General features: G+C 39.4%; 1 protein-coding gene across 1 annotated transcript; it reads right to left on the reverse strand.

Annotated features, from left to right (window-relative positions):
* Positions 1 to 8,645: 8,645 nt before the first annotated feature.
* On the reverse strand, positions 8,646 to 51,090 carry MTTP (microsomal triglyceride transfer protein). The gene is made up of 18 exons (XM_069485604.1): positions 50,936 to 51,090; positions 45,262 to 45,449; positions 43,921 to 44,064; positions 38,469 to 38,576; positions 37,144 to 37,260; positions 36,701 to 36,840; positions 33,239 to 33,389; positions 30,956 to 31,113; positions 28,793 to 28,961; positions 27,801 to 27,908; positions 24,208 to 24,420; positions 22,355 to 22,566; positions 20,071 to 20,168; positions 19,854 to 19,975; positions 17,681 to 17,908; positions 12,010 to 12,134; positions 11,467 to 11,637; positions 8,646 to 9,987 (listed from the first exon to the last, which is right to left on the reverse strand). Exons 1-18 carry the CDS (start codon positions 51,018 to 51,020, stop codon positions 9,816 to 9,818), a joined length of 2,709 nt encoding a protein of 902 aa, XP_069341705.1. The 5' UTR covers positions 51,021 to 51,090; the 3' UTR covers positions 8,646 to 9,815.
* Positions 51,091 to 56,621: the final 5,531 nt, after the last annotated feature.

Raw genomic sequence — 56,621 nt, forward strand, 5'->3', positions numbered from 1 at the left:
TCTTTAGGCAAAGTTCTAGTATATCTACTATATACTATTGCTATCTAGAGATGGAAAGAAATGACTCATTTTTTGTAAGCTTTTGGACATGTCAATGCTGTCTTAGAATGGATTTAGCTAAGTTATAGGTTCTAACCAGTATATCTCATTTTAAACAAAATGCACAATGTGAAATTTTGCATAATTTAGGCAGTGATCATTTGCTTTACAAGAATTCTCAGTGTAGCGTTTACTCATTTAATTTGATTACTAACTCATGCTGAATTGCAAATGTTTCCATTTAAATATCACTTCTTCATGCTGATTTTAGGAACGTATCTGTTATAGTGTTTTATCTCTGCTATGAATGATTTCAGTGAAGCTAAACATTTAACTCCAAAACCATTTTTGAATAGTTGATTAGATTTAATTAAGGTTCCACTCTGGGCATTGCTTAGAGTCATGTAATGTTTAGTAGGTTCAGAAACACATTTGTCAAACATATTTGAAAACACGAACTCCATCATTAATATTGACTTTAGCCAAATAGTTAAATAAAATATATTTTGACATTTTTCTTGCCTCTTTAAAAGTGAGATTTGCTTTTAGAACTAACAGTCTTTTCTTTGACTATGTTTTTTTTATAGGAGCAAGACAAGATGGACTATTCTCCTTCAACCTGAAAGTTGCATTGTAATAGCACTAAGAATTCATCTGAAAAACTTCTTCCACATGTGTTATTCTTAATTTTTGCTTCTTACAAACCAAGAGTGTAAGTTTCTCTATTTTCCTGAACAACCCTCTTGAGGCAGTTTCTGTTATTTTAATTTTACCAAGTTGATTGAATGGTTGCATTTTTCCCTTGTAAAACTATTTCTTTTATACTTTAATACAGGATATAAGCTTTCTATTCACGTCCTTCCCTCCTGCACTTGTGACTAAGCGAACAGTCCCTTTGTTCACATGGTTCAGTCAAAACATACAACAGAATGGGATTTGTTCTGTTGCAAACCAAGCCAGCAACTCCATAATTTGGATCACAGATCTCCTTATAGGTTCCTACACTATATCAAGAAAAGCTCACAGAGTTGTAGCACATATTTCTGTTTTAAATATGATGGTTCTGCTCCTTGAATCATATACCAGCCAGATCTAGTTTTTCTCTTGGTTGTTCTCTATGTGTTCTTTGATTTGGTTTGGCATGATGTGATTGTGAAATCACAAACGTGATTGTGAGAAACAGTGGTTTTTAACATTTGTACTTTGTTTTATTTTTCCCATCTGTGCAATGTCATGACATTATTTGTTGCCTTAAAGTAGAATGGCTTAAAGTATGGGAGAGCCAGTGATTGCTTTTACAATTGAGTTCTTAGTCTCAAAAAGGTATAAAATATCTATTTCCCTTTAAGAATCTACCCTTGGTTGTGAGTGTAAAGCATTTTTCTTTTCTTGAATGTTTCCCCCATAGTTGCATAGATTGTTTGGAGTCTAAAGAGTGACCTGTTGGGGGACAGAGAATAGACTGTGACTTTGATTCGGTGACTCTGATTCCCTCCAACCCTAGACCAGCCATCCCAAAAGAAGCAACCTCAAATTACAGCACTTGCTTCTTCTGAGGCAGGTTTTAAGAGATGCTGAGAATCCAAATCATGGAATCTTTCATCAACATCCGGTTGTAACCCAATTCTGAAGGCTATTTGAGTGAGTGTTCACAGTTGATTGAACAGTAAATATTTAGCTTGTTATAATTAATAAGTATGTCAATATATACTCGGCAAAGGTTACATTGAAATATTAATATTTCTTAACTACTTTTTAAAGGAATAATCTGAAAGTTCTCCCAGGCTTTTAAACAAATCTCCTTTTTATTTACTTATTTGCTAAAGTATTTTGATCATTTTTAAAGAGCCTTATTTTAATTTTAATGACCATGGATATTTGGTTTGTGCTTAAAATGGCTTCTTGGAGCCACCAAATTTCATGCTACTCATGACGGAAGGTGTGTGTAAAAAATGATAAGATGATTTTTGTATGATTTGTATCTTATTATTTTGTGTCGTGATTCTCATCTCAGTTAGACTCTTTTTAGAAAAAAATTCAACTTCATTTTCAGGGCCTTCCTTAAAAGGATCTTACTCTAAAAAAAAAGAAGAAGTTTTCTTGGGTAAAGGGAAAGGTTTGAGGCAGAAATAGTCAGCTTTGGTCCCAATTCGATTGCTCATTAGGCCACTGAGCTACAAAATGAAGCTCTAGCCTTTATGAGACATGAAATATGAAACACAGTATCTGTATAAAAACAGATGTCTTTGTGCCATATTCAGGAAAATGGTTGTTCGTGTCTTTATCAGAGAGATCTTCTTACCCAGGTAAATCAATCGATCCACCCAGAACTTAATTTCTCACCACCAGGGAATAAATCTTACAGCGTCAGCACTTCCTCATGCTCAGGAGAGACTGGCTGAGTTTGAGGTCACTTAATATTAAAACAAGAAAGTGGAATCCATTTCAAAGATCTCAAACTTTTAATACTGAAAGTAGCACCATGAAAGTATGTGAACACACCTGGTGAAACATACATGCAATTTAGGTGGATAGTACCCAAGCTGGTAAGACTGGTGCAAAACCACGTGTGACTTTTAGGAAAGCCCAGTGGCCACGTTGAGTAGTCACTGCTTGCCAGCTCTTCAAAAGGAGATCCCTCTTTCCCCCTAGTTTGGGGGCTCATAAACTGTTTATCAGTACTTATCCGCAGCAGATCTGAGCTTTAAATTCTCACATTGAGGGAAACGAGGACAGAAACCAGGAAAGAAAGGAGAACTTATTTGCTGATTCTGTCCAAGAGGCTGCGCCCTCGGGGAAGTTGCCAAGGACATAGTGAATGTCCACGTGGTCACAAATGTAACTTTAAAATAATGTTCTATGAATGCCGCATTATTTATTACTGATTTTATGGTTCACCAAACCGCATGAAGCTGCTAGGCCATTTACTACCTCAAGTGACAGGGAAAGGACATTTTCGCAGGCACGAGGTCAACCTCAAGCCCCATTTTCCCTGTTTTGTCATTTCCTGGGGTTGTGTGGGTATTTAAATGAAGTGATGCACCCTTCCTTTTCAACCAGAGTGGAATCAGACAAGAGTCTATGAAGCCTTCTGACCCCTAAAACTATTACCCTAGCAATGTCCCTTTAGCTACTGAACTACCCTTTTATGCTTTATGTCTGTGGTCCCCAATCCCCGGGCCGCTGACAGGTACCAGTCCGTGGCCAGTTAGGAACCGGGCCGCACGGCAGGAGGTGAGCGAAGCTTCATCTGTATTTACAGCCGCTCCCAATCGCTCACCGTCCCTCCCCCCAATCAGTGGAAAAACTGTCTTCCACGAAACCGGTCCCTGGTGCCAAAAGTGTTGGGGACCGCTGCTTTATGTACATAAAATCATTAATAAAGCATTTCCTAAACAGTTCCTTGAGCTTGAACCTAAGCAGAATTGCAGACTCTGGTGTTTGCGATTTCCTCGCAGGGTTACCTGTGGCTCAGTTGTCCAGAAGAACCACAGGGCGTTGTGTGCAGAGATCTTAACCCATATCTTCTTTTGCCTTCTTGGTAAAACGTCATGTTTGAAATATGCCCCATTTGAACTGTTTCCAGAAAACTGAACACATTTGTAACCAGTATGAAAATTTAATTCACCAGGATGTATTTTTTTGAAAGCACTCACTGAAATTGCCCTCAGGATTAAAGGGAGGCCCAGGCATGCAAGGAATGATTGAGCTTATAGACTCTCTACGTGGCAGTTTATCACTGAGTAAATAAGCTAAAACAAATTACACTTTGACATCTTTATGATAAATGTCAACTATTAACATGCATTTCAAATTCCTCTTCCTATCGCTAGGAAATATATGGTGATATAAATTCTTTTTTCTTGTTTTCAGATTTGACGTTATCATCCTTGCCTCTTAAAAAGATATATTTTGTTTTCATACTTCATAGAAATCAAAGTCTGTGTTTGCTGCAAATGGAATGCTCATGCTATCTGAAATAGTATTAATACTTTGGACTGCAGGACAGTGTTGATTCCTAAGTAGAGTGACTATAATCTCATGATAAGTATGTATATGTGCGTGGGAAAACACATTCAATGATAGTCTTTGTGTTTAACAACTATCATGGTATACATTTTCTTATGTGGTGCTTGAGGAGTTTCATTCTACAGTTTACAAGGTGTAGGTTTGCACCCCAAATTCTCAGGGTATACTATTTTACCCAAATACTTGAAAGAAAAAGGTGCCCTGTATTTTATCAGTACTGTTGAAGGGAAATATTGTGTGTAAGTTTGTTTGAGAAAACTACTTATAAAAATCAAATTTATGAAATATGTTATGCTTTTACATAATTTCTAAGGAGAAATATATATAGATAAGGTATATATTTGCAAGAGACTACTTATATATTCTTAACTAATTTCTGGGTCCTAAGTAGACCTCACAGGTGCATAATATCATTAATAAAGCATGTAGCACTCGCTAATTGGTGCCTTGAGCTTGAATCTAATCAGAATTGCAGACTCTGGTCCTCTGGAGAAGTGTGTCCATCTGCGGCGCATGTGAGTACAAAGCTCGGGGGAAGATTCTGGAAATTGGACTCCTGTGTATGCCCCATGTCTCAGAAGAGAACTGAACATTCACAGCAACATTTGTAAGCTGTTCACTTTTAGTGTTTCAAGTTGCAACTAGAGCATATTATTATTCCTGTGTAATTCATAATGGTGCGGAATAAAACACACACACATCCGATTTGATTTCTTTTTCTTTTTTTAAGTTTCAGAATTGCTTTTTACAAGCTTGTGTGACTGGCAAAAAGTCCTTCCCAGGGCTTCCTAAATTACCTACCACACCTGTCTCCATAGCAGGTGATCTTTTCTCTTTCTCCCCCCTTTGAAGATGTGCATTTCTGTATTTACATATAAGTCATACTATTGTGTAGTAAAGACCGCGGTGGTTGAAAAGAATGTGAAGACTGTAGAAGTTATGTTCGGACTGAGGAGAGTAAATAGCGTGATAAATAGTGAAGGACATTGGATCTTGACTATGAAAAAAGCCGGTGGCAAATGGAAAGAATGTGGAATTTTAAATGGCACTCCATGTAGAAATCTTGTTTGGAAAGTTCCTATCTGAGATCTGGTGTGATTCAATTATAGAATGCAGTGTGAGCTTGGCCAAGGGGACTTTGAATCCAGCCCAACAGCTCTGAGAATTGCATTTTCAGTGTATTGCATATGGAAAACGCTACTTAGACAAGGATTCTGCGAGACTAGGCCTACTTGCCTTAAATTGCCAGCATTTGTAAATGATTGTGCAATCTTGTGTAATGGTCTTTTATTTTGACTGTTTTGAAAAAAAAAATGTTTTGTTTTGTTTTGTTTTTCCAGTAAAAGTAACTACAAAGAAAAAAATGCATTGTTTGTCTTTATTTGAACTCAAAAAAAAAAAAAAACAAGCTTTGGATATTTTCATTTTCTTCTAGCTTAAATCCCTCACTTAACTGAAATATTAACATTATAGATTTTTCCCTGTACCCAGAGTGTTTCACCTGGCCAACCTGCACGGAGTCTGACCCAAGCTTGCCTTATTATGTAGCACAGTGAGGAGCACCTACCAAGGTGTGTCACGCTTCACTGACACCAAAAGGCAACATAGACCTCCTGGTCTCAGTGGTCCCTGAGGGCCCACACTGAGCCTCAGGAAAGTAATATCCTCTCAAAACTACATATCAGAGGCACACATTTTGGAAACCTACTGCACAATGAGGACCAATGCTGCAACACGTCCCTTAAATCAACCACTAGTCAATTGAAGTCACTGTAAACCTTAAGATGAAGGCCCCAAAACACTTGAATCCATAAATTCTTTGTCCACAAAGAAGGACATCCAGGATCCCTCGTGTATGTCCAGGGGCTGGGGGATCTAGAGCAGGAAAGGAAATCAAGGGCAGTTCCAGGCCTCCGATGTTCCTGAGTCACTTCCGGCTTCCGGCTCTTGTTGCCAATGAGTTCTCAAGCTACATTCTCCCCCTTTTTTTCCCTTGCACATTGAGTCCTTGTTTTTCTCTGCACTGCCTTGCCCTGCCAGCCTTCACTGGGCAGCTCACCCACCCCACCCTGTATTCCAGTCGAGTATTCTCAGACTCAGGTTCCATGTGTACGGCAGGATTTGGCCAAAGGTTTAGGGTGACCCGATGGGGATTAGCAGGTGCTTCACCACATGGCAGGCAGCCGCCTTAGCAAACACCTTAAACCTGAACCACTGATGTTCCTGTTCTCACATAGCCCACGCCATCTTTGCACGAGACAATTCTCACTGGTTGTTGAGTGAATTTTTGCTTCATCATCTCCCTCCTTTCACTCTCTGCTCCTCTGCTCCCTAGCTGGAGGCTCCCCATCCTCCAATTTCCTGTCATTTCTTGCTATATCAAAGCAATTTAACCACCAAATGAAGCCCTACTTATGCAGACCCACTGCACTACGTCCAGAAGACACACCTCATGATGGAACGTACTCATTGTTCTAGGTAGTTATAAAATAAGGTACTCCAAAACTTAGTGGCTTAAAAGCAATCATTTGTTTTTAACTATAACTAAAAAGCTAAACAACAAAAATCATTTGTTTAGCCCATGAATCTGCAATGTGGGCAGGGTTTGGCATGGAAGGCTTGCCTCTGCTTCACACAGCAGCAGTCCAGGGACTAGAGAATCTCCTTCCAGGATGGCCCACTCGCATGACTGTCACGCTGATGCCAGCTGTCAGCTGAGCTCAACTGGGCCCAAGAGCAAAGGGCCTCTTCCTTTGGGCTTTTCACTGCTTGGGCTTCCTCAAAACATGGCGGCTGGATTCCAATGGTGAGCATCCCAAAAGACAGGAGGCAGACACTGCCGGTTTCTTAAGGTTTATTTCAGAAACTGACACAGCATCACTTTGACCACGACTATTTGACAAACAATCACAGAACCCAGATTCAATGGACAGGAACATAAATCCCACCTCTCAATGGGTAGAGCTCCAGAGAATTTGGGGACATGTTTGAAAATCACCATACTCATTAAGGAGTTTTTAAAAACAGATACTTCTAAAAAAATGAATTCTGAAGTCAGTTCTTAGATCAGCGTAGGTTCAGTCTAGAAAAAAAATCTGGACTGAGAATAGTCTGTACGAGGTTTGGTGGGCATGCTTTGGTGGGCATGCTTTTTTGTGCGTGGGGCAATATGGTGGAGTCTGGTAGGGCAGAAATCACTGTTGTACTTCTGATGTGGAGAGAATCCATTTTCTTCAGGAAAGAATGAATGCCTACTGTATGCTCTGGTTCATGGAGAGGCTGGGATTTCAGTAAGCCTTTCAATATGGCGAGAATGGCTGACATGCTGGTGAAGCTCTCTGGTCTGACCCTGGCCAAAGGCAGGAAGATTTAAAGAGGAAACTGACTAACACACCCTCAAAGAAGAAGTTCATGTTAACGACCCAGCACAGGGCGGGCAGGGGAGCAAAGAGGGCTGGGTGTGAACAGAACCAGAAAATCCAGGACAATGGCAAGAGACTGAAAGTGAAGAAACTGTTTAGTTGGGATGGCGGAAGGGGCCCTAGTGGAGGGCTATGAGGGGAGGCAGACGGGGAGAAGTAGCAGTTCAAAGCCATTTGATAGGAGGTTCATCCAACAGAGATGGTGTCAAAAGATGGCGAAAATCATAGCTACAATTAAGATTTTTTTCTGCCCCTTGAAGTTGTAACCTCGTCAAACTGATCATCCCTTGAGTAGAGTCTTCCCTGAAGGCTTGTATACCTCCCGTACTACTGAATGGAGAGTAAGAACAGGTTTATTCAAGTCAGAGATAGCTGGGTTCAAACCCACTTCTACCCCTCGCAGGGAGGTGCTGACCGACAGTGGCTGCAGAGTCCCCATCAGAAGACCATGCGGTTCCCAGCAGACGTCTTTGCAGACGTAAAGCCCTGCCTGGATGTCGACATTGGTAACAGTGGAGTGGTTGAAACCAGACGACTGCGAGTGAGATTTAAAGTTATTTTTCTGGCTGCAATATCTTACTTAACATTTCCAAATGCGGAACGCCACTCTATCCCTCTTACATTTCTACCTCATTGAGCTAAACAGGAGCTACTGTTTGTCCTGTGCTTCTGGTTTCTTACTTCTCTGGAGTGTGTCAGAGCTACTGGGGACTGTCTGTTCTCCACTGGGGGGGCAGAGAGTTGACTCAGCAGCCAGGTAGGCGGATGGGAAGCAGCAAACACTGACGTTCAGGGCTCCGCAGCCCTCACAGTTAAGTAAATGATTAGTTTGCATTTCACAGAGGCAGCTGTGATTTGTCACACGTCACACGGCTGAGATCCCCTTAGCCCACTACACCTTCAGCCTGGTGCCCCAGCCCCACCTGCTTTCCCTGTGCATCAGTGTCTTCATGGCACGCCAATGCCACCGCCCACCACGCCCACCCACCCCTCAGTTGTTGGTTTTTGCCTTCCTTTCCAGTAACTTAATAATGAGGGTGCCAGCCCAGAGCCTTGTAAAAATTTGGGTCACAGCTGTGTATGTGTCCAGGCTCAGAAAGTGGCAGGAACAGAGAAATATGGTGTTTGAAGTCAAGAACGACAAAGGAATTCAGTAAGATTTCCACACATTTATTTCATCACACTTCATTTTCAATTTATCACCACCAGTGGGCGAGCTTAACTTCCGTCTTCTGTGTGTGTGTGTGTGTGTTCCACGGACAAATGAGCACCTGTCATTTATTTTCAGTTTATCACAATAAGCACATCTGTTTTTATTAATAAATATTTGCAAATGGTCAACACGGCTCCTTTAATTCATACAAATTTCAAGACATTCCGTTATTGATTTCATAGTTTAGAAATCCAGATGCACTGGTTTCTCGAAGCAATGTTCTCTCGGTCATTCTAGCTACTGTACAGAGTGCAGTCAAATGGACTGGATCCCCCACCACAAAATAAGTGAGGCAGAGATAAAATGATGACTATAAGAGGATGTCCCTTATAAAGGACAGTGTACCACATTACAGCCTCAAAAAGACACAACATCAGAAAAATCAAATGGAGTCTCTGAAATTCATTTTTCTGATTCCTATGTGCTAAGTTCAATATTTTTGCAGGGCTGGAAATAGAGGTCTGAATGGCTTCCAAGCAACCTGACTACATGATCAGTAGAAAGATGAGACGATGGCGTGTTTTAATTCTGTGTGTCTTCTACCTTAATGCTTAATAAAACTAACAATAACAGAAGACATAAATATTAACCCTTGGAGCTGGCTAACAAAAGTCTTGTCCTCTCTCCCCCCATAACCCCAATTCTGTCCCCATAAAAAAAGAAAGAAAGAAAATGACCTGTTTTTTTTCCTGATTAGGCAACAGGTTTGGTTTTCTTGCCGTGCTCACGGTCCAATCAAGGGCTTCGTATACACTGAAAATTGTTGAAACAAAATTGGGTTCTCCTGAGTGTGTGTGGTTTTGTTTTTGTTTTCAACAAACACCAGTTTCCTCTTGGAGCAGAACTATTCTCACTGCACCAAATGGGACTTGAGAGAGGCACAAGAAAACAAAGAACGTGGTTGAAGGTGTCACATGATGACTCAAAGTGACACTGTGGGTAGTATAGTGAATAGCCCCAAATGTGATCAACTGAAGTTTTCCATAACTTTTTACAAAAATCTTAAATACAGGTAAATATGTAAACACTGTGCTCCCAGAGAGCAAGTACTCAGGTAGGTCACATCGCATACCTTGGGGAGACAAATTCCAAGGAAATGTCACTGGTGGGTTTCAAAACCATCCGCTGGAAGAGCCCTCCGGCTGCGGGGCGAACACCACTTTGCACATCTCAGAGTTCTCTTGGTGGAGCGGGAATTCACATCCCGCCACTAGGTGCTCTTTTCTCCTCCGGGAAACATAGCCTCTACCTGTGGACAGCCTTTCGTACTTTGTCTCCGATTGCCTGCGTGACAACAGCCACAATAACAATTACACACACGTCGAAGTCCCCTCACACCTGTCCCAGCCAAGTCACTAAATGTGCGCTTGAAGCTTCTGTTCCCAAGCAATTTGCCATAGGATGTAAGTAACAAAGACCCATGAAGGGAGTGATTTTCTTCTTCCCATTTCTTTTTATATCAACAGATATACTTCAAATGCCTGGGATGTGGGAGTCCTGCCGTACATTTTTCTGGAAGGAAGGACTGAATTCCTTTTAGCTCTTTGGAGATGCTGTTAAGCTTTGCAGGCCTTGCTATGTCTCCCACCCCTCATTCCAGAAGCCCCACCTTGGGCACACTCCCCTCTTGAGTGACTAGCAAGTCCAGCTGGATTTAAGTGAAGAATGCTGGCAGGGACATGTTCCGGAAGCTCTAGCCCAAGTGGAATGTGGAACCCAACCAGTTAGCCATGTGGCTCAGTCGGAAGGTTGTTTTTTTTTTCAACCACTGGAAGGTTAATTTTTTCAATGCACTTATGGAGGTTTATTCTAGACATAAGTTAATGTAAGTGAGTGGTGGCTTAGTAGCCCAACTATAAACCACAATCTTTTACTCTGTGAACATGTCATCTACTTATATTTGTGCTTATATCATCGATGCATGATTTATATGAACAGTGAACTGTCAGTAAGATAAAGAAGGTGCTCAACCCTGGTCTGCTTGGAAAGGAGATGACGTAAAGTGCGGCTTGCTGCCTTAAGTACACAAGTGACATTCATGGTTCGTGCACATCAACTACTAAGAAGGCGTCAGTACTACCACCTAGATGCAAAGCATTCTAGCTCCACGTGATAATACTCTTACCAACATGGCTACAAGATTTAAAGGACACAGCATAAATGAGAGTTAGGCTCTAGAGTGGAAGAGAGGTTGGGAAAGTTACACAGGTAATTATATATTTATCTTTTTAGACACTAGGAATTCTACTGAAAGCATTTACAAACAAAAAATTCCAAACACTCAAGCTTAAGCCAAAAGTTAAACAAGGTCGAGTTGCTGTTGCATGCAATACCTAAGAATTGTGAATTCATTTCAGCCCTTACACCTGGTAAATGAATTGCCTGGTGTTTTATTTTGAACTTTCTGGCCGGGAGACAACTGTGAAGACACCTGACAATAAATGTACATCGGTATTTTTGCTGAAACTAGGTGGCAACTCCTACAGCAAATCATCTCTCTTTGTTTCCTTGATAGATTATTTAGGGATTAGAATATGATACCACCTCTAGAATAAAATGAACTAGTCATTAGATACCATTTTTTGGTATCCTAGAAACTGATATTTTTTGGCCTTATCAATTATTCTTTTACTTATTTAAGGACAATTCACCGTTTACTGGGATTCTACTGTTTTAGTTCTGAAACTGAGCGTTCTTAGGTGCATGCAAGCTCCTTGTGGACTCAGGATGGCCCAGGCACGTCCCGCGAACGCTGCTTCTTACCTGAACGGAGCCGCGTCCTTGTCCATCTGCATGCAGACCAAGAACGGGTACTGAGAAAACTGCACTGTGGAGACGAACTCCAGGCCCACTTCTGTTTCCGCGCTGGTTTCCAGGCCGGCTTTCACAAAGGAGGAGTCCACTGTGATGTCACCATTTATTACCATAGTCACCCTAAAGATTGGAGAAACAAAGCTTTTCATAGCATATTTTCCTAAGTTGCACTCTACTGCTATAGTTTCACAGGGTCTGAACTTGTGACGCTAATGACGGGAAAGAAACACTGAGAGGACTGAGAGGTGACCTAAATGTGCTTACAGCCTGGTGGGTCCCACAGACGGGGCAGTCAAGGTTTGTTGAACCTTCTGCAGAGCCCTTCCCTGCCTCCAATTCTCAATATGGGAACAAAATGTCATATCAGGCACTACACTGTTTTGTATGGGAATACCAAAGACCAAACAGATTTTGAAAAGTCAGAAGGTTAAACAATCCCCAAAACATATCTCGGCAGTTCTTTGCATAGAGGATTATACATATTATGCTTACCGATTTTTCACTCGGGTTTTAGACTCACGATACCACAGACTAAACTCCATTGCACCCGAGATATCAATAGCCAGACCACCCTGGACCTCTATGTTGGCCTTTAGTCCAGATTGCAACTGAAGCTCCTAGAAGCAAAAAAATAATAATAATAGTAATAAAAATAATAAGTACAATTTAGTTACCCACTTTCCAAAGGTGCATTTAACCTCCCTCTGAAGACAACGCCATTTGAGTGGTGTCGATGTTGGAGTCTTTCTCTAGGCTTGGAAACATGCTGTCCTAATCCTTTTTTAAAAAATTATTTTTGGTAGGGATGGGGTTTCGCTGTGTTGCCCAGGCTGGTCCTCCTGTCTTGGCCTCCCAAAGCACCCAGATTACAGGCGCGAGCCCCTGTGCCTGGTCCATGTCCTAGTCTTGATGACTGGAAGTAGACTCTGCTGATTGGCTAAATTAGTCAATTAAAATACTAGAGTAGTGAAGTGCTAATCAAAAAGAGTGTTTTCAGTCAATCACTGCCTCACCTTGGGAGGGGAAATGGTTCTCAAAGTGTGTTCCTGTGAGGATCAGCATCACCTGGGAACTTGCTAGAAATTCAGATTCTCAGGTCCCCCTTATACCTACTGAACTAGAAACTCTCAGGGTGAGGTCTGGCAATCCATGTTGTAACAAGCCCTCATGTGATTCTGAGATACCTAAACTTGAGAACAACTGGACTAGGGAAAATGAAGGCATCTCCCTAGAAATCTATCTGTAGCTTTTTATGGCTGGTGGAGGTTTGGACTAGGTGATCTCTTGAGATTCTTAAGCACTTCTCTAGTTACGTGCTGTGTCACAGATAGTCAGCTGCATCCTTCTGGCAAATAAAAGGCAGGATTAAAAATTCCCAGCACAGTACAGCCATCCCCCAGTGTCTGAGAGGGATGGGTTGCCAGACCACCGCCCCCAAACTCTCCTCCCCCAAGGACACCAAAATGCAAGGGTGCTCAAGTCCTTTATATAAAATACGATAGTATAATATTTGTATGTAACCTACACACATCCTCCTGTATACTTTAAATCATCCCTGGATTACTTATAATACTTAATACGATGTAAAATGGTACATAAATAGTTGTACATATACTATATTTTTAAAATTTATACTAACTTTTATTGTTGAGTTGTTATATTTTATTGTTTTTTTTAAACAAAAAATATTTTTGATCCACACAGTTGGTTGAATTTGATGTGGAACCCGCAGATACGGAGAGATAATTGTATACATGTCCCAAGAATTGCCTAGATCAAACTAGGAAAGGAAGGCCAGGCAATGTAACTAAGTCTTCATACCTGCGCTGCTTGACATTTGACATGGCGTTGAATTAACAGCGAAGTCCAACATGAATGCAATAGCATTTTTCAGAGGGACAGTATCATTTACCAATACAGTCCATCCTGAGCAATTTTGTGGTTATCTGCAAACCATTCTTTTTGTGCTGCTTGTCTGCCTTTAGCCATTTTTAGCCTGCATTTTTCATGTACATTAGCTGGGGTGACGTTGGCAGAAAACTGTTTCAGCTGGATTGGAATCAGATTGCCTGGGGACAGTGTTGGAAGTGATAATGATTCTGGGATAAAGGCTCAGTATTCTTAATTTTGATATTCCTCCAACGATGTTCAATTCCTGGCACCCGGCAGCATAACTGACTTCTTTATGTAACTACCCTCCCCAGAACCAAACAAACCATGCATTGGCCAACTATAAATGCCATGATTTCACTTTCTAGAGAGGATCATGTTGATTTGCCTGAATTCTCTCCACTTTCCAAAAAACGTGACAGGAAATCTCAGACAAAGGACTTAGTTTAAGACCAACCGGGTGCATTGAAAAAGTAGGATTGTGGCATGAAGCCACCTTCAGTCTGGAGGACGCCCTTAGATGGAAGCGCGAGCTTCTCAGTGCCATGCTCAGGACACGGGAGAAGCTAGCCCTAAGGATACTGAAGGCTACGTTCAGCTTAGAACCAAACGCGGTGGCTGTAGGATGTAGGGTTTGTTTCATGCATCATAAATAACGTTAAGGACACAAACTATCCTGAGAAAACCTCAAAAGTTATTCCCAGATTTTAACCTATGCTCTTGAACTCCAGAACCAGAACATCAGAGTTCTACATGTGCATTGTAACGGTGATTGTTCCCGAATGAACCCTACTGTGTGTCCTGCCTCAGGAGCATTTCTTCTTTTGCATCTTCTCCTCCTTTTCCAATTTGAAAATCATAACCTTGCTAGTCCACCAAGCCCAGCAGAGGCCTGTGGACCCTGGCCTTCCCATTGGCCATATATTAAGCGTATATCAAAACTTACCAAGTGCCATGGAAAAGGCCCTTTCGGGGTATTAGACAATGCATCTTTTGTGCAGAGAGAGCATTCCCATTGCAGGTGGGTTATGAGGAGCACCTTGGATTTCTGGGAAGATACTATTTCTTTCATGCAAAGGGGCAATGGAAGGACTCCTGTATACAGTCACAAAGGAATTTTCTTGGACCCACTTACAAGGACCAACCACTGACCCCTGTGGAAGGACAAACCACTCTCTCCTCGGTGAATGCGGCTAAGCCACATGGTGCATTGGTTCTAATGTTTGAGGGGTACAAAGTAAATGGAACTAACAGTTTTGAGCACCTTATGTGTGCCCGTGGCTCTACATTTGGCATCTCATTTAACTCTCATACCAGCCTTCCAGGGGAGGCTTTATATCTGAAGACCAAAGGACAAATCAGGCTCAGGGGCCACCCATGGAACCAGAATAGTCAGACTTCTGTAGGGTGGAGACTTTTCTGCTAATATATATGCATGGCTGTCACAAGCTCATAACTCCCTCTTGTCTCCTGGAATGCAAGAAAGCCTGTTCTGAGAAATACTGCAAAAAAAATAAAGCATAGGCTTATGCCCTTGTTTGAGCGGAAGTACATATTTATTTAAATTCTTGCCTGTGAACTAGAGGAACAAGACATTAGAACTTTGCCTTTGTAGCTAATGTGATCCCTTTGATCCTTGAGGTCACATAAGTTTCTTAGAGCTCAGACATCGACATTTTGACAACCCACCCCCTTGCTTCCATTTAGAAAAATATGTTTCTTTGCTGGCCACAGAGGATCCCCTATTAAATTGATTTTATCAGGCATCCTTCTCTGAAGAGTAACCCCATTAGCCAAAGAGAGAGACCAAGAGAGCGAGCGCGGAGTAATTCCATCTGCTGTGACAGGCCACCCACTGCCAACATTTCCTTCAGTGTCAGCACTTGACCCAGAGTGGTATGCGTCCCTGTAGCTGGGGCGGCATGACTGGAGTGCCCGGCACGTCCAGGGGGCCTCAAACAGCTTATTTGTATAATAACCTCAGATCTGCCAAATACTCCACCCTGATGCACACGCAGACATCAGATTCTGTTTAAAAGCTAGGAGTCAATCTTTCTCATAGACTACACCTTGCCTTAGGTGCCGTTGGCTTAATGAATAGGAAAACCACACAAGATAATCCAGATCAGGGGTCCTCAAACTATGGCCAGCAGGCAAGTGTGGCCCACTGGCTGTTTTTGTGGATAAAACTTTATTGGAACACAGCCATACTCATTTGTTACTACATTGCCGATGGCTGTTTTCACTCTATCGTAAGAGAGTTGAGTAGCTGCAACAGAGATCACGTGACCTGCACAAGTGTTTTCCTTTACGTTTACAGAACAAGTTTGCTGACCCAGATCCAGATTACTACTGACATTTGCATCAAGGTTTACACCCTGATTCAAATCATTAAGGCATGGTTAATGAGAAGCTGAGCACATACAGGTGGTGTTGAATGCTTGTCTGTGTCCTAAAATGTGGACTACTTCAGCACTCGTATGCTGCTTTTAGAAGATTATTTCACTAAAAATGCAATGGAATTGTGCAATGTAAAATTCTAATCTAGTTTGAGAACCGTTTATTTTTCATGTGCTACTTGAGGATTAAGGGACATGAGAGGCCCTGCTGGTTGACCTTCTTTTCTCCATTCATATTGACAGAAACACAGTTTTGTTCAGAGTGTCCATATGCCCACTGAAAAATTATATCCACCAGCTTCCCTTGCAGCTAGAGATAGCCATGTGACACAGTTTTGGTCAATAACATTCTAGACAGGGCTTCCAAAAAAGTTCTTGAAAAGTATCAGGCTCTGTGGCCCCTTACCCTTCCCTTCCTCCTTCCTGAGCTGCAGGAAAAGAGTTTGGATTCTGATGATCTCTTAGGGATTCCAAGCTAACCCTGAACCACCAACTTCCAAATATTTGTCACAAAATAAAAATCAAACTAGTTTGCTAAGCCACCCTAAATTATTTTTTGTTTTTGTGATAGACAGCTATCCTGAATAAATATGAGGAATAACGAACATAGGGAATTAATATTAGTTCCAACAAATGAGGTTTTGGAGGAGTTTTAATACAGTCTGCTATCTACGGTCTCTCCTAACTCTGAAAGTCTATGATTTCATAACCAGAACCTAACGAATCAGAATCCTCAAATTAACAACAAAGCTGGTAATAATCTCTGGATCATCTATTCCAAATGCCTCACTTTAGTAGTAGGTTTAAAGCTATTAAATAACTGCCCAGGAGCACCCAGCAAGGAAGTAGTGGAGGCAGAATTCAAACCTAGCCTATACCCACGAATTTATTAAATCACAAAAGCAAACTTCCCAAGCAAATCCTATAGTCTGTAAATGTTGAATTCAATCTCCTTAGACATCTTCAACATAAGTATGAATTAGACTGCACAGTGATCACTTTGATTTTCCATAGGACCTTATTTAGCAAATATTCCATTTTTTTATTGCTATGCTTAGTGAGGCAGAAAATAAATCAATCCATTAAAGAAAACAATTTTAAGCACCACACATTCAAACTCAAAGGTTATTCAGATTAACCCTCTTCTGTTTCTCAGAAAATCAAGTTAGGCAGACCACCTCCATCCCATAGTATCTTGGTCACTTAAATCTGACTGCGCAGAAGATAGTATTGTCAGTCTTTAGTGTAATATTGACAGATTTGGGGGCCAAGGAAAATTGCAAACCATTTTGAAGACTGCGGTTCAAGTGAATGAAAGTACTCTTATTCTCTAAGAATAAAAAACACTTTATAAGATTTTATAAACATGAGAATTTTGGGCGAAGAGTCTCCATGAAAGATGTGGCTGGTGTCAGTGGTTGCTTGTACCGCTGCTAATTTGGCAGGGTCCCAGTGACGCACTATGTGCATCTTCATCATTGTCATCATTGCAGATGTCACCAGTGACTTGTGAAGCCTGCAGGATAAACATCCTCTAAGCCCTTGTGCCCAGGAAAGCCAAGGGAGGAGACAATGCTATTTCTGCTCTGTTGTATCCTAGGCTTTCTCCACAATTGCTTGTTTCTTTTAGTGTCAATATTTTCTCCTTGCCTCAAAATAAAGAGACCTCTTAATCAGCTAATAAATGCAAATGAAGATGCAACGTATCTATAGTGAAGGAGAAAGGGCAATCATACTAAGAGGGCCAAGTGCTTAGAATGTGAGCTCCACGATGGGCAGAACTTTGCCCTATATCCTCCGAGTCCAGAGCACACTGGAAAAGTACCTGGCACATTTCGGGGACTCAGTAAATACTTACAGATGGAACGAATTACCTGGGAATGATCTATCAGCAGAACGAGCCCTTTCACCACGCTGACAGGGTCACCAGAGGCAGACAGCATTTTGGACATCAAATCACTGTATCCGTTGAAAAAGGTGACTGGTCTGAGCTGGACGTCGAAGAGGATGGCTGACATGCCGGCGTAGGAGTCGAGGTTCTCCTCCCCCTCGTCGGGAGTGGCTGCGATTAAGGCCTCCAGTCCTTGGGCTTCAATGACCACCTGGGGAAAAAAAATTTTTAATTGTTTATTGAGATATAATGATTGTATATATTCATGGAGTACATGTTATATTTTAATACAAGCATATAACATATAATGATCAAATCAGCGTAATTGGGACATGATTCACCTGAAACATTTATCATTGCTTTATGTTGGGAACATTTGAAAACTTCTAGCTATTTTGAAATATAGTAAATTATTGTTAACTATAGTTGTCCTATTGCACTATTGAACACTAGAACTTTTTCATTCTATTTAACAGAATTATCCATTAGCCAACACATCTACGTTACCCCTTCCCACCACCCTTACCAACCTCTAGTGGCCACCATTCTATTCCCTACCCCCATGAGATCAATTTTTTTTAGGTCCCATATATGAGTGTGAAAGTGCAATATTTGTCTTTCTGTGCCTGGTTTATTTCACTTAAAATAATGTCCTCCAGATCACCCGGGGAAAATTGACGTAACGTTTATGACACAAGCTCCCTGCCTGCTCTGTAAGTGAGCGTGAGGCCTCTGAGCAACAGCTAGAACTTCTGCAGGGGTCAAAACCTCAAATATCTGCAACAGCTAGGCAAGAATAAATACACAAATCAATATAAAAATAAAAACCCTCTATGCCTGATATGAGTTACTTTCTCCATTTAATCCTCACAACCACCTTGTGAGGTACACGTTTTTACTTATTTTGTAGATGAGGCAAAAAATAAAAAATAAAAATTAAATGAAGGCTCAAGTTTACCCAGCTAGTAAATGGCAGAGGCAGGATTCAAACCCCTCTGACTACAAAGATCATGAATTTTCCATTTTATGATGTCATTCTAGAGACTCAGTCTCTCCAGGGTTGTCCTATTTTATAGAACACTCAACTATCTTGTAGAGCCTCTAAAAGGAGATGGAGAAATGTTGGCACAGTCATCCTGAGGCTGCTGGTATAAGAGAACATGTACTCTCCAAGCCACAACTCACACCATTGCATGTCAAACTGTTCTCCATCGCCAAAAACAAAAAAAACAAAACAAAACAAAAAAAAACAAAAGTCATGAATGCCACGAAGGGTTCTCACGCCCTGATTTCTCCCATACCCAGAAATCCTCCATATTTTCTATTCCCCATACCCAGCTCCTTAATCCCTGGGTGTTTGGCATTTCCAAGTGTGCACCAGAAAACAGATGGTAATTCCTCAGGGCAGATGGGCATGGTATTCTGACTATGGTGCTATCAAAGGGCATAGCAATATGATATTGATAAGAACTCAAGTTTTTACAGCACTAGATCATTTTTAAAGCTTAAATCACTTTATTTACAAGGTTATAATCTGATATGCATAAGACCTAAAAAGAAAGTGTCTCATAATTAGAAAGACTTTATAGATCATCACCAATGTTTGCATAAAACTAAAGGGATGAAAGTCAGCTAGTTGTCGAATGCCTACAATTTATTCTTTTGTCTTCTAGTACTATTGGAAAAATACAGATAGACTCTTTAAAGAGCCATATTCTATTATGAAGGGTTTTATTATGCGGAATCAATCTCTTCATAGAAACATCCAGAAAAGGAAAATATATTCTAGAATTAAATACTTGAGGGGGGCCTAAGGAATATATCTGTGAATAAAAATAAAATATTATTAAAAAATGTTCATGTGAGAAATACTGGCACGATTTCCATTTTGTAAATGTGTGTACCTTTGAAAAGACAAATGGATGTTTGGCAAGGCCAGTGAATCAGATGACTTAGGGGTCAAGTTCATATCTGAAACTTTCTCTGCGACCATAAACCAGACAGCCTCTCCCAGAGGATGGAATCATGGGCAAAATGCAACAGAAGCCACCACTAACTTACACATTCTATAGTGTTCCCAACAATATACATTTTATTTTACCTCAGACTACTTTCTTATGTAGTTTATTAAGCAAAACCCACGGACAGAGAGATACCTGGCTCCCATGAAGACCAGCTTTCCCGATGTACTGGAAGATGTTGAGGTTACTTCTCCTCAGAATGCCAGAGCCGGAGTAAAGAATGTCCAGGCTGTAAGTAGATGCCGAATGGGCCTTACCTGGTGGCAGAAGATATAACTACAATTTAATAACAGTTTCAGCAATGTCGGCTGGGCAGGGGCACGCAGGGAGGACCCGTTTGTGGTTTACGTACGTTGTATGTAGCCAGTGTAGGCAGAAGAGGACCCAGTCCCGGAAAACCGGTCATAATTGTGAGCTACCATCTCCTTCAGAACCCGGCGGACCATTTTGCTGCAACATGGAAAGAGAAAAAGATGCACATTCATGGTCGTGGCTGTTTCCCAAGATACATTTGGAGGAAAAAAAAATTCTCAGTGGAAAAAAGAGGAAGCCACTTTTTCCTCATGCCTCTCTGAGGCCAGGGGAGGTGGCAGTTGGCGTGTGAGTGTCAGAATTAGGGCCAGGCCCTTCTTTACTCAGATATCTGAAATTTAGTGTGATAATAAAATGACAGCAAGGCAAGGATGCCCGGCCATGAGGTGGCTTAAGCCGACTGGAGGTGGACACAACCCAGGAGCAGAAAATGCATGTTCTTTGGATCATCATGGTTCCATCGTTAAGTTGTACATACATTTAAGCAAAGCTGTACCAAACTGGGAAGGTTGTGCAATATTTCTTTAAATGGTTTTTCTACACCCTCTAATGTTCTCAGTGGCTAAGGATCTATAACGGTAAATTTCCGATATTTCTTTTATGTCTGTGTTGTTTTCGATTATGAAAAGAGTTCAGTACAACCCACAAAGGAGCCATTGTTTTCTATGAAGTAAGTCTTCAGAGCCTCTGTCTCGTCTGGGTCATCAGTGTTGAGGTCTTTCCATTTCTGATTACATAACGCTAATCACATCAGCAATAATGAAATTCTGACAACATGGCAAAAATCATCAACCAAAGAAATCTGGACCTAGGTCTGAGGTAGAAAATTGCTGAGAAGAGGGGACAGTAAGCTTACAGGTTTCCCTCCCCATATCACTAGGTTATATGATTTTAGCAGAGAGAGGAAAAGATGAGGAGGATCATGATATCTCTCCAAAAATCCTCAAGGGGTCTTCTTGTGGATGAATGACTAGACATGTTCTGCTTTGCTCCAGTGATAAAACCAGAGCCAATAGGCAGATTTCAGTTTATGCAACGATAGAACGGTGAGAGTCTCTGGACACTGGCCCAAGTGCCCTTAGAGGTGGTGAGCTTCCTGCCACTGACAGGGGCAAGCAAAGTCTGGACACCACGTGTCAGGAGACCAGACCCTACACTGGGGAGATACCAAGCAAGAAGGCCTTTGGTGTCCCTCCCCACACTGACATTTTGGTTCTGAGACTCTGACTCGTAATGTTCATGGGTGACAGCTTCCTCACTTCCTAGGCTGCTCTCTACCCTGCTGTGTCCTCTTTGCTGTTTCCCGGATTGCTGGTTTCACAAGACAAAGGTCACAAGTACACCCAGGACCCCTGCCACGGTCTTATAAAAGCAAACAAAGGAACAGAACAAGGAGTCAAATCCAGTCACCCTGGAACACATGGCTGCAGGTGGACGTGGCTTCTTCCTCACTTCTCACCTGCTCCCTTCCTCTTTCCTGCGTGTCCTGCTCTTTCCTCTGTTCACTCCCTCCCCTGTTTCTTATTTCATCAGTCTTCTTAGTCCTTGTTTCTCATTCCTTCTACCTTTTACTATCCTCTTTTTTTCATTTTTTTCTCTTTACTTGCCACTCTCCTGACCTCTGTTTCCCTTTTCTATGGGAAATGCTCAAATATGGTCTTTCCTGGAGGTAGTGTTCTACATGGAACTCGGGGAAACAGAAGTTCTTTCTCTGACCCTCTGATTCCAGCGAGGAAGAGCTTCGGGGGAGCCACTCTGAAGAGTGACCTCGGGGAACCTGGGAGGTGAGACTTGGGGACCGGAAGGAAGTTAATCCAGCAAGAGTAACCGAGAGTGAAGAAGTCCGCTGAGCACACTCCTCAGACCTTCAATAGTCCTAAAATGTGGGCCACCCCTAAGGTTTTAAACTTAAATTTCAAATTCATTTGATTGTGGTAAGTGAGGTTTCAAAGATCCCCAGCATTTGGAACGTTAACATGAGATACCATTTGGAAAGAACTTACATCATGTTGTTGTGCTAATTATAAAAACAGTCCTGTTGAAAGTGCAATTAGATTTTAAAACATTTGGTGATATATATTTACCAGACTGAACAGGACACCCAGAGTAAAAATCACACCCATAGTTCCAAGTCATAGTGCCAAGATGAAGTTGTTTTATCTGGCTCACTAAATAGCTTTCTTATGGGATCTTCGGCACTCTTTGGTTTTTGCAACATAATCCAGCATAATGAACACATTATCATTAGCTACATGTGTACCACATCAATATACAAATAAGCTTGAATAAGCAGACAGACATTTGCAATGCATTAAATATTATACCTTGCAGGCATTTCAAAACGTAAGATGTCTTGAACAAGGGCGAGCATGTATTTATTCATTTCTTTAGGCAGCTCCCCAATAGACAGCAGGATGTTTTTGACCTCCATGTAGGATGGATTGTTATTTAAAATGACAGCGGCGGCAGTGGTACGCACGGTCTTCTCATGAATCTTACGATTCTGGTGGTATATCCTGTTCAAGGTCTTCTTCACCTGTTTGCAAAATGTTCAAACTCAGTGCACAACTTAGATTTTTAAAATTGATGTTGTAGCAGGAATCGCGAGTGTTCGTAAAAATATGCATGTGTGACTACATTTCCCAGGTTCCTTTGCAATTAAGTGGAGGTCATATGACTGGTTCCTGCTATTGGACCCTGAACAGAATTGATGGGGATCACTTCGAGGCGAAGGCAGTTAGGAGCTGGTGTGCTTTCTCCATCTCTTTATTCTATGACTGCAGTGAACTTAGGGCCACATATTCCCTTACCCACGTTAGGCATAGCAGGAGAAAGACTTTTGATAAACTGCTGAGATTTTGTGGGATATTCGTTATTGCAGCATAGCCTGGTGTTACTTAGTAACTAATATGGAACTAATATGGAACATTCTGCACCACAGGGGTACATCCGTTACATTTGATAAACCTACTTGACACATCATTATTACCCAAAGTCCACAGGTTACCTTAGGATCGTTTTCTTTTACCAAAACGTTAACATCAAAGAAAATGTGCCAAAATAATTGCATTCTGTGGCAACAAATAATTTCATTGGTTATTACCTTTGCCAAACAACATGCAATGTGCGGGGATCTATACTAGGTCTTTATAAATATTTCTTTCGATTCCACTTCCCTCTGCCTTTTTCTTTCTCTTTTTTTTTTTTTTTTTTTTTTTTTGAGACAGAGTCTCACTCTGTTGCCCAGGCTAGAGTGAGTGCCGTGGCGTCAGCCTAGCTCACAGCAACCTCAAACTCCTGGGCTTAAGCGATCCTCCTGTCTCAGCCTCCCGAGTAGCTGGGACTACAGGCATGCACCACCATGCCCGGCTAATTTTTTCTATATATATTTTTAGCTGTCCATATAATTCCTTTCTATTTTTAGTAGAGATGGGGTCTCGCTCTTGCTCAGGCTGGTCTCGAACTCCTGAGCTCAAACGATCCGCCCACCTCGGCCTCCCAGAGTGCTAGGATTACAGGCGTGAGCCACCTCGCCCGGCCCCCTCTGCCTTTTTCTATCTCCCTTAAATCTTGGCTTTGCTTGCAGGTGTGGAGGAGTTGAGCTACTCACCCAAGAACAGACTAGGAAAGCACGCAGCCAGAATTTATGCATAAGTCTGTCTTTCTCAAAAGCCTGTGCCCCTAACCCACAAGGTTTCCAGCCACCAACTTCAACACAGAGGAAGGTGCTTAGCTGCAAACCGAAAACACCATTTTCAGCAACAGCTTATCCTGAGGTTTAGAAACATTCCCTGTCCTAATAAAAGTTTAATTTAGATGGCTTCCTGAAAATGCAGTTGCCAGCACAAACAAGGTCATACTGAAGACAGGATAGTTCAGTGCTGAAAAATTGAACAGCATCTTAAAACTTATAAAAGTAAAGATTTTATGAAAAGGATTTGTTTCTTAAAATAAGAGAATATGCTTCAATATTTATGCTTCAGGATATAGGAGATTATCTATCCAAAATGAGAGGCTGCTTTGGAATAGCTTTAAATGCAATTTAAGAGTTATTTCTAAACAGGAGAGAGAGACTGGGGGAAAAATAGAGAGACCTGAGAGGAGTTTGCATTTGACTCATGTTCAGTTGTGCTTTTTGTCCTCCTGCTAATGTTGCAAATATGCATGGAGATTTTACCTCATCGGTTATGAAAGGGACGTCGTATCTCTGGAGAGCAGTAATAGCAAGGTGGCTGACCGGTCCTTCTCCTGTTTCCGCAGACTTCAAAAGAAGTGGGATTCCTTCTGGAAGCAGGGCATTCTTCAGAGCCAGCAGATACATCGTGAGGTCCTTTTTGTTCTCTGTTTTTTCTAGTCCTCTCAGGATTAACTTCTTAGCTTCAACCACTGCCTAAAAGATCACATACCTTAGATGTATGCACGACCATACATAAAATAAGACTTGGGCAAGGTTGGCTTTATTCTTGAGTCCAAGAAAACAAGCTAAAGTTGTAGAAAGTTTTGCATTGGTTGCCTGAGGTACACAATGAAATAAAAGCAAACAAGTAAAGCTTGATAAAGATGTTGTGTGTTTTAAAAAAAAATACATATATTAACACATTCTTAAGAAGTAATGAGTACCATTGATAATGGGCATATATACTCTGGAACACATTCTAAATGTATTAAAGCCACTTTTTAATTCCCTTGTGACTGATTATTCAAAAACCTGCCATTCGCTCAATTTCTAAAGCAACAATTAGATAGAGCCTTAGTGTCACCGCACACCTTTTCTTAAGTAGCAACTCGGGTGAAAGCCCTTAGAGCCTGATCATAAGGTCTAGCTCTGAATGTTAAAAGTGCTTGTTTCCACTTGATTCCAAATGTAATTAATGGGATCACATAGTTCAAAGAATATTTCTTAAATGCCTTCTATGTGGCAGGTACTTTGCTAGATACTTTTCAAGTATGTTCTGTTATCAGAAAATGGTTTTTTTTCCTAGTCTGAAACCAAAAAAGGAATTGAATACAAATGAATAGTTTAATGAAAAAGCAAATTAGAAATAGGGACCTCTGGGTTCTGGTCTTATCTTTGCCACTACAAATGTTTTAGAAGCTTCGGTTTCATCTTTGAAATTAAGATTCCTGAGATCTAATTCATACATAAGAGTCATGAATTCTGAAATTCGGCTACAAGTACACACACACACACACACACACACACACACACTGGGGGAAGCGAGGGTAGGGAGGAGACTGGGAAAGGGTATCTACAAAGGCCCCCGACAGAAGAAAAGTTGATAAACTTCACACGTAATCAGAGAAGTGACATTTCTCAACTATTGGATTGGCAAAAAATTCAAAAGTTTGATAACCTATTTTGTTGATGAGGCTATGGGGAAATAGGTATTCTCATAAATTGCTGATGAAACCATCAAATGGCATAATTCCTATGGAAGAGAATTTGACAATAGCTAAGAAAACTGCATTTGGACCCATCAAATCTAGCTCTGAAGCTACATCTCAACAATAAAAAAATTCACCCATGATTATTCATGTCTGCATTATTTGTAACAGCAAAATAGGGAAAACCATCTACGTGACCATACATAGGAGACATTGACTAAGACGCAGTCCACAGACACAACGGAGAACTGGGCAGTTGTAACAAGGAATGAGGAAGATCTCTATGAACCTGTATGGATTGATTTCCAGGACATAATGTTAAGTGGAAAGCTAAGATACAAAAGAGTATACATAGAATGCTATATTTGTGTAAGAAAAAAGAAGTAAGAATGTGTATCTGTGCATGGACATCTGCTTACTGTTGCAAAAAGAAACACAGGAAGAAAAAACCTGAACACTAATCACCTATAGGAGATGGGCGAGAAGCTGGGGAAGGGACAGGATAGGGAATGAGACCTCTGAGAATACTTTAAAAATAGTTTTGACTTTTGCACCATGTTACTATTTTACATATTCAAGAAATAAAATTAAATTAACAGGATGGAAAATTACTAAAATCCAATTCAAAGAGAAACAAATGAACCTAAATGTATATCAAATTGATAATGTACCTAAACAGAAGAGAACAAAAATGAATGAATCCAGGCAATCTCTGAGCATAGAACCCTGAGTATATACCTTCAATGAAATATATTCTAAGAACAACAAGAATTGTAAAGAAGTCTTGAACTTTAGTTTGTTTTTGTAGTTTCCAGGCAGATCTCACTAACTTCAATCCAGCCAATACCCAATCCATACACCATCTTGCTTCTTCCTAAATAAAATATCTGAGCATGTGACTCACCTGCCTAAAAACTGTACTGGTCTCCCTTCTTTCTATAGAGTGAAGGCCAGACTCTTTATTTATTTATTTATTTATTTATTTTGAGACAGAGTCTCACTCTATTGCCTGGGCTAGAGTGCCGTGGCGTCAGCCTCGCTCACAGCAACCTCAAACTCCTGGGCTCAAGCAATCCTCCTGCCTCAGCCTCCCAAGTAGCTGGGACTACAGGAGCGTTCCATCATGCCCAGATAATTTTTTCTATATATTTTTAGTTGTCCAGCTAATTTCTTTCTGTTTTTAGTAGAGACGGGGTCTCACTCTTGCTCAGGCTGGAAGGCCAGACTCGTTAGCTTGCCATTGCTAAATATCTACCTTGCCCTCTCTTCTCTCTTCCCTCTTTCCTGTCTCCACCCCTATCTATCAGCCCCCACAAACACATATTTTGTGTCCAGCTCCACAGAAGTTCTCACTATTCCCAAGCATACAGGCCCATGTTGGCTTTGGGCCTTTTCATACATTGTTGTATTTCTCCTGGCATGTCCTTCATTCCATACTATAATCTCATCACCTAAAAAGCTCTTCTGGATTAAGCTGAAATATTACTATTTTGGTGAAACCTTCCGCAGCACCTTCAAACAGAAAAAAAGTTGCAGCATCTTCTGTAGAGTACTTTGTTTATATTTCAATATTATTTATCTCTTTATATTTGATAAACAGACTAGGGATCCTTAGAGGGTGGTAGAATAGTTGATGCATCTTTATATAAATGATTAGCACCATGCCTAGCACAGAGTAGATGCTCATGAATCTGAGTGGATCTTTTATATATGGGTTTTATACTTAGCCAAGATATTTAATATGTGAAATGCTGAAGTAAATCAGCTACTCAAATAAATATGGAAATTGAAAAATATAAGAAGTCACGGTTCTCTAATAGAAAAATACAACTTAATTTTATTTCTGCCAGAATTTAATAAGCTGATATTCAAATTTTTAAGGCCACTGGTTTTTAATAATCTTTTTCATACTCAATGTACATCCCAGTTATGGCTTGCCTCCTTTGGAATTATTTGGTTTCAAGAATGTTTTCCCTATTGCTTTTAATTGCAAGTCTAATATTTTTCTGAAAACAAGAACTATACCATACATACCTTTTAAAAGTGAGTACATAGTGGGCACTCAATAAATGTATATTAGTAGCAGGTTAATGTACTATTTATTTTTTAGCATTATCTACGTACCGGGAACTAATGTAAGCAACTGGTGTTGAACAAAACCAAGACTGATTTCTACATGGAACTTACATTCTAGTGGGAAACAGAAATAAATAATACACATAATAAACAAATGAATTGTAAAGTATGTTAGATGGCAAAAATTGCTCTGCAGATAGGGAAAGTAGGATGGGGAAAGGGGATGAGGAACGCAGGTTGGGCAGCAGAGCGAGCATCAGATAGCATGACATGGAACAACAGAACACAAGACATTGGATTTGCACTTACTTTGAGCTTGCAGCCTTCATTCTGACACAGCTTCCTGACAAGGGCCCCAATGACGATCATAACAGTTTCTCTGATGTCATTGCTCCCAAAGGAACCTTTGAACTTACTCTATTAGCCAACAGGGAGAAAATAGGATACCAATATATGTAAACATTTCCAAGAAACAATTTTAGTTAAGTAATAAAGTAACCAATACATACTGAGGGAATGTTTTTATGTTTCTAGATTGCAAACTCAGAATTTTGCTTTTGAGACACTCGCAAATTCACTATCTAGCTTTGAATTGAAGAGTTAACAGAACCTCCCCGTTTCGGGTCTTTTTAACGTGGGGAAGTCTACAAACTTACAGCTGGGATTCACTGGGTTAGTGAACGAAGAAAAAAGAGTTCGTAAAATTTTATGTATGGGTGAAGAGGGGTTTCATCGCTTTTATTGGATTCTCAGTGGGCCCATTTTCCAAAAAGATTATGAGATATTGCACTAGATTATAGGTGGATAAATGCATTTTTTTAAAACAAGCCTTAGGTCCAAGAGAAGTCTAGCTTTTGTTTCCAATATAAATCTTTTAATATCAGAAGAGTTGTCTCTCTTCAATCTAGGTGTATGAAATACTATGAAGATTTCTGAAGTCAAAACAAATCTTTTAGAATTGATTATTGAGTTCTCCTCTCTGAAATTTTGTCCTATGCCACATAATATGATAGGCCGATGCGATCTTTAAATTTCCATATAGTTTATGCTATTTAATGGAATTGCAAAGAAGATACTAAGTGAAATAATTTGCTGTACAGTTAATAATTAATGGATAGAAAACAGTCCAGTAGCATTTGAATATGAATACTCAGGGGTTTCTAGTATGTAGCTTTCATTCTGATCTAAGCAACTTCATAGCAATTGCTGCTTACATTCTTAAGAGGGTTTCTTTTTTCCTTTTTTTTTTTTTTTTTTTAGCAGCTTAGAGTCTTTGTTTTCCCAGTGTCCATTTGACTTACAATGAGGGCTCTAAGGAGTTCCTCATTGGGATGAGAGGCAAATCCACAGGCATAGAGAAACCTCTCCTGGAGGATAACACTTCTGTCACTTTTGAAATCCAAAAAGTCCAAAATGGCTTCTAAAGAGTCTGGGGTCTGAGCAGAGGTGACGGCATCTACCAGCTGAGGTCTATGAAAAAAAGCATAATTATGGATAGCAATGTTTAGGGCGCTTAAAGAATTCTTTAAAATCTCCATCATTCACAAGCTCTCCATTGTTTTGAGTTTCCTAAAGAATTGAACTTTTTTTTATTTGAACAAAAGAAAAATGATCAAGGCTTTCTAAAAAAGATCCCTCATTTTATTTTAAACACCTCTTTAACTCCCCTCTCCCACTCAAACAATGTCTACTCAGAATATGCAAACTAATTTTACTATATTAACCTAAGCCAAATATAATTTGGAGATTTATAAATAAAAATTATATAAATAATATTATATATTAGGTTCAAATTCTTTTCTATATGAGTAATAAGTAAAAGCCATGGTCTCTAAAATTTATTCTCTTCCTCTATCGTTGCAAGTAACATATTTTGCAAATGCCTAATTAAACTAAAGCAATACTATTTGAAGGAAAGATGGGAGATCCTTTTAACTTTCACATACAGTTGTTTGTTTGTTTGTTTGTTTGTTTTTAAGAGACAGGGTCTCACTTTGTTGCTCAGGCTGGAGTGCAGTGGCCAGATCATGGCTCACTACAACCTCCAACTCAAAAGCTCAAGCAATCCTCCTGCCTCAGCCTCCTGAGTAGCTGAAACTACAGGTGCATGCCACCATGCCCAGCTAATTCATTTTTAAATTTTTTTTTTGTAGAGACAGGGTCTTGCTAATTTGCTCAGGCTGGTCTCAATCTCCTGACCTCAAGCAATCCTCCTGCCTCAGCCTCCCAAAGTGCTCAGATTACAGATGTGAGCCACCGAGCCTGGCCTGATTTTGCATATCTTTTAATGTCAGTTTAAATATTTATTTTTGAAGAGAGTGACCAACTCGTGGTTAGTCATATGGAATGCCTATTAATTTGTACATGTCCTTAAGGCAAGTAAATAAATATAATCCGGAATAAACACACTTTCTAGAAGAAAGCTAAGTTCTCCTTCTCCTGGGGAATTTAGTCCCTTGAACTCAGTGATGGCTGCTGCTGTTTCTGCTTTGTGTGTGTATGTGTACGTGTGTATACGTGTGCGTGTGTACGTGTGTTTACGTGTGTATGTGTGTATGTGTACGTGTGTAAGTGTGCGTGTATACGTGTGTGAACGTGTGTATGTGTGTACGTGTGTGTATGTGTGAACGTGTGTATGTGTGTACGTGTGTGTATGTGTGTACGTGTGTATGTGTGTGTGTGTGTGTGTGTAACTTGGCCAATTTCCACTTTTGATTATGCCAATGGCTAGTTTCCACTGTTTGTCAAATGAACTGAGCCATGTTTTATATCACCAATTAGGATAATTGGCATCATACAACTGAATTTATATTTACAGACAAACTCTGTATGATAGACTGAAAAAACATTGTTATCTTCAGACAAAGTGGATTTGAGGATTAAGTCAACTGTCTTTATTACCCATGTAAAATGAATCCCACTTTCACCAAATATTAAATAATATGTGGATTTCTTTTCTCCAGATTCTTTTGGCTACTTTCCTCAGCTCTCAATTTTCTATATAAAACATGGTTTCAGTTGGCTTTTTAATGAAATCACGTTTTTCAACTAAAGAAGTCACACCTCTTTTTGTTTGTTTTGATTTTTTAATCGACTCACATCATTTCAAGTGTAAATTAACAACTGGGGAACACAATTTCAGAAAGAGCGTGGAGCACGGGCGGCAGGGTGTCATGGCAAAGCCTTCCCCTGTCTCTGGACCGATCTAGTCTTGATGGAAACTTGTAAACACAACAGAACACACGTTCTGAGTCACTGCTGAAAACCTGCTACTGGATTTCTGGTTAAGTGATTGTTACGTTACTGCACTGTGCGTAACTGTTTGATGAAAATGTAGACCAGCAATATAATTGATTTGGAGGTAGGGCAGTTGGTTTAAAAGGGGTCTATTTTGCTTAATAAAAAACAACCGCCCCAAAATATTTTCCAGACAGATAGCCCCAGACAAAGTTTGGGGAACTTACAGTACTTCCTTGTTTTCTGTCTTCAGGACTTGGAGGATCTCTTCTTTCTTTGCAGTTCTGAGGTGCTGAACGAAGGCCAGGAAGTTTCTGACGGCCTCAGCCTGGGAGAGGTTGGCCGGCTGCAGGTGCGTCCTGACCGACTGCCAGTGCTCCAGGAGCTACAAAACATAGCTGCAGGCTTACGGCCCGCTCACAACACCGAGCATCCACATTTGCAAAAGGTGTTCTCCCCAGAAACAAAACGCTCCTCGTGCCTGAAGCCAAAGAACCTTTTTGCATCTTACCATATTGATATACCTGCTGGCTCCCTGCCCGTATCACACCATTGGGACTTCCAGAGCCCTGCTGACCCCGTGGACTGTTCCTCTGTAGGAGGATTGTTTTTGCCTATTCACGTTTAGCTTGAAGAGCCTTGGGCAATAATTAACTGGTTTCTGGGCATAAAGGTCATCCCATGGCTACACCAAGGGAGTCATATCTGAAGCCAGGCTTTGACTACCATAGTGAAATTGTGCAGAATGCTAATTAACAGCGGGACATTGCGGAGGGAAAAATAATCAGAACTGCTGAAGAATTGCATCAGATTTCTAACTAACCTGTACCGCGCTGAAGATCAATTTTTGTAATAGTTTGAGCTTTCTGTTCTATCTCTTTATTGTATTGTTCATATGACATTCAATGTTTTATTATTGCTGAGTTCTGTCTGAATTGTCCATTGCTTATATCTACGTTTAGTAGAGTAGTATTTGGATAAAGGTAATTTTCACAAAGTTATTCTACTGTGGTTTTAGAAATAGTAAATAGTTCTAATTAATGGCGTCTCTTGGCTTTGAAGCAAACTAAAGAACTTATTTTTCATAGTTTACTACTTTCACCCTAGTTTTACAGAACGTATTAAATTCTATCAGCGACACTCAGCTTTCTAACTCTGCAGTAATCAGCGCTGCTACCAGTTTTTAAATTATCCATCGCTTCTAATAAGCAATAGACACTTATTTTTCTCTTTTTCAAATCCCTTTTAGCTATCTAATCTTAAGAGAATATTCCCAAGCAAAATTCCAGCTGTACTTAGCTAAAGATTTACTGGGTCATTTCTGAAGGCCAAGAGCATATCAATGTGAATTCAAATGTTTTTGCTTTAAAGGGCTGCAATGGTGACATTCTACTGAATTTGGTAAAGCAAATTTCTCAATGACATAAACTCTTCCTACAATAATCAAGAAATAATTTTTGAAAGTCTTAAGTAGTTCATAATGTTTAGTAACTATGGGGGGATGGGAGAAATCAATAGTTCATGGCATGAGAAAAGATTACTTTCATTAGTCACTTTCCTAAATAATTTCCATATCATATGACATTAGAAAATTATGTTGGAACATTAAATGATATATGCAGGAAGAACAAATAAAACAAGAAACAAAAGTTTGAAAATGATTTTGTGTTTCAAATGCTTTGCTTGTCTTCTAATTCAATTTTAGCAGTGAATAAAGAATTACTATCTTGCACTGTAAGAAATTTATGGTGTTACTTCTTTATAATTTCACTTTTCTAAATGCCAGTCACGTCCCAGGGAAGAGAATCTTCTGGGAGGTATACACAGGGCACGAAGCCAAGACTTCGCTCTCTTGACAAGAGGTTAAATATTAGGAAATGCGGGACCCTAAAGTCACTTCTATGACTTAAATACATTACAACGGATTCGTGAAATACATAAAATTTCTCTTTGTTGGATTAAAAATGTTGCAAGATAATCTACACTTTGCCCTAAGGATGGGCTATCTCATTTTTGGCTGTAATTTTAAGAAGAGGTTGGAGTATGGGAAAGAAGTGTTTTCTAATTTAGTCAGAAAGCTTGGCATCCCCTTTTCAGTCCTCCCAGCAATACTCAGAACACTGAGCTCATTGAAGTATTTCCTGTGTGGACAAATCAATACGGAGTGACAGAACCTTCGGGGTCCAGCCTTCGTCCATGTTCTTGACACCATACGCTTCTCCCTAGCTTCACTGCGCCCTTCAGCCCTTCTGATTTTTAGGTGCAACTTTTGAAAGGCTGCCCTTTGGTCGTAACATTTTTTACTTGACATGAGCGGATGGTAATTATCTGCCCATTACTGTGTTACGCATCTTCTCGGGTGCATATTGCAAGACTACCGTCATCGTAACTCCACGGTGCCTGGTAGTTCTCTAGAAACTTCCTTCATGGAATAAGTTGATGCTTTCATTGGAGACAAAAGGAAAAGAGAGTTTTAAGTCACGATTATTCCCACATGTGATCATACTCACAGAAGGGCACCTTCTGCACGCGCTCTGGAAGACCTGCCCCGCGATGGGAAGGGCCGTGAACTTCGAATCCACTGCCTTAACCACGGCCGCAGCCTGCTTGCCAGACACCAGCCTCGGGCCTGCTTCCGTCGTCTTCAGCTCCAATTTCTGCCTGCATCACACATCACGAGCATCCTTCTGAGTGAACAAAATACTGATCGCCATTCTTTCGGCAAACAAGATACTAATTTATTCCAGTTGTATACAGCCACGTCTTTCGAACTGTGTTATCTCCCAAGGTAACTGGAGCCTCGAGATAATTATGAAGGCTTCCTGGAGCAACGATTTTATTCAAAGATTTGAAAATTTCAGTGCGGATTTTCAAAATATTATGACAAGAGAACATGGAGAAGAAAATTTGCCTGGATGCCAGACGAGATAAGGGATGTCAGCTCTTTTGAATGGAGGCCCAGCTTTCTGAAAATGGTATCTCCAGTATAACCACATGTCACTTGTTAACCAAGACAGTGCAAAAAAGCTTATTTTCCAAAAATAGTCTCGATACTAGAACCTTGTCTCTCTGTGATCAAAAGGTGGGGTCTATATCCCTCGCCTTGAACCTGGGTAGGACTCTGTGACTGCCCCCAGCAATAGAGGACAGTGTAAGTGACACTGTGTGATCTCTAAGGCTGTGTCTTCAGAGGGAGTTCAGCTGTCGTTTGGCACACTCTAGCCTGTTCGCCTTTGGAGCCTCGAGCTGCCATATAAGAAGTCCGGCTCCCTGAAGCTGCCGTGCTGGGGGCCCCGTGGACACAGAGAGAGATGCATGGGGACCCTCAGTTATTTGACTCTTCCCAGCCCAAGCACCACATACGTGAGCAAAGCAACCTCTGGATAATTCCAGCTGTAGCCAGTGGCTACACCTGAATAACAGATGACCAGCAAGGCCAAGGCAAGCCCTAAAACTATGAGAGTGAATAGTGCAATGATTGTTGTCTTTTATATCACTAAAGTTGGGGTGGTTTGTCATATAGCATGGAAATCTGATAGGCCTGATAAGCAATTTAAAATACATATCTGATATGAAAATGTAAGAAAACAATATAGATATAAGTAAGAAGTACAATGCAAAATTCTACTCCAGATGAGAGTTCAATAAAATTTCAAGTATTTATGATTTGAGGCCCTTCTCCCAGGATTTTGCATCCATTTGGTTCTGACATGAAGAGGAAACTTTTGAGAAGCAACGGCATAAGTATAACACACTCGCTGCAAGAAAATGTTTTGTTCTGAATTAAAATCTGAATATAAAATCTCTTGGATTTGACATTCCAGTTCTTAATCCTATTAGGATGATTCTGACAAGAGAAATGGTCTCACATTGAAAAAAAAAGGCTTAAATATTTAAATTTTATAAATCACATAAAAATTCGGTTATATCTCTTTACTATGAAACCTTTTATGTTTTTTAACAACAATAATTTCAAAACCTAAAGAGAAAAGGCAAATGCCACCACTTTTAACCTTAACATTGAAAACATTTGACGGAGAAGTTAGAAACTAGAACTAGAAACTAGAATAAATCAAATAGTTTATCTTTTAAAATTTAAATTCTGTTCAATAAATAATGGATGGTAAATGAAATTTGATTAATACACAGTAAGCATCTACTATGCACCATGTCTTGTCGTAGATGTGAAAAATAAAGATGAATAAGATATGATCACTGTTTTCAAGCAGCTCACAGCTAAAATTAGGAAGCATAATATATACAGTCACGCACCACATAATGACGTTTCAGTCAATGACAGACCACATATACTACGGTGGTCCCGTTAGATTACAATGGAGCTGAAAAATTCTTTTGCCTGGTGACATCATAGCCATCATGACATCATAGTGTAACACATTACTGTCATGTTTCCTGTGACGCTGATGTAAGCAAACCTACTGCAGTTGCCAGTCATATAAAAGTATAGTACGTACAATTATGTGCAGTACGTAACACTTGATAATAATAAATTACTGGTTTATATATTTACTATATTACACTTGTTATCATTATTTCAGAGTGTACTTCCATTTATATAAAAAAGTTAACTGTACAAGCAGCTCAGACAGGTCCTTCGGGCGGCATCCAGAAGAAAGCAGTGTTATCGCAGGAGGCGACAGCTCCATGCGTGTTATTGCCCCTGAAGACCTTCCCGTGGGACAAGATGTGGAGGTAGAAGACAGTGACATTGATGATCCTAATCCTGTGTAGACCTAGGCCCATGTGTGTGTTTGTGTCTTAGTTTTTAACAAGAAAGTTTAAAAGATTTAAAAAAAAAACAACCAGAAACAGAGAAAAGCTTACAGAATAAAGATATAAAGAAAGAAAATATTTTTGTACAGCTGTACAATCAGTACTTGTGTTTTAAGCTAGGGGCTATGACAAGAGTCAAAAACTGTAAAAAAAAATTAAAACGTTTATAAAATAAAAAAGTTATAGTCAGCTAAGATTAATTTATTACTTGAGAAATATAGGCCGGGCGCGGTGGCTCACGCCTGTAATCCTAGCACTCTGGGAGGCCGAGGCGGGTGGATCGCTCGAGGTCAGGAGTTCGAGACCAGCCTGAGCAAGAGCGAGACCCCGTTTCTACTAAAAATAGAAAGAAATTATCTGGCCAACTAAAATATATATAGGAAAAATTAGCCAGGCATTGTTGCACATGCCTGTAGTCCCAGCTACTCAGGAGGCTGAGGCAGGAGGATCACTTGAGCCCAGGAGTTTGAGGTTGCTGTGAGCTAGGCTGACGCCACGGTACTCACTCTAGCCCGGGCAACAAAGTGACACTCTGTCTCAAAAAAAAAAAAAAAAAAAAAGAAATATAAATTGTTTTTATTTGCCATATTCTGCTGACAAGAAAAAAATTAGAAAAACTCTTTTTATAAATGTAGTGCAGTGGAAGTGTGCAGTGTTTATAAAGTCAACGGTAGCTAGTGTCCAGCAATGTCCCAGGTCTTCGTATTAACTCACCACTCACCCACTGCTCACCCAGAGCAACTTCTAGTCCTGCAAGCTCCATTCAGGGTAAGTATCCTACACAGGTATACCATTTTTTAACTTTTATATCATATTTTTACTGTACATTTTCTGTGTTTAGATATGCTTAGATACACAAATACTTACCATTGTGTTACAATCACATACAGTATTTGCTATAGTAACCTGCTGTACAGGTTTGTAGCCTAGGAGCAGTAGGCTGTACCATATAGCCTAGGTATGTAGTAGGCTGTACCATGTAGGTTTGTGTAAGTGCACTCTATGATGTTCAAACAATGATGAAGTTGCCTGCACATTTGTCAGAAGATATTCCTGTTGTTTAACAATGCATGACTATATACACACATGCATACACACAAATCTATTAATATTTACAAACCAAGTATAATACTATCACAAAGAATAGCAAAGAAATTAAAAATTCCAGCATATCTTACTTTGATACTATTTTCCCTGAAATGGTTTGTAGGAAATTCAGCCCAAAACTGTGTGTTTCTTCTGCAAGCACAGCTACAACAAAGCTGTCTTCTATCTTATAGGTGGTGGCAGATGAGGCTTTCGAGCTGACACCCAAGACCTAAATAAATAAATGAATAAGTAGCCATTTTTATAACAAGTAATCAGCTTTTTAATCTTTAAATGGAGTCAAATAACAAATTATCAGTCTACAAAAGAGCATCCCCTTCCCCCTTCCCCCGTCACCCTCCCCTACAACGTCTTTAAACAAGTCTATTCCTTTTTTATATGTGAATCTATAGCCTAAACTAAAAATGAAAAATGTTTCCAAATTACATTGCTACTTTATGGTTCTCTTATTTTAAATTAATCTCTGCAAAATGGAATTACGTGAATGCCCCAAAGAAAGTGATGTCGATCATACCTGATTTGGGATTGTAAATCCAGACCTCGCTATTTTGCATGTATCCAAGGCCTTAGTTTTGATCACTTTGTCTTGATGAGCCTGGTAGGTCACTTTACAATCCCCAGAGATGTCTACCTAAAAAGAAAGGCAAGAACATAACGCTTGGAAGTCCTCGTGGACCATTTGATTTCCAGTGGGAAGTCGCTTGAAAATTGAGATCTCTAATACACCATCAGGATGGCCTTTCATACCAGCAAGAGAAGATAAAAAGAAAGGAAGAACTCCGGGTTTCCTGTAGCATGTTGAGTCTTTTCTGTTCTCTTTGATTGAGTCTTACTAGTGCCTTCTCATTTTGTGACTTCAGAAATAACGTGGAATTTGCTGCTTCTCTGCATGTCCCGTAAGAACAGGACAAATGTCCCAGCCATAGCTGCAACCTCTGGCGAGTGGGTAATCGTGTTGCAAGGGAGTTGAGTGTTAATGCTATATCTAGACTCTGTGTGTGTGTATGTGTGTGACTGTGTGTCTATGTGTAACTTTGACAAGCTGAGTATGACTAGAAATTCTTAAAAACCTTTGAGATTAACTCAACTCATTATTAGTCACATAAACAATTTGAGTTTAGGCAACTGTATCCCCATACAGACCCTGTTTAGTTTCTCTGAGCTTTCCCCAGGGCCTCTGCCAGCGCCACACCTGCTCTCTGTGCCAGCAAGATAACCAACATTCTTTTGGCCCAGCCCTGCTATCAGATGTTCTCACCCACTCATGGGCTGGCTGAATTCAGACTAGGAAACTTGGGTTCCAGGCTTGATTCCTGGTGAGACACCGGGGTATCCACTAAACTTCTCTAGCTTAACCTCAGTTTCTTCATTTGTAAGATGAAGGGGATTGGTATAGACCAGTGGGTCTCCACATTGGCAGTGCATCCAAATAATCCACGAACACTGGTCTCATAGGTATGCTCAGGTCCTCCTTAATACATTGAATCAGAATCTGTGGTGTGGACACAGGGAATCTATGCTTTTAATAAGCTCCCTGGTACGGCAGTGCCCAGTCATGTCTGGGAATCAGTGGAATGATCCTCAAGGTTCTTTCCATATCTAACGTTCAGTTATTCTGACAGTCCCCTTAACTATAACAAATTCTCATCTCTTTACACTGTATTTAAGTGATAAAACATTGAGGTCAATGGCAATTGTTTCTTATGCAAATGACGACCCAAGTCACCTTTTCTGAGCATTACCATAGTAGTAACTCTTCTACTGAATTTCTACAAGTAGAAATCCTTATAAGCCCTGCGGACAAGTAAGATGCTGAATCCTTCAGAAATCAGTGAGTACCTCATTGGCGGTTCCAGAGCTTAACTGGGTCTGAAATAGGCTAGCCAGGCCTCTCTTGAGATTTTGTATGGCCACTGGTTCATTTTGATATGAGTAGAACTCTTTGATCTAGGAAGAAAAAAGGAGAAACACAAATGAAGCAAAAATGCATCATTTATCAAATATGGCAGGCAGGGTCAGACTCTCACCCCTGTTAATTCTGGGAGAAAGAGATCTGCTACTCCTAAGTTGGGATTTCCTTTTTGTGAAAAGAAGCTACGTAAGTTTCTAGGAAGCTGGACCATCAGAGTTTGAAGTTTAGGGAGACTGATGATGAATATTACAGGCATTGTAGAAGGACGGAAAGAGCACTGGTAGGGGCTGGGATCTCTGTGAAAAAAAGAATTGTGCACAGAAGAGAAATCAGGAACATTTTCTTTGAACATGCCATCAGGTTCTCTCCCAGTAACCCTGCTTGAAACAAAAACAAACCAAGGTTTAAAATAACAGCAATTTTAAAAGTTCTTGGAAGAGAATGACAATCACCACCCCTGAGACTCCTGAGATGGCACAGCCTTTATAGGCTATCGCAAGGGCCACGCGTGGCCATAAGGCCCGTGGTCAAAATCTCACAGGGGCAATGTTTGCTTGTCCTCCAGACCATTCCTGTTGGCCTTGGGTAAAAAGAGATACAGAGGTTGGAAGACTTGAGGTTGAGATTGCTACTGCTGTATAACCTGCCCGGGCGCTGCTTTGAGATTCCCTGTAGGAGGCAGGGAAAAGAGGTTGGAATGAGAAGGGTGACTGTGATTTGGCAGCACTAGTAAATGACTTAGCTTTGTTTTATCATCTTTGCTATTCGTAGGCACAGGGATGAGAACAGTGTCTTCTACCATTTTGATAATTTAACTCATGTTTAAGAAACAGGATAAAAGTACGAAGAGAATTTTCTGGAAAGCAGCCTGCTATTTTTCACCCAGTATCGACTCCAAACACATCATGCAATTTAGAAATAGAGGATAGATGTATCATCTCTGTAAAAGTTTCCAAAGTCTATGGTAATTATAGTTGAGCATTTCTATCAGAAATATCCTGAATGCCTTCCTATTCCTCTTGAAGACAAACCATGACTTCTCAAGTAAAGCTCAGCAATTATGCAACGCATCCAGCTGATACCGATCTGAATAATTCAGCCTATATAAAAACTCTCTCATGCTTTAGAAGAGAAGAGTTTGCCAGAATTATCCAAGCAAGTTGCCTCAAATCTCTTTTAACTTCCTATGTATACTCTGCCTAGGGATAGATTTGCTTTATCTACAATCAGTTTTAGCCATTACACTGGATGAACCTATAAATGTTGGAAGACTGTGTGTCCTGATCAAAAAGGAACTGGAATAATGACTTCAGTGTCTGAAAATCCGCAGTATCATGTTCTCAAACAAATCACTGGCCATGTCCCACACTCGAGCCTGAGTTTATGGTGTTCTATTTTGTACAGTGGATCTTCTTTAATAACCACTGTGCAGTTTCCTTTTCAAATGTTTGGTAGTAGGGTATCTCCAAATATCATGACGATTAGAAGTTCATAACTGGGTTGTTTGAGCTCAGAAACAGTCCAAGAGGCTCACTGGGTGACAAAGGCCCATGTCCTTTTGGTCTGAGTCTTAAACACTATAGAAAGCAAGCTCTGTTGAGTGGGGAGAATAGCTGTGCTATCATCAGTAGCTCACTTTTCTTCTAGGCTACAAAATGTGCCTGAACTATTTATAAGCTTTTACCTAAAATTTCAGGAAATCCAGTTCTCGGATTTGCTATTTGGACTATGCACAGGGTTAAGTGCTCTGCTATTACTGACACACATCTATGGATCAAGTTTTGATCTTGACCTCTAGAGTCCTCAGAAAATGGCATTAGAGTCATTCCCCCCCCCCCCGTAGGCTGAATGATAGATATAAACTGTGAGACACAAAGAAGTTTTTTTCATTCCTTCTATTAGTTTCTATTGTTTCCCTAGAACTAAAAAAGTGAACAAGTCTCCTTCTTTGGTATGACTGCTACTTCTGGGGCCCAAATTCTATTTCTTTAGATTAGAGCAGACTAAATGAGATCCAGAGTGAAGACAGCACTGGTGTCATCCCAGCTAGTGACAAAACGGCTTAATTGAGCTGGCTTGTGATCATTAAAAAATAATAATAATATAAAGTCAGGACTTTGCAGTCCAATCCACATAGCTGTCACAGTAATAATCTTAAATTCACTCCTTCACAACAGAAACTGAGTAAGTTTTATTATATTCAGGCCATAAAGCTGATTGCTTCATTCAACACTGAAATGAGTTGTGAGCATCCACGAGCACAGGGCTCTTACCACACTCACAGTCCTCAGAGCTTCCAAAGAGCACAACCTGCTTACAAACCAAGCTTTGAACTCAAGGAAACCAAATCTAGAAGGAGACTGGGCAGGGTCTTTGGGAAGCAGACACAGTGCCTTTTCCAGCCACATATGGAGGGATGGTTTCCTCTTGAAATCAGTGGGCATCGTTCATATTTCTTCCTTAGGAAGAAGATGCTTCTTTCTATACATTCCTTTACTTTATACAGTTTTTAAAAATAAGTGAAGACAAAATTCCATTAACTGCCCAAACAACAAAATAAATAAAAAAGATCCTAGCAAACAGGGCTTGGTCATTTTATCTTTGATATCTAAGACAGAGCATAGCTAGACAATGGCACCCTGGAAAACAGGTAAGGAAATATATAACAAACTCAAAAGCTTTCAATGTGTCCCGTTTCTCGTGGAGGTTCGGTGTACGTACAGGAGCTGTGCTGCCTGATGTAGAGAGCAAATCAATGCTTGGAAACAACGCAAAACAAAGTGCTGACTCAGCAGATTAATTTAATCTACACAGACAGCCAAAACCAGACATGGAAATCCAATGATCATCCAGTTAATTGGATCAGCATTTCAGGCTGAAAAAGAATCCATGCTATAACTTGAGGCACCTTTTGCTTGTCAGTGTTCATGGACTTAACCACGTAACTGTCACGTTTCCAACTTAATTTATGATTCGTAAACAAAACTAGAGTCATGCCCGACACTTATGCAGAGGGGATGACTGGGCATGGGAAAAAGAAGACGTGCCATGAATGTGTATCTGAGTACTTTGATGGTCTCTCTTTTATAACGTAAATATGGAAACTTCAAACAGGGAAGGGAGAGGGGCAACCTCTGGAAGGACAAAAAGTGCATGCGGATGAACATCTTTGACATCACAGAAATTTCGGGGAGCAAAACTTGATTTGAGCCCGAGGTAGAAAATGCTCTCTAAGGAAACAGACCATCGGCATGTTACCCTGCCCTGTCTTTCACGGGAAGCGGAACTGATAGTTTAAGTAATGATCTTTCTGACAGTGACGTGGCTGAAACTTCCATTCTACTTCTTAGGCTCCAGGGTCAAGTTTTTTCCAACGAGTTCGTTATTGCATAAGATGTACTTTAACCTGTGGTTATAGGAAATCATCACAAATCATAGCTGCTCTAGAACTGGCCCATTGGAGTCACTGAAATAGTGAGGTGGAAGTTTCCTCCTGGCCTTTGGACAGTGGGGTATGGAGTTCTTTCTTGTGTGTAACAAGACTTTGCACTCAGCTGCCACCGAAGGAGCTCTGAAATGATTGGTTGTCATTAAGATTATAAATACAATGAATATTTTATGGATTCGAGTGTCTTGCCACATTGGAAGTCCAGAGACGAAAATAACATTTCATGTTGTTAACAAAGTTGAGCCACACGCAAACTAAGTGAGTCAACAGATGCCACGACGTCATTAAGGGTCCTACACGCAACCAAAGAGGCTGGCACATTTCCAGAACTTTTCAGCAAGAAGAGAGTAGAACACAGAGGTTTGAGCACAGACTCTGTTTCAAATCCGAGCTCCACCACTTGCCAGTTGTGTGACTATAGGCGAGTTTCCCAACCTCTCTTAACTTTAGTTCTTCATCTGTCACAAGAGGATGATAAAGTAGCCCCTGCCTCCCAGTACTGTTAAGAGGATAAGGGACAATTCATGGCATGCCTTCAGTTAGTGCCTGGCACAAAGTAAGTGCTCAGCACATTTTAGCTTCTATTAAGTAAACAATAAGCAAAACAATAAGCATGGTTCATGGAGGGGTGGAAAGGCATGGAGGTGATGGGGAGTGGCTGGAATATAAAGAGGGATGGGGATTTTCTCTCCCAAAACCCATAATCTAAACAATGAACAGAAATGACCAAAAAGAAAAGTGTAAGGGTCATGAGTGAGCTACGACGTGCTAAGAGTGTTCCAAAGAGTTATGGCTATTTTCAGCTGGCTGGAAGGGCGTGAACTTTATGGAAGAAAGGCTCTGTGAGCAAAGTCTGAAACATGGTAAGAATTTTGACAAGTGGAGAAAGAAGAGAAAGAATTCTTAAAGATAGTGATTCATGTTTGGTTGTAGGAGAGGTGATGGCACAAGATTCCTTCTTGTGAGTCCCTTTTTAGTACTTTCTATAAAAATGTGCATCACAATCAGCAATACAGAGGTCTGAAATTTCTATTTTAAAGTATGTATTTTCATCCTTTATTTTGAATCTAGAAAGTTTAATTTTAGAGATGTGCAGAGTTATAACTATACTGTTCCCTTTCTGTTTCCCTGCTTTGGTTCCTAACATTGAGCTCTCATCTTTACTGAAGCATTTTTATGTATGTCAACAGAATACCTGTAATTTCATAAACCGCCATAAGTAGTGGCTAATAATTCACTGATCATAATTTCTTCTTAATGCTAAATATATTAAGACCATGTTAATAGAATCAAACCATAAGTAATATACACTTACAGAAATTTTTGAGCAGATTTCCAAATGGATATTATATAAAGTGTTCATTCATTATTTTAATATTTAAAATGCTTTTCCATGTCAGAGTTTTACAATAATCTCTAAGCACTTCTTTAAAAAAATCAACTCTACCTTAGACTTGCCATGCCCTTTCAAAAGCTTCAACTTTGTACTTTAGCCAGATAGTGATATTCTCACAAGTAAATATTACTAATCTAAGTTATTAATAGATCATTTCATTCTCATAATTTGTCTACTTCCCTGAATTTACCCAATTATACTGTGATGGTTTACTGTATTATACTACTTTTGTAATTCTTCCATAAGAAATGCACCTTTTAATAATACTTCTCATCAGTAAATAAATACTTGATTCTACTTATAAAGATTTTCACAAAAATAAAAAACATAAATTTGCTAGTAGATATGAGGGAATTCAGGGCATTGATTTACTTTGGAAACATTTAACTTAGAACATACGTTTATTAGTTCTTGAAAAAAATTCCATCTGCCATAAAAGTAGTGAAAACATGATCACCCAAAAAAAATATCTACTGAAGGGAGGAAAAATATGAAGTTGGAGAAAAAAGACGTGAGACCCCCAAAATCCTTTTACCTTTCCATGGACTAGATGAAGGAGTACAGGTCTTTGCAGAACTTCTAAGTTTTTCTTTCCTAAGATTTCAGGTGGATTTTTCCCTTTGAAGATGCTCTTCTCTCCTCTCTGCTGATTCACACTTTCAACACGTACATCCTTTATCTGGAGTCACAGAAAGAAATTTATTAAAAAACTTTCTGTCTGGCTTCATCAGAGTCTCTTAGGAAATAACACGGTAAAGAGGCAGACAGGGTTGGCCCTAATTTCTTCTGTCATTTTCAATTCATGATTTATGGGAACTTGAAACTCACTTTAAAACAATGGAGAAGGTATTAAAAAATTCGATTTTTGAGTAAGGCAATAATATTGATACTTAGGAATTCTGTGACTTCAGTCTTACAACAACTGTGACTTTTAGGTGACTGTCACTCTGTTCATTGGTTTTGTACAGTTGCACTCTGCCTGATCACCTGTTCTACTCCTTCGAGAAGATTCCTGCCCCATTCTACCTCATCTCTAAATTTAAAAGTAAGGCTAAACAGCCTAATTACTGACTAATGAGGTATGTAATGTTCTATTGAGAAATGCCTCAGAGAGGTGGACGACGATGTTTTGATCCAAGGTGGAAAACACAACAGCTTTAGCGACAACCAGAAAAGCAAAGATCACTTGGTAAATATATTGCAATGACGGCTCATTACAGAGGACATCAGCAACTGCTAATTCCAAGTATTTGGTCCTGTGTAGGTGTTTCACACTTACATGCAGGAAAATAACCAACTTTATGTTCTCGAGAAGCAGATATGGAATCACCATATATTAAAATCGGAAAAGGCCCATTGGCCTCTCTTCTCAACACGTAAATCTAAACCATTGTAACTGTCCAGTTTTCTGTCACTCAGGGGAGTAAAGGGTTCCTTCCTCCAGAAGAATAGAGAATAGGTTTACTCCCTCATTGGTAATCCTACCTATTAGATCAAGGGACTCAGGCATCTCTTAATCTATCTCCTCTTTCAGTTAGAATGACCCCAATCGTTTTTCACATGACCTGGATTCTAGACTCCCCACTGCCAGAATATTTTGAATGGATTTTGGTTTAATGTCCCTATTAATATGATACGTAGACTTGGACATCACACTCCAGTTGCTCACCAGGGTATACCTTCTACTTCCTGCTTCAACAATTTGGCAAGACCAGATCACTTTTGATCAGCAAAAACTTTAAAATTGTGGATCTTAGTGACAGATAACAAACTAAACGGGTATCTAAGAACACGAAACAAGTGCTATCCAACGGTCTACTTCCCAAAGACTTTGCTGACATCTGATCTGGGCGCTTTTCTGGTAGAAAACGCGCACCGTGATTTGGATCAGTTGGTCATCGTCACCATCGGGGTTCCTCCACAGTAAGACAACGTCCACGCTGGATGAAAGTCGGTAGCCCACGCTGTCCTGCAGTTTTCCTTTACCCCGATCAAGAAAAACTTCAGCGGAGTACGTGAGCTTATACAGCCGGTCATTATTTAAGAAGAGGCCAGTTGTGTGACCTGCGTAAAGATAGTGACACAAGTTAAGTTCTCATTGCGTAACACCTGTCAGGCCGGGGACCATGCAGTGTGACATCAGTGCGTTCCTCAACCACAGGAGGGCTCATGGGAGGTCAGGAAATATTTGCTGAGTGAAAGAGGTTCCACTTTTCCATGTGCCAAAATCATTGGCTTGAAAAACATAAACAAACAAACAAACAAATAAGCTCCCATTTCAGAAAACTTCAGTCTGTATTCCTAATCAATTATAAGACTATCTAAATATTACCCCGGTTCAACTATAGAATATTTTTTTAAAGAAATGCCATTATATTGCTTTTGATTATATGAATATGAGTTCAAGTAGAGGTCCTACCAGAAATTGCTTTATAAATTTAATAAGAACCACTTATAAGTAACCTATTATTTAAATGCAAACAAATCAATGCCAAAGTAATTTCAAAGCTTAGAAGGCAGTTCTTTAATTTGGATATTTCTGATATTTAAGGAATATCCTTTCAGTGTAATTTACTCTATTAATTTAATTAGCAAATTTTGAGTACAAAGATACATCTCAGGGCTACACGTATGTAAATTTATATTAGCTGTGCCTGAATAAAATGATGTAGCATTACTACATAAAATCTTAGTAGTGGCTAAAGTTTGGCAGAGGCAATTTAATATCAAATCATATGCAAGTCAGTACTGTGAGCCAAGAAAATTGCTATATGGATGAGTTCACACACTCTCCAACTCAGTTTAACTGATCCCAAGGAAACATAAAGAACCGAGTCTTTCCTAGCGATGACTTGAAGTTTATGGTCCTATAAACTCTTTTTGTATATTTTCTATCTGTGGCTCTCAGGAGACAGTAAAAAAAGATTTCGGTTTAACTTTCCTCAATGCTAACCAGGTTGCATTGCCCAGTTAATTATAACAGGCAACCGTAACTTTTTCTCCCTCAGAAAATGCACATATTTGGAGAGGTACAGGAAAGGAGGTTGGGGTGACTGGACCAGAAGTGAAGCAGCTGAGAAAGGAAGCAAAATTATTTTGCAATGGCAAAAAATTAAGAAAACCTCTGAAAAGTCTTTACAATCTATGTAGCAACAATCTGTTCCACCGTCTCCATCACCTACTACAGCACTTACTGCCCAGAGGGAAAAAGGGTCAAAATATATCAGCCGTATGTTATGATATCACAAAAACCCAGTGGGGTAGGCAGTATTATTAGTCTCGTTTTGTAGATGAAGACACTCAGCGGCACAGAGATTATATAATTTACACAATGTCATCCAGGCAATTAGTGATGGAGACATGATTTGAACCTAGGTTGTTTGGCTCTAAAGATGATGCTCTTAGCTTTACTATATGCCCCTAAAACTTTAGGTTGCTTCCGTTCCTGAGGAGTAAGCCAGGAATTCATTCATTCATTCATTCCACAAGGCTGTACTTAGAACCTGCTGGGTGGTGGGCACTTTTTTAGACTCTGGGACCATACCAGCTGACGCATTTCTACTTTCACGGAGTTTACATTTAAATGAGAGGGAGATGGGCAATTTGAAAAAAAAGCATATAAGTAAATTACACAGTATGTTAGAAGTGATAATGAAGAAAAGTGAAGCGGGAAAGGGGATGCAGATGGTAGAGAAAAGACTTCTGTGAGAAGGTGACACTTGGCAAAGGCTTTAGGCTGCCACACAGGTGTCTGCGGGAAGAGCCTGCCCCTCCCCCCTGCCCCTCCCCGAGAGACTGGCCATTGCAAAGTCGCTGCAGGGCTAGAGCAGGTGTAATAGCGGAGCAGCAGGAGGCCAGAGGGCTGGGATTGAGTAAGTGAAGGACACAGCAGAAGGAGATGAGGTCAAATTGGGACCTATGGTTGGCAAGGAGACTTGGGGAGTTGGAGTGAGATGGGAACCCGCCAGGGAGTTTGGGCGATGAAGTTCCATGATTTGACAAACCTTCAAAGGAAGGGGACAAGGATTTTAACAGAAATAAAGAAGAGCCAGGAGAAGGAAGCATAAGGTGGATACACAAAACAGGCAGGGCCTGAGGTGTGAGATGGAGAAGGCCGAGACAGTCAGGGAGAACCTTGAGGAAGGTGAGGTCTGGGAACGCCCCCTCCAGCCTCCCCTGTCTCCACCTTTGCTGCATTTTAACTGGGGCCTCTGCAGCAGGTTCAAACACCGGCTTTCTGGTCAGAAAAGGCATTTTGGCCGGGAGGCCACCGTTTTACGACACCTGTCAAATTGCATGTAGGGCAGAAAGGGAACACACGTGGTCTTATCTAATCCTCACGGCAATTCTGCAAGGCAAGTATTATATGACAGCTGACAGACGCTGCCTCCAAGATCAACCCACCACAGCAAATATGATACAGAATTGCGTGTTTAAATTTACTGAAATCCAAGTTTTTGTGGACTCCAGGAAGGTGTCTTTTGATTAAAATAACTGAAAACTTGTAGGAAGGTAGCCTCTCTTAAGCTGCAAAGCTTTCTAACCTCTCATGTTGCTCATTTTTTTTTCTTATTTTTACTTTACTGGTCAAAAGAATATGAAAAGAAACATATACTAGTCACATACTTGACTACGGACTTGGAAGTGATAAAACACCCGTAAGAATAGGTCTTGTTCTCCCAAAACTGTTTCCTGCTTTTCAACAGGAGAAAAAGCCTAAAATGACTCAAATAAGTGGATTGTGTGACAGTGTTGTTCCTGTTATCCTTTCTTCTTTGGTAGGTACTTCTCTGTTTATGTTATTCAGAGATCTGGCATGTTCCATGTGGGGGCCTGTGCCACTCCTGACTCAATTTCTTTTTTAGCGTATTGCTTTTCAGGGTATGCATAATGGCATTTTTTGGGGAACTGTTGGTAGATGAAACCAAAAGAGAGAGAAATTTTAGCCAAAAAGGAGTCAGCACCTCTTCAATTTGCCCCTTCGAGAGCATTTAGAATTTTTAAGTGACTTAAAAGCAACAAAACTCTTACTTTTGAACTTTTTGAGAAATGTCTTTAAATCCTCATTTATCAAACCTACATGAGGACAATAGCACTGTTAATCGGCTTAAGCAAGAAGACAAAGCGGAGATAAGTTTGAGGTTTGAGGAGGTGTGCAGTGGAGATGAGGGTGATAGGTAATGGGGTTTAAGAATCCAACAGAAAACTATATGGTCAGAAAAGTAAACTAGTAGAATGAAGGGTTGGGGGAAGGAATTGGAAGATAATTAATGTAAACGGACTGAAAAGTAAGGGCCAGGAATTGAAAAACTAGAAATGAAGGAGCCATTCAGGTTTAGGGGTGACAAAATTAAACAGAAAGTAAAAGTATTATACAAAGGAAACCCAAAGAAGGCACTAAGAATAGACCCACCATTGCAAAGTATAATTAAGAAATACAAGGAAAAACTTGAGTCTTGAGAAAGTTCGTACTCGGCAAATCATATAGACCGCCTTCCATCCTAATCCTAAACCCCCTCCTCCAATTCTCTTCCCATTCCAACCTGCCCTCAACATCCACCCAGATCTGAGGCTCTCCTAAAGAGTTGCATTGGTCATTAAAATTAGCGATGACTTTTGAGGCCATACATCGGATCCCAAAATTCAGAATGGCCTGATTTTAAGGTAGACTCTTCACAAGTAGTTTGCTAGTTAAATGTTAATTGTTACACGGGCAAAGAATCTATAATTAAATCATGGTGCTATACTACAGGACGTTTATCCCATCTAGGTAGAGAAGCTGTCAAGTCCTGTACTTTTCATTTATGATATTGGCATAAGCAATTCGTACCATGAAGCCCTTCACTTGCCCAGGCTCCTTCCAAGACTTTGGAAGAGGACCCTAGCAAAGAGGTATCCATGCTATACCTCTTTTTCAGTAACCTTTGCAAAAGTAAGGTACTTTGTAATCTTTTCTCATGGGCTCTAAGTTGCATAAACTTCAGGTTCTAAAAGTCTGGATTTGCCACTAAACTTTTATTCAACAAATAGTAGCTATGTTCCAAATCACATTTTCCCTATGTGCCATGGTCATGTGTGTGTATTTAAATTCTTTATAAGTGCATATGAAATCATCAACTTATCCAATTTGTAGTTTATAAAATGGGGGAAAAAGAGAGAACCCCACAATAACTGCTACATTTCAATTATTTTTCTCAAGAGAATCATGGTATTAGGTTTGATATTATGGCATTTAAATCACTCATATTTCAAATACTCAACAATTTACTTGACAGATAAAATAGTAAGTTCTCTATATAATTCTCAATTAGATATGACTTATAAATCTTTACTTTCTTCTTATTAAAAAACTTCTTTCATCCAAGTAAGAACTATATTTTTAAAAAGTGAACATTTTAGAAACTGGCGAAAATATTGCCTTTAATTCAAAACCCTGAAGTGTGAATTGCTTAGGTGAATTCATTTAAATTTAACCCTCTATTTATTGCTGCAATAATGAATATTACCTTTTTTCCTCCTGTGGAAGTTTTCCATACAAAAAATCTTGCGGAAAACTTTACTTTATGATCAAAAGCCCCATTTATCCCAAACAGGTTTTTAAAGTTTGTAAGTGCGTTGTTCTATGTCAAATACTTAGAGTATATAGTTTTAAATTTTGTTCCCATCATGCTAAGTTGTATGTTGGATCAATTGGGTTTAAGAGTGTATCTTCTTAAGATACTCTAAAAAGTGATCATTGTATACAAAGCAGCAGTTAGAAATACAAGGAGTTTATAATCTAGCTGATTTTAAACAGGATTCTATATTAGTACATTTCATACAGCTTTTTGAAACCATTCCTCATAAAATGTTTGTTTTCTCTCTTGCCTTTTCTGAGGGTAATAATTTATATGTGTTTTTTAAAAATCAATTTCATCTCAAAATAGAAACTGTAACTAGCCACACTATTCTTCTAAAGATAATAAGTCTTATTCCTTAAACCTGTATCATGTAATTTTATTTTCTTTAATTCACTGACTGTAATAATTCTATCACTTTTGAATGATAATAGAATTAAATACATGTTTTACCATTTCATTCATAATTCTTTGATAAATTAAAAGCCTTTTTCATTGGGTCTAATTCTTCTTGATATCACATTGCTAAGCAACTAGAAGGAAATTTACGAACTGGATTTTTTTTTTGAAATCCTCATTTACAATTCAAATGAAGGAGCTGCATTCAGTGTGGCCAACTGCAGCAGGTAACAATAGCTGGCAGCTCTTTTCCCCCTTTAAAAACTAGACCATGAATGAGAAACTGAAGCAAAAACACCCTTGTCTGAGGGGTTGAAACTAAAAGGAACCTCTGTTTTCTTAATGTATGTAGGAATTTGAGTTTGGTTTCCATTTCAAACCAAGCTTTCACAAACATTCCAAAGTTACATGGTTTTGCAGATGGTTTAGTGAGAAACTCTTTCACTATTCACACACACACACACACACACACACACTCACTTTTTACCCCCAAAGACTGAAATTAAATTTTAGCAAAAGGCAACACGAACTTACCTTTCACAGAAGCTGAATATGAGGAAATGAAGCAGACAAAAAGCACAGCAAGGAGAATCATAGTGACCAGCTCCTCCTGTTGCATCCAGGTCCGAGCTAGGAGTCACTGAGAAGAGGACCCTTCTGATGGCAGCCAGTGAGGAAGTGACCCTCGTCAGAACCTGCGACAATAATGTTTATCTTTAGGGAAAGGTCAGATTCCAAACTCCAAAATCAGGACCTAAGTTCACCAAAGGGCTCACTATTAATGATTAAACGTAGGGGGGGCCTGCAGTTTTCAGTCTGTCACTCCTTTTAATTTTTTTTTTTTTTTTTTGCCCAAAAAGGAAAATCAAAAAGTTTTCACTTTATGAGCTAAACCAAACCAGTCTACCTTCCTATAAATGCCGGAGTACTGAGGGACGGACAGTCCAAGAAAACTGGTGGTGCCACTTTTCTGCTCATCCATAATCATCATCATGCCTATGCCATTAACTGCCTCTCTTCTCGTTTCGACACTTTATGTGGGAGGGCACTGAGGATTCTCCAACTCAGCTCAGCCTGGTTGAATTTTGGTCTGTCTTATGTGGTCATCTTTGAATTTTTGTATTCTTTGTATGCTGTTATAAAATCACTCTGGATTTTAGGATTTAAATTTCAAGTGTTAAATCATACTACTACTAATCATTGCAAACTCATGTTCATTTCTGAAACAGAGGTGATTCTCCTTAAGTGTGAAACTGTATGAGTTTGGAGCAAATCAGCATTGTTTGTCATTGACATGCCAGTAGACCAAGCGAGTGTGACATAATGGACCTCTACTTATATCTGTGATAAGAAACACTTGTCTGAGTCCCTGGTATGGCGGGATGGAGCCCTGTGCTTTCTGAATTCCATTTCTAGGAAGAGATTCCGAGGGAGAATTCTAGCTCTTAGCACTTTTGCTATAGGATATTAATTAGGAAACTTCTCTAGAATTAAAGTAAATACCCCAGTATGGCCAAGGCTATAAGTAAGGGTAAGTAAGGGACTAACGCTTGTCCCTGGAAACTCCCATGACAAAGACCTGATAGGAACAAGTCCTATTGAAATGAGGTGGCTTAGGGGATATGTAGGGATGTTTTGGTGAAGAAAGGAAAAAAGTGCTCATGCTGACTATTTGAATGTACTTGAAAATACCACGGCCACATTTCAGTATAAGATCGTTCTTAGACCTCTTGGTCATCCTGACTGCTTATAAAATTGGTTCTTAAATCTATCCTCGTCACTCTCAAAACCCTTTTCTGAAACCCCAACCTTGAGCTTAAACCTTCTAGACAACCTAGGTCAAAGATAGCAGACTCGAGAGGGTCACACAGTGAAATACAAAATTTAAAAATTTCTAAAATTCAGCATGTTTCCTCTTAAATTATATATATCCTTCCATAAAGAACTAAAAGATGAAAATTGTTTGTTCTTATCTTCTATTGAGATTAGAACTTCATTTGCTATCATGAGCTTCATATACACATTATGGTTAAAGTAGCTAACAAAAATAAATTGTTTGGTTGAGAACATCACCTTAAAGTTGTAAATATGGAGTTTTCTGGGATTAACCAGAAAAGGCCATTCTTAGAAAAGTAGCTTTGTTAAAATATGTAGGTTTTTATGAGTAATAGGGATTATGAATACAAGGTCATGTGAAAACGCTTTATTGCTTTCCATTTCAATGATTTCTAAGGATTCCCATAATTTCTGCATTACATACATAGGGATATAAAACCATTATAGTCATTTACACTTTACTTACACATTTATTTAACTTAAGGACTGATTTGCATCTTATCTGATTCTGTGAGAGCTGTCTTTCCTATTCTCATTTGAGTTACGTAGACCTTTAACGTTTGTGGTTAGAGTATGTGGTACATGACACGTGTCCCTTTGGGTAAAGTACTATCGTGGTCAGGTTTTTACCAGAGTCTGACCAGTAAAAGGCATAACATGCTGTTTCATTGGAGCATTTGATTTCCACTAGAAAGCTCCTGTGAGTCACTGTATTAAGTAGTCATTTCAACATAGGATGTTCAAATAAGGTGACTTCTGTTGGTTATAAATAACATCATCCTTATATTTTGCTTATAGCTTTCCCTTTTTACAAAGATACTTGAGAAAAGACTTCTTCAGATTGTTTCACCAGAGACAAAACAAAAATGCCAAACCCTTTCCTTATTCAGTGAACTCTGAGTACCAAAGAAGCAGCATTCTCCTCTGTTGCTCTGTTGATCAAGCAAAGCAAACACTGCACGAAGTATGTGGGCGATACCTCCTAAAACTCACCGGCTGTTTTACATGCCATTCGAAGCAGGGCAGAAACACAGCACAGAATGCAAATAACAAGAGCCACCACCTAGGCATATTAACACTATGTGCAATACACCATGTTGAACACTTTACATTTTTTTGCAGTATAGCCTCACAACAATCATTTTCCGTATTTGAAAAACGAGGCTCAGATTCATTTAGTAAAGTGCTTTAAGGCATATGCAGAAATAACCCTTGAAACCTAGATCCAAGAATTCTTCTGTGCTTAAAAACATTAGAGATGGGAAGTGGGCAAAAAACTGATTTCTTATAGATGACATGAAATTGTTAATTGAGACTGTCTTTTAATAAGACCATCTCGATTTTGTATGGAAGCTAATAGAATACTTGATTTTTATGTTTAGACATTCCAGGCTGAACATAGAGGGGGAAAATTGATCTATGCTAGTCAGGTCAAAATCAAATAATACATTTTAAAACAATACTCTTGCAATGAAATTCCTTTGGTAGTCCATGGCACTGTGAAACATTTGCTCTCCCACTATTTTGCATTAATAAATAAGGAGGCTATGAAAGAAAAGTGGATGACTAATTCCAAAGTACAGTTGTGTTTCTGTTGAGTATCAGAGGTTGTTAGGAGTTATTTTCCTAGATTAGAAGATAAATGAACTTTACCCCACTAAATGTTGGAAGGAAATGTATTACCCTACTAGATAAAGTAAGTCATACTGTATGAAAGCTGGTGAAAAAAAGTCTATTTATAACATCAGAGGACTTTACTCTGTTCTTAGAAAGAAGCAAGACATTGACGAAAAAATGTTTTAGAAGGTCACTTCATATTATCCCCAAATGATCATAATAGTTTAAAATCTAATAGTATTTTCAATTCAGTGAGAGAGTTGAAAGGAAGAAAGGAATTTTGAAAGAATCTTGAAAAAAAAATGTATGTTAGGTTAAGAAAATTCTTAATGTGATAATGTCTTACACCAAGGCAAAATTATAAGAGAAATTTTAAAAGGTATTACTTTAAAAGGTATTAAGAATTCTCTATGAGAAAATAAAGACTCATTAAATTCCTTGTCTAAACAAAAGCAAACTTGAGATAGGTTTGAAAATTTTGAATCCAAGCCTCCATAAAGGACAGTAATTTTTCCAAAATAGAGTCATTAACCAAACTTTACCCCCTGTACACATATTTGACAACAACCAAAAAATCCTTTGTATAATCTGAGTCACCCTAGGAGGATTTTAACTTAATATTATTTTGGCTACATAAAACTAGCTGCTAGTATTTAAAGGAGAGAATTGATGGAAGCTCTTTTAGTAGACTACAGTAAAGACAATAAAATTTTAATTTTGATCAGAATAATTTTATTGGACTTTTTAAAAAAAAATTTCAGAGCCTAAAATAAAATAATATCCAAGTATAAATATAATTTTCTTGTGAAATTGTATACAGTGTAATAATTATATTTATGAACTAATTATTAATATATAAGTATAAAAATAGTAAGTTTGATTTTGAATATGTGGATTCTGGAGGGTCTGCAGTATATCTAAGTACAAACATTGAGAAATCATCAGCACATATTTGTAGTTTAAGGCAACATAAGAGGTTGAACTCAAAAACTACTCCATGGTTTATGGAAACTAGAAGGTAACAAATGAGAGAAGTAATTTGGGAGGAAGGGGCCATGAGCCAAGGAATGCAGGCAGCTTCTAGAAGCTGGAAAAGGCAAGGAAAACAACTTTCCCCTAGAGCCTCTGGGAAGGAGTGTACCCTGCCAACACCTGGATTTTACCCAAATGAGACCACTGTTAGACTTCTGATCTCCAGGACTATAAGACAATACATTTGTTGTTTTAAGCCACTAATTTTGTGGTAATGTGTTATGGCAGCTACAGAGAACTAATACAGTGCCTTTCCATAGTTCTGGGAAATTCTTCAAATATTCTCCTCAATATTGCCTTTGCCCCACTCACATTCAATCCTCCATATTTCTTAATCTCTCTTTAATATTTTCTACCTTTTTATTTTGGTGATTACTTAAAACAATTGGCTTAGGGTTCCACTTCAAATAAACTCATATTTTTCAAAACCTAATTTTCTTCCAGCATTCCCTAAATGACCTAATGTTATTACAGTTCTACAGTTATTCAAATTTAAAAAACGCTAAAAGTTATTCTTTCCTCCTTCTCCCTCATCCTATTCACAGCTTTTCAATCATGTGTAAAACTGTAACATGCTTTGTTTTCACTATTCCTAATATTTTAAAACTTCTTTCCCTACCTGATACCTGGAAAACTCCTACTTACTTTCCAAGAAGGAGCAAAACTTATTCAATCTCTGAAACTATGTCCTCTGCCTCAAGGAGCATTTAGTTGCTTCTTTCAATATACAGGCATCCCAAGTACATTATATGTTGTATGGTATTTACTTACTGCTAGCTCTCCTATTAGACTACGGATTCCTTAAAGACAGAGATTGTGATTTAGTCATCTTTGTATCACCAGTACTAAGACAAAAAGCACGGAACTCAAAGATGTGTCAAATAAACACACGAATTTTACAAATTAATGAAAAGATTGTTTCATAGCATGTGATTTCATCTTCTTAACTTACTATGTTTCAATCTTTGGTGAAATTGACTTCGTTGGTATTTTTTTGGTGTTTATTTTGGGTTGATACTAGAATCATTTTAAGTTTTGCACTGAATTACTACGAAAGAAAATGTATTGACTTCATTATTAAAATATGATGATTTTTGTAATTTAAAAACTTTGTTTTAAATATCTAAGGATGCCAGCTACTAACTCTGAAAAAAAAATATATAAATGTATAATTATTTATGAAACAGATCCCATAGGGGCAACTGAACAGCTGTTGAAAGATTTGGCACATTACTATGCCAGCCTGAATTCAATGACCTACATGTGAAGGGCTACATATCCAGTTACTAATCCTCCCTCAGCTACTCTTTTCCCTGATATGGAGGTAGCTGAAAAAAGATGCCCTACTAACAGACCAGAAATGGACCCAGACTTCGTTGCCAATGCTCACAAAGATTTTTTAGATTTGAGATGAGGAAGAAATGGAAAGGGACCCACAAGAGTGTTACAAGTGACACAGTTTTACAAGTAAAATTTGAGGGCTTAAAATAAAGTAAGAGTGACTTCAAAACTACGACTAAATTCAGAGAAATTTCAATAATTTTGGAGAACCTCAAATTCTGGATTTAATTTTCTATTCACGGAAGCCTTTACACATAGTCAAATGTCTTCAAGCATCAAGAATAATTTACTTCAGAATTCTTTCCATACTGAGAAGCCCGTCTTCTATTAAAACCTTTGAACCTCATTCTTACCTTCAAATTCTGCAATTAGAAGAACTGCCCGTTAGAAGTTG

This window comes from Eulemur rufifrons, chromosome 13 (genome assembly GCF_041146395.1).
Source record: "Eulemur rufifrons isolate Redbay chromosome 13, OSU_ERuf_1, whole genome shotgun sequence".
Lineage (NCBI taxonomy): Eukaryota > Metazoa > Chordata > Mammalia > Primates > Lemuridae > Eulemur > Eulemur rufifrons.

Coding starts and splice junctions, on each gene's coding strand:
- MTTP (XM_069485604.1), bottom strand. CDS start 51,020: ATGCAACAGGAGGAGCTGGTCACTATGATTCTCCTTGCTGTGCTTTTT. Junction 31,114..33,238: donor CGTGCAGAAGGTGCCCTTCT/GTGAGTATGATC, acceptor TATGTTTTGTAG/CTCCTGGAGCACTGGCAGTC. Junction 20,169..22,354: donor CGTTTTGAAATGCCTGCAAG/GTATAATATTTA, acceptor TCCATGTTGCAG/CAAAATGGTCCGCCGGGTTC.